Source organism: Pongo abelii, chromosome 3 (genome assembly GCF_028885655.2).
Source record: "Pongo abelii isolate AG06213 chromosome 3, NHGRI_mPonAbe1-v2.0_pri, whole genome shotgun sequence".
In the NCBI taxonomy this organism is placed as follows: Eukaryota; Metazoa; Chordata; class Mammalia; order Primates; family Hominidae; genus Pongo; species Pongo abelii.
In genome coordinates this window covers 88459766-88525000 of record NC_071988.2, presented here as the reverse complement: position 1 = coordinate 88525000, position 65235 = coordinate 88459766, and the positions used below count along the sequence as shown (strand labels likewise).

At 47.9% G+C, this 65235-nt stretch overlaps 1 protein-coding gene, 1 non-coding gene and 4 pseudogenes across 5 annotated transcripts; 4 read left to right on the top strand and 2 right to left on the bottom strand.

Moving 5' to 3' along the window:
* The first annotated feature begins 9779 nt into the window (after positions 1 to 9779).
* LOC129058796 (uncharacterized) lies at positions 9780 to 39302 on the top strand. Of its 4 annotated transcripts, XR_010139713.1 has the most exons (9): positions 9782 to 9889; positions 10960 to 11092; positions 14388 to 14602; positions 15487 to 15552; positions 18873 to 19376; positions 24930 to 25164; positions 27971 to 28057; positions 30285 to 30474; positions 37499 to 39302. XR_010139713.1 is itself a non-coding variant. In XM_054553466.1 (6 exons), the coding sequence occupies exons 1-6, from the start codon at positions 9871 to 9873 to the stop codon at positions 37708 to 37710; spliced, it is 732 nt and encodes a 243-aa protein (XP_054409441.1). In that variant the 5' UTR covers positions 9780 to 9870; the 3' UTR covers positions 37711 to 38065. The 4 variants fall into 4 exon arrangements, 2 of the variants coding, with proteins under 2 accessions (XP_054409441.1, XP_054409442.1); XR_008524195.1 differs by lacking the exons at positions 18873 to 19376; positions 30285 to 30474 and having other exon boundaries at positions 37499 to 38065; XM_054553466.1 differs by lacking the exons at positions 18873 to 19376; positions 24930 to 25164; positions 30285 to 30474 and having other exon boundaries at positions 9780 to 9889; positions 37499 to 38065.
* Positions 25792 to 25895, top strand: LOC129059242 (U6 spliceosomal RNA). Its single transcript, XR_008525002.1, has one exon. It is a non-coding gene; the product is annotated as a U6 spliceosomal RNA (small nuclear RNA).
* A 3726-nt stretch (positions 39303 to 43028) lies between the features above and the next one.
* On the top strand, positions 43029 to 49018 carry LOC129058795 (uncharacterized; annotated as a pseudogene).
* Positions 49019 to 50132: 1114 nt separating this feature from the next.
* LOC129059170 (putative uncharacterized protein FLJ46235) lies at positions 50133 to 50778 on the bottom strand (annotated as a pseudogene).
* Positions 50779 to 51635: 857 nt separating this feature from the next.
* Positions 51636 to 53459, bottom strand: LOC129059169 (putative uncharacterized protein FLJ46235; annotated as a pseudogene).
* Positions 53460 to 55056: 1597 nt separating this feature from the next.
* On the top strand, positions 55057 to 61139 carry LOC129059168 (uncharacterized; annotated as a pseudogene).
* Positions 61140 to 65235: the final 4096 nt, after the last annotated feature.

The window sequence follows — 65235 nt, the reverse complement described above, 5'->3', positions numbered from 1 at the left end:
TAAACATATGGCTCGCTGCCTATTGTATTCAGAAAACACAACTGCTAAAATGAAGAATCCTAGTGTATCTGTAATCATTTTCCTCTCTCTATCTCTGTAATTAATGTCAAAGCTGAAAACAAAACAAAACTAAAACGTTATGCTACCACCCCTATTAAGCAGTCTGGAGAACACAGGTTTACTTTGCTCCAGTTTCCTTGATTTTTCTGTCTCTGTCCACAGCTTCTCATGAATGAGGAGGTAACATGCCATCAAGTGATGGTTGCTATGAAAGTTGCAAGCCCCCTGGACATACTCCGCTGAGTTGCCTTGACCATATCATTTAAAAGAGTTACTAGAGTTAAACATTTCATTGCCTGCGCTGCAGCAACAGTTTTTGAAATATGGCTAGGTTGTCACTAACAGACATTACCTTGCTTGACATAAAATTTATGCTTCATAGCTGAAGATAGTTACATATCTGTCAAAACAGCTGTAATAACGGAAAGTTAGCAGAGTGATAGCAGTCATCAGTTTTGTATTTTTAAAGCTACTGTCAGGACCTTTTATCAGGGAAAATTTCTTCCTAGTTATAGATTTGTTCCCTTAATGGCCACTCCCTTCTTTGCTAAATTATTGTGTATATATAACCTAAGATAACTATATTGGGGTAGAAAACTAACTCATTTGGTGACAGAGATAGAATATGTGGTCTATGTCCACGGCCCGTCTTTCACCTGAATTGTTATGTTTTATAGAGTTATTTAAAAGATTACTATTACCATTGGCCCCTTTTAAGCTGTGACTTTTGTATAAATCTTTCTTCAGAGTTTCTCTTTCATTGGCTCACATAGTTGAAGAAAATATTGATGTTCAGGACTGCAAATGTTTTCTTGTTTTTGGCTTATGTCATAAATGTCATAGTGTACATTTGGCTTTTCACTTAGTGACACAAAACAATATTCATTCTGTGTCTTATAACTTGCACTTGTCCCCTCACTACTTTAGATTCCCTTCCATATCTGAAACATATTAAACTTTGCCCACTATGCGTCAAGTTTCTTAATAGATGGGTGATATTTCAGTGAAGTTGAGCACTGAAGGTGCCTAGCTATACTCTGGTTAAGTCAAGAACTGTATTACTTTCTTCAAAATGTCTAGCACATTATGTGTCAAATACATCTTGGCCTAGCTCTTTAGAGAATATTAGTTGCTGAATTACTTTCATCTCATGATATAATATTTTTATTATGCTGATGATTTTGAGGGGAAGCTAATTTCTCACTTTAAGGAAGAACTTAAACATTTTCAGTTCAATTTATGTGAGTGCAGCATTTCTCATGTCAGAGAACAACAGGTGCATTAACAGAAAAGTTAGCAGGTTGTTTTAGAAACTGTATTGTTAAAATACTTTCAGAATGGAAACTTTGGGGATCTTGGATGCTGTCATCTTTATTGAAACAAATAGCTTTAAAGACCACAAATATATACTACATGCACACTCACACAGTCACCCACCCAATACTGTTGCTATTAATTACCACATTTAGTCACTAGGGACAGACTAATGAAACTTTTTATTAACACGATAGAAGCACAACGTACAAAACAATCTGTTTAATTCCAAATAAAAAGCTCATTTGCCTGATGTGTCTCAGAAGGGAAACAAGAAACTCGGAAATTGTAACTTGCCAAATACCAAATGGAGGGACACCTTCTGTCATGAGATTTCTGAAGCTCTCAAGATTGGAAATGTTTAAACAAAGTCAAATTTATTTCATTGGTAAAGTTACTTTGAAAAGATCAGGTAGGATAATTCTTATTTGCAGGCACATAAAAAAGTATCTTGGGAATTCGACTGATATTTAGTATTAATACAAGATTTGTGGAATAAAAGAAAAGATGTAGTATAAAATAAAAATATGTGTTGCATTCAGAGTGTCTATACATAAAAACACACATATATCATGTATATATTTTGATATAGGTTTATATTTTTAAAGAAAATAAGCAAAAAGTATTATTTATAATATTTCAACCCACAGTTTATAATTTTCAAAGTTGAGCTTAAAATTTTAAATGAAATGAATTCTGTGAAAAAAACTATAGGTGAAGCATTTAATCAATTAATATACAAATGTGCAAGAGATTAGTACAAATTAATTTTAACATATTTGCAACAGTTTTCCAAAATCCTTACATTATCATAAACTGCAGACTTCCTCAGTTATGATGGTACAATTTACTTTTTTTTGACTTTACAATAGTATGAATGTCATCTGCATGCAGTGATCCACATTTAAAAACATACTTAAGAGTACCCATACAATCATTCTGTTGTTTACTTTCAGTTCACTATTCAATAAATTGCATGAGATATTCAGCACTTTATTATAAAATAGGCTTTGTGATAGATAATTTTGCCCAAATATTAATGTAAGTGTTCTGAGGATGTTTACGATAGGCTATGCAAAGGTGTGCTGTTTGTAAGTTAGGTGTATTAAGTGCATTTTTGACTTACAGTATTTTCAACTTACGATGGGTTTATTGCGATGTAACTCCATCGTAAGTCAAGGAGTATCTGTATTCATGTAACAGAAATAACAGATTCATTTTAAAAACAACCACCATTATAAAAGGAAAGACTATACCTCTTAAAATTCTTAAGCACTAATATATATTTTATGAGAAAACAAATGATCATGCCAAACAAATGTCTCAAAGAAATTAAACTGTTTTATTTTAACAAATAAGCATATATTTCAAGTTTTAAGATATTGTTTACTTTATTACTTAGGTTATTGTTTAACCTAAGGTTAAAACAAATTATAAATCAGATTATGATAATTAACATGGCACAGAGTTAAAGTATTTATTGTTAATAACTCACTTAGCATAATAGGCATGTTTAGCCTAAGTAACTGATGTCACAATATTTTTACGCCTAGGAGGAATTCTTTTTATATTAGCTCTCAAAAGAGATAAGATTCTCTCCACGTGGTTTGGGCTTACCCCTTTGATTGAGAGCATGCCACTTTTTACTAGAGGTTGATGTATGACTCAACTTAGAGTTGAGGATGAAAAGTGGGGATCATAGCACCTGCCTATACCCTGGTACAGATCATATGATGTTGATTTATTTATTTGTGGAGTCAGGGTCTCGCTGTGTTGCCCAGGCTGGAGTGCAGTCGCACGATCATGGCTCACTGCAGCCTTGAACTCCTGGGTGTGGTGGTGCGCACCTGTAGTCCCAGCAACTCTGGCAGGCTGAGGCAGGAGAATCGCTTGAACTCAGGAGGCGGAGGTTGCAGTGAGCCGAGATTACACCACTGCACTCCAGCCTGGAGACAAAGTAAGACTCCATCTCAGAAAAAAAAAAAAAATTTAAATTAAAAAGTTCTAGTATCTAAAATGAGCAATATCGCCAGGCGCAGTGGGTCACACTTGTAATCCCAGCACTTTGGGATGCAGAAGTGGGTGGACCATCCGAGTCAGAGGTTGAGACCAGCCTGCAGTGAGCCGAGATTGCACCACTGCACTCCAGCCTGGGAGACAGAGTGAGACTCCATTTCAAAAAAACAATTAGCCAAGCGTGGTAGCATGCACCTGTAGTCCTAGCTACTGGGGAGGCTGACGGGGAAGGATTCCTTGAGCCCGAAGGTCAAGGCTGCAGTGAGCCTTGTTTGCACCACCTCACTCCAACTTGGGCAAGACCCCATCTCAAAAAAGAAAAAAAAAACCACAAAAACAAAAAACAAAACAGAACAGAACAGCATCACTTCCTTATCATTAGTTTGAAGGAAGTGAATTGCCTGTAAAAGTTTCCATTTTCAAAAAAAGTATTAAAAGATAGTGTAAAGCCAGGCACGATGGCTCATTCCTGTAATCTCAGCACTTTGGGAGGCTGAAATGGATTGCCCCAGGAGGTCGAGGCTGCAGCTGAGCGATCCTCCCGCCTCAGCCCAGCAAGTAGCAGAGACTACAAGTGCGTGCCACCATGCCCAGCTAATTTTTTGTATTTTTGTAGAGACAGGGTTTCACCATGTTGCCCAAACTAGTCTGGAACTCCTGATCTCAAGTGATCCACTCGCTTCCGCTTCCGCCTCCCAAAATGCTGGGATTACAGGTGTGAGCCACGGGGCCTGGCCTAATTACTTTCTTCACTCTGAGCATGAAGGCTGGAAGAAAAGCTCTCACTTGCATATAATTTTTTAGAGACAGAGTCTCCCTCTGTTGCACGGGCTGGAGTGCAACGGCACAATCTCAGCTCACTGTAACCTCAACCTCCCGTGCTTGATCGCTTATATAATCTCAGCTCACTGTAATCTCAACCTCCCGGGCTCGATCGCATATATACACACATATATTTGTTTGTTTAGACAGAGTCTTGGTCTGTTGCCCAGGCTGGAGTGCAGTGGCGCGATCTCCGCTCACTGCAACCTCCGCATCCCCGGTTCAAACAATTCTCTGCCTCAGCCTCCCGAGTAGCTGGATTACAGGCACCCGCCACCACGCCTGACTAATTTTTGTGTTTTTAGTACAGATGGGGTTTCAGTGAAACCATGCTGGCCAGGCTGGTCTTGAACTCCCGACCTCGTGATCCACCCGCCTCGACCTCCCAAAGTGCTGGGATTACAGGCGTGGGCTACCTCGCCCAGCCAATCGCTTATATTTTTAAAAAGATGTTTTCTTCGTTTCCTAGCCCCTTCTACCTCGCCACAAAGTTTCAAAGACTTAATGCTATTACAAAAGGCCGTCAGAGGTCAAGCTCAGCGGTGCAGCTCCCTCATGCCCGGCAGCCTCAGAGGGGGCCGACCCTGCCCAGGATGAGCGGCGCCAGGTAGCCGGGGACGCTCCCGGGGGTCCCCGGGCCCTGGCTGGGGGAGGTGTTGTGGGACGCAGGTACCCAGGCTCAGGAGAGGCGAGTGGGCGGCTGGGGCTGCAGCTGGAGCTGGCCATTGAGGAGCTTCTGCGCGACAGTGCGATCGGTTGCACCTTCTGCGACAGGTGCCGGCCGGTTGGCGCGGAGCGCCTGCTAGGGCAGCGTCTGGCCCTTGCTGCGCCCGGCCCTGAAGACCGGGAAGTCGTAAAGCTCCTCCTCGCAGCGTATGTGCGGCTGCTGCCGGGCAGAAGCCTCGGGACACAGAACTGCCAGCTCATCAGCCGGTTACATCCCGACCGGCCACCCGTAGCCAGCGTCCGCTCATGCGCGCTTCTGGAAGACCCAGCAGCCCCGCCGCGAGTTCCGATTGGCTCCGCGTGAGTGGCGGTCCCCTGAGACGTCACAAGGGCTCGCCTTCCGTGAAGTCACAAGGGCGCGCCTTCTGTGACGTCACAAGCGCGCGTCTTCGCCGACACCGTAGAGGTGGGCCTTCGGCGACGTCACAGGCGCCGGGTGTTCGGCTACCTCACTGGGGCGCTACAGTGCTTGGGGCTGGGCAGTCTTCTCGTCAGAGTGGGTGCTGTTAACAGCGACCTCCCCACCAGGTCTGTGTGTTGCCGGCTGAAGAAAGGTAGCTGAAAAATTCAGACCCAGCACAGTGTTTATGTTGGTCAAAAATAGAAAACTATGTCTGGCGCCACCGAAGCGGGAGGACCCTTCAGGCCAAGAGCAGCCTAGCAACATGGTGCAACCCCATCTCTGTAGTCCTACCTCAGCCCCCCAGCTACTTGAGCCCAAAGGTTCAAGGCTCTAGTGAGCTATGATCCAACCATAGCATTCCAGCCTGCGAGATTGAGGTAAACCCTGTCTAAAAAAATTAAGAAACTATCAAAGTGTGCAACAGGGAGGGACTGCTAAATAAAACATGAGGCTGGCTGGGCCCTACTGTAATCCCAGCACTTTGGGAGGCCGAGGCGGGAGGATGGATGGCTTGGGCTCAGGAGTTCGAGACCAGCCTGGGCAACATGACGAAACCCTGTCTCTACAAAAGATACAAAAATTAGCCGGGCGTGGTGCTCACCTGGCCTAATTTTTGTATTTTTCTAGAGATGGGTGGGGGGGGCCTCGCTATGTTGCCCGGGCCAGTTTCGAACTCCTGAGTTGAAGCGATCTTCTCACCTTGGCCATCAGAGTTGTCGGGATTACAGGCGTGAGGGACCACGCCCCACCTGGGTTAGGCTACTTAATAAGAGAAGAAAGTGCTCCGCCAGGCTCAGTGGCTGACGCTTGTAATCCCAACACTTTGGGAGGCCGAGGCGGGTGGATCACCTGAGGTCAGGAGTTGGAGACCAGCCTGGCCATGGTGAAACCCAGTCTCTACAAAAAATACAAAAATTAGCCAGGCCTGGTGGCGCATGCCTGTAGTCCCAGCTACTTGGGAGGCTGATAAAGGAGAATTACTTGAACCTGGGAGGCGGAGGTTGCATTGGGCCGAGATCGCACCACTGCACCCCAGCCTGGGCGACACAGCGAGACTCCAGTTTGACACCAGCCTGGGCAATATAGTGAAACCCTGTCTCTACAAAACAAAAACCCAGGCGTAACTGTGTCCACCTGTGGCCCTAGCTAGTTAGGAGGCTGAGGCAGGAGGATCACTTGAGGCCAGGAGCTCAAGGCTGCAGTGAGCTATGGTAATCCCACTGCTTCCCATCCTGAGCAATAGAATGAAAGCATGTCTCTAGATAGCTAGCTAGCTAGATAATTGATATGTAGTTTTGAATCAAATTTTTTCCCTAGATTTGAACATGTTTTTCTAAAGTAGCATTCAACACATCAGCATTTTACAGTGTTATTAGTTGTTAATATGATTTTTTTCTGAAATACAGTATCCCTTACAAAAGCAGTTTTGTCTTTCAAAGTACATAGATAAGGCCCTCAAGTGAATTTGTCTGATGTTGGCAACCTTGGTACCATTTTGTCCACTTGATTGGAAAAGTTAGTCAATAATTTCAGGTCACTGTTGGCCTTAGAAGAAGAGCCCAAAGGCAACAAGCAAAGACGGTGGTGTCCAGTCACCTTCTAGAAGCATTTTCACTTTCCTTTAAGGTTTCCCTTGATGAACATAGAAGTACTGTATGTAGAATTGACCCAGTGCTGCCCTGGCAACTTTGTATATTAGGCCAAATTTACATTTCTTACCTTTATGAGAGGCACCCTGATAGGCTAGTGGAGTTACACACAAAGTCTGATCTCAGCTGCACTGTCCAGAGATGCAACACAGTCCAATCAAAGAACATTCTCTGAGCCCGTTTCTTTAGCTGTAAAAGAATAACATACCCATCTGAGAAGGCAGCTTATTGTATTTGATTGGTCTTTTATTTTCTATGAAACTGTGTTTAACACAGTAATTATTTTCATTTGTATACTTCATTTGTGTTGTGTTTTTGGTTTTAGTTTTGTTTTTGAAATGGAGTCTTTTTTTTAGTGGTTTTTTGTTTTGTTTTGTTTTTGAGATGGAGTCTTTCTATTGTCACCCAGGCTGGAGTGCAGTGGCATGATCTCTGCTCACTGCAACCTCCACCTCCCAGGTTCAAGTGATTCTCCTGCCTCAGCCTCCTGAGAAGCTGGGATTACAGGTGCCCGCCACCACACCCAGCTAATTTTTTAAATATATTTTTAGTAGAGATGGGGTTATAACATGTTGCCCATGCTGGTCTCAAACTACTGACGTCAAGTGATCCACCTGCCTTGGCTTCCCAAGTGCTGGGATTATAGGCATGAGCCACCGTGCCTGGCTTGTTTTCAAATAAGGGTTTCTTGGCTAGGCATGGTGGCTCACACCTGTAATCCCAGCACTTTGGGAGGCCAAGGTCAGTGGATCACCTGAGGTCAGGAGTTTGAGACCAGCCTGACCAATATGGAGAAACCCTGTCCCTACTGAAAATACAAAGTTAGCCAGGCGTGGTGGTGCATGCCTGTAATCCCAGCTACTCAGGAGGCTGAGGAAAGAGAATTGCTTGAACCCAGGGGGCAGAGGTTGCAGTGAGCTGAGATCGCACCATTGCACTCCAGCCTGGGCAACAAGAACAAAACTCTGTCTCAAAATAAAAAAGAGATTTCTTAAAATGATATTTTCAGTATTTTATAGATGATGTGTAAGCAGCAATCTTAATCGGATGTTACCCAACACTTTGCGAGACTGGCAGCTGATTTGATCCAGATGTCTCTAATTCTTTTTTCTTTTTCTTTTTCTGTTTTTTTTTTTTTTTTTTGACAGCCTTGCTCTGTTACGCATGCCGGAGTGCAGTGGCACGATCTTGGCTCACAGCAACCTCCACCTCCCGGGTTCAAGAGATTCTCCTGCCTCAGGCTCCCGAGTAGCTGGGATTACAGGCGTCTGCCACCATGCCCAGCTAATTTTTTGTATTTTTGGTAGAGACAGCGTTTCACCATGTTGGCCAGGCTGGTCTCGAACTCCTGACCTTAGGTGATCTGCCTGCCTTGGCTTCCCAAAGTGTTAGGATTACAGGCGTCAGCCACTGTGCCTGGCCCAGATGTCTCTAATTCTAACATGAGATGTATTGCAGGATCATAGCAGAGTGAGTTGCTGATGTATCCAGAAGGAAACAAGCATGGAACTCTCACGACAGCTGTCCTGAGAAGTGTGTGTGTGCTGTGCTTGAATATCTCACTGCTCATTTATACACAGGCTTTCTGGTGACTGAGTTAACAGTATCTGTTTCATAAATAATGTAGCCCTCTTTCTTTCTTTCTTTCTTTCTCTCTCTCTCTCTTTTTTTTTTTTTTTTGAGACAGGGTCTTGCTCTGTTACCCAGGCTGGAGTGCAATGGTGCAGTCTTGGCTCACCGCAACTTCAGCCTCCTGGGTTCAAGCGATTCTCCTGCCTCAGCCTCCCAAGTAGCTGGGATTACAGGCATGCACCACCATGCCTGGCTAATTTTTTCTTTTTTTTTTTTTTTTGAGATGGAGTTTCGCTGTTGTTGCCCAGGCTGGAGTGCAATGGCACAATCTCGGCTCACCACAATCTTTGCCTTTCGGGTTCAAGGGATTCTCCTGCCTCAGCCTCCCAAGTAGCTGGGATTACAGTCATGTGCCACCACACCCGGCTAATGTTGTATTTTTAGTAGAGACGGGGTTTCTCTATGTTGGTTAGGCTGGTCTCAAACTCCTGACCTCAGGTGATCTACACGCCTCAGCCTCTCAAAGTGCTGGGATCACAAGCATTGAGCCATCGCTCCTGGCCTAATTTTTGTATTTTTAGTAGAGAGGGGGTTTCACTATGTTGGCCAGGCTGGTCTCGAATTCCTAACCTCAAGTTATCTGCCTGCCTCGGCCTCCCAAAGTGTTGGAATTACAGGCGTGAACCACCGTGCCTGGCCAGCTCTATTTCTTTAAGCCTACATGTTTTGCACTTGTTAAAAGTATTTGAACATACAATTACTCAGCTTCCCTTGTTTAGCTTGAATTTTGTATAATCTTAAATATTTTTTCCAATCTAAGCTTTATTTTATCCTGTTTCTTCTATATTTATATAACTTCAGGTGGCTATCTTCATTGAAAGTTTTTTCTCAAAAGCCTTAAAATAGCACATAGTTCTTGGCAGCAATTTGAAAGTTATTTGAGGAGAAGGGGAGACTTACAGTGATGATTCAAATGAAGCAAACTAAAAAATAATGAAGCAAGACAGAGGAAAAAGCAGTATTCACTTGAGCACATCCCAAAAGAATAACATTTCAAATGTAACTAGAAAAAAGTATGCTGAAGTTCGCAATACAGAAGTAATTATTAATAAGATAGCTTTAAAGCCCTGCTCAGCTTTTGAATGTTGGGAATTGACCCAGAGGTGGCTGTAACCAAAGATGATTCCTTCAGTAATGACCATTTTTTCTTTTTCAAGATGATGATTATTCCCCACCTTCTAAGAGACAGAGATCAACGAGCCACCACAGCCACCAGTCCCAGAACCCGCCAATGCTGGGGAATGGAAAATGAGGGAGTTCAACTCTGGTAAGTTCTCTGCGAAATCCACGACCTTTTCCTTTATCTTCTGGACTCTCAATGTGACTGATGAAAGTTCACATGCTCTGCAGGGGGAAATGGTTTAGCGTGTATTACTACATCTTAATCACATCTTTATAAAGCCAGGAGCATTTTGAAAGTCACGTTACAGACATTGTTTAAACATAGTCCATATTTACCAAAGTATAGGACATTGTATCATCTCATATTAATTAGTTAGTTGGCTCAAAATTAGTGCTAATGACTTAGTAATTCAGTGATTTCTGTTAGCATTAAAACCTTTATTTCAGAACTATTTCACCTCTTGGTTTTCATTTTTGCTGTGTGTCACTGCCTGCCGGCTGCTAATTTATTAACTCCCAGTGAATCATGTGTCCTGTGAAGGGACTGAATATTAGTGGCAAATTATGTTGATGATTTGTATTTTGAATAAATAGTTTGAATACACAGAACATTAAGCTTGTATACATTTTGAAAATAGTATTTTAATATTCTACTGTGTCATAGTCACAATGATTGGATATATATTGAATTTATATGTACTTTAAGTTGTTATATGTTTATGGTCTTTAGCATTCTAATGTGCAATTGTATATCTGTTAAGTCTTTTTTTTTTTTTTCAAGATTAGACTCTGATTTATTGAGGCATTTGTTTGATGCCACATTAAGTGGCCCAGGCTTTGTGTAGGGGTTGAGGTTAAAGCAGGAAGAAGGTTGGTGAGAGGCAGGGGTACCAGGATTAGGTTGGAATACCTGGGGGTGCTCTGAGGCTCCCCAAGTTTCCCTGGTCTTGGCCGGCTGTGCTGCTGGCCTGAGCATCTGATGGGCCTGCAAGGGTGGTCCAGGGGCTAGGGCAGGGACTTTGGAGTCACGCTGTTGGCTTTGAATCCAGACTCCTACACTTGGTAGCTGTGAACTCTCCATGCCTCAGGGACCTGCAGAACTGAGCTCTGTCTGAGCCAGGTTCCATCCAGGCACTGCGGATCCATCCAGACGGGCACTGCCTCAGGTTGCTCACTATTCACTGCCTTCTCAAGCAGACCCTTGTCTCCTTCTAGGCCCTCACAATCCAGTGGAGGAGACGAAAATCATCTGCCTCTGTCCCTCTGGGCACGCCTCATGCCAGGTTGCATCTGTGGACATGGGCCATGCTCCTGCGCTTCCAAAGTTGGAGAAAGCTGCCAGGCTCAGGTGGGTACATCACAGCAGCTGCTGCCGTCTGGACATAGTGACAAAAGAACACTCTGGGCCTGGAGCCCTGGTCTGGGGCATTGGGCAAGGCTGTTGCACTTCTCTGAGCCCATTTCCCCATCTGGAAAGTGTGCTGATTGTATCTCCCTGTGGGCACTAAGGGCTCAGTGTTAGTTTGAGAGCCAGCATCTGGGGTTTGGGCTGTAATTCCCCGTCAGCCCCATAGCTGCAGGGAACCAGGGACTTTGTTGGCATTACCCTAGGCATCAGTCTAGCTTCCTGCCCCAGGCTTGGGCTCAGCACCTGAAGTAGTCTAGGGGGTAGGTGGTCCTGGTGGGGGCTGGGGCTTTTCGCCAGACTGAGGTCACACCCAGAGCCAGAAATCTTGGTGCCTGCTCTGGGCAAAGGTGCCAGCCTGTGCGACAAGAGTGAAACTCCGTCTCCAAAACAAAAACAAAAACCCTTGCATCATTTCAAGGGGCTCACACCTCCCTAAGGGCCTGGTAATTGGCTGGCTCTGGCCTGCATCTGGCCCCGAGGGTGTAGGTAACTCCCCACCTTACCTGGTTTCTTCCTGCCAGGGCCAATCTTCAGACCTCAGGACTTTGCAGCCTATCCCACCTCCCCTCTGTCCAGCCTTGAGCCCTTGTGGGCCCAGCACTTTTTCCAGGCTGTCTCCTGGTTGTCCTTCTGCCTCGAGGCCTGGCTCATGCTGCACCCCCTCCCTCTCACCAAGACCCACAAGGACCACTCCACACCCAGCTCAGCCCCATCCCCTCAGATAGTCCTTTCTCTTTCCTCAGGTGGCCAGGTGCATATCTTGGTGTGAGGACCTTCACTGTATCTGGGAATGCCTACTGGTGACCTTGGCGACAGAGACCAAGGCATTTACCTGAGATGAGTGTCTTGGTTCACTGTCTACATGACTAGGGAGGGAGTCAATAATAGGCTTTTCACTTGCTGCAAGGGCCAGTTCTCCTGGCCCCATGGCTCTAGGGATGGAGGATGCTGCAGGAGATGCACCGCTCACTTCCCAGCTGAGGACTGTGGGTCATCTCAGGGCGATTTCACAGTCCCCACATGCCCCACCCCCTCAGCTCAGCAAATACCAAGTAGTGCAGCCTGCCTAGGGGATGATGGGCTCGAGAGTGCCCAGGTAGTGCCCAGAGTGCCCTTGGCAGGCCTCTCACCTAGCTGCTTCCACAGCTGTGTAGCAAGAGTTCTAACCTTTTTTGACCCTGAAGCCTGCTGAGAATAAGAGCTGTGGACTGTTTTCCCAGAAAGGCATGTACATGCTCTCCACACAAAACCTGTCATCGTGGCCAAGCACAGTGGCTCATGTAATCCCAGAACTTTGGGAGGTGGAGCCAGTCGGATCACCTGAGGTCAGGAGTTCAAGACCAGCCTGCCCAACATGGCAAAACCCTGTCTCTACTAAAAATACAAAAAATTAGCCAGGCGTGGTGGCAGCCACCTGTAATCCCAGCTACTCCGGCAGCTGAGGCAGGAGAATCACTTGAACCCGGGAGGCGCAGGTTATAGTGTGGTGAGATCACGCCACTGCACTCCAGCCTGGGCGACAGGAGCGAAACTCTGTCTCAAAAAAACAAAACAAAACAAAACCTTGCATCCTTTCAGGGGGCTCACACCTCCCTAAGGGCCCAGTAATTAAACCCCCTGGGCCTGAGGGTGAGAAACTTTGTCTCAGTTTTACCCCGAGTGATCAGCCCAGGGGTAAGGAAGGAGAAGCCAGAAAGCAGGACCCATGAGAAGGGCCCCCTCCTAGAGTTTGAGGCCCACTCCCTCCTGCCCCTGCCTCTCCTCTGTCCAGGACTCCTCCCTGCTGTGCCCCACTCCTGGGGCCATAACCATGGGGAGCTGTGGTTTTCTACAGGCCCCTGGGCACAAAGTAGGCAGGCTCACCTGGAGGTGATCAGAGTAACATGGCAGGAAGTGAGGGGGAAAGCCACCCTGGAACTGCGCCTCTCTGCCCCCGATGTCACTGGCGTGCACTCCTCCCTCCCCTCACTCAGGCAGTGGCATGAGTTCCATGTGAGTGCTGTCCTCCTCCCTCTGCTGCCTCTTTTATTCCTTGGGGCTACCATAACACTTTCCCTTCCCCAGCCCTGCCAACCTGGTGGGACATTGGGCTTCCCTCTTACAGGGTCCTGGGGACAGGCCCATCCTTTATCATACCCACAGAGAGACCCTTTTTTTCTTCAGGACCTGGGGAGCAGCCAGGTTCCATGAGTTAAATGCAGATCTGAACCAAGCTGGGACTGAGGTACACACTCTCCTCTACTGCAAAGTAGCTAGGGATTCCAACTAGGTAAGTAGGAGAGCGGGGCAGAGCCAGACCAGACAAGGACTGATCACCTGGAAAAAGCCTGCCATCAAAGGTCTTGGCAAATGCTGGGTGCGGTGGCTCACTCCTGTAATCCCAGCACTTTGTGGGGCTCAGACAGGTGGACTACTTGAGGCAAGGAGTTCGAGTCAAGCCTAGGCAACATGGCAAAACCCCATCTCTACTAGAAATACAAAAATTAGCTAGGCATGCTACACTCCTGTAATCCCAGTTACTCAGGAGGCTGAGGCAGGAGAATCACTTGAACTGGGGAGGCAGAGGTCGAAGTGAGCCAAGATTGTGCCCCTGCACTCCAGTCTGGGAGACAGAGTGAAACTGGGCCTCAAAAAAAGAAAAGAATATGGCCTTGGCAGAGAGGGGCCATTCCGGCAGTGCCTTCCCTTGGGTTTCTCCTGGGTAGGCCTCTGCCATGAGGAGGCACTTCCTTCTGCCTGTCCGTGGCCCACAGCAATGGAATGTCTGCTTCTGGGGGTTGGGTGGGAGACTGCTGGCAGACCTGGAAACCTTCAGGTGGGGTTTTTTTGCTTTGTTTTGTTTTCGAGATGGAGTGTCGCTCTGTCACCCAGGCTGGAGTGCAGTGGTGGAATCTCAGTTCACTGCAACCTCCGCCCCTCTGGGTTCAAACAGTTCTCCTGTCTCAACCTCCTGAGTAGCTGAGATTACAGGCATGTGCCACCATGCCCGGCTAATTTTTGTATTTTTTGTATAGATGGCATTTCGCCATGTTGGCCAGGCTGGTCTCGAACTCCTGACCTCAAGTGATCACCCACCTCAGCCTCCCAAAGTGCTGGGATGACAGGCATGAGCCACTGAGCCCAGCCCCTTCAGGGGGGTTTTGAGGCTCCACTACAATACCAGTTTCCTGTGGCTGCTGCAAAAAATTACCACAAACTTAGTGACTTAAAACAACCAAAATGTATTCCCTTACAGGTCTGAAGGCCAGAATTCTACAGTAAGTCCTGCTGAGTCAAAGTGGGAGCAGGCTCAGTGGCTTCCGAGGCTCTGCGGGAGAATCCGTTTCCTGGCCGTGGAGGTGGCCTGCTCTCCTCAGCTTGTGCTGCCCGTCTCAAAGGACTGGAGATTCCTGCTCTGTCACTACACCTCCCACCCTCTCCATCACCTGCTCTGCTCTTGTAAGGATCCGGGTGAGTACATCAACCCCAAAAGCCAAAGACCCTTAACTTCATTATATCTGCAAAGCCCATTTTGCCATATAAGGTCATGTTCACCAGTTCCCGGGATTAGGATATGGGCATCTTGGGGGCATCAGCCTGCTACAGCTAGGCTGCAAAACTGTTACACCCTCCTGGTGTTTCAGTGATTGGGAGAAAAAGGGTTGGCATTTTTTGCTTAGGGGTCCCTCTTAAACTTGTATCTGTAAGGTCTGGGGTCCCACTTAACCTTGTGTTTTTGTTTTTGTTTTTTTGAGGTGGAGTCTTGCTCTGTCATCCAGGCTTGCAGTGGCGTGGTCTTGGCTCACTGCAATGTCTGCCTCCTGGGTTCAAGTGATTCTCCTGCCTCAGCCTCCTGAGTAGCTGGGACTACAGGCGCCCGCCACCATGCCCTGCTGTTTTGTATTTTTGGTAGGGACGGGGTGGGGGTCGGGCTAGGGAGGGGGGGTTTTGGCTATGTTGCCCTGAGCTCAAAGCGATCCGCCTGCCTCTGCTGCCAAAGTGTTGGGATTACAGGCCTGCACCACTGCACCTGGCTGCTGTAAAGTCTTATTTCACACAGCTGACACATGTTTTAGGAAGTTTGCTAAAAGACCTCTGGAGACCTCCTCATTGTGACCTCCCTGTTGTTGTGTTTAATTTGATTGAACTTTTCTGCCCTCCTGCTTTTCAGCTTCTCTAATAGTCTCCCATTAAATCAATTCTAAGAACCACCAAAAAAGGGAAATTTTTTTTTTAAAAGCAGTAAAATGACATGGACTGTTAGAATGTAAAATATATGAAATAAGTCATTATATGTTAGTGCTGCTCTGACATAGGGACGCATTATTGAGAATCAACTTTTGCTTGATTTTCAGAGAAATGGAATAATCATATTGCTGATCTACGTAAACAAATTCAAGAATTGTCTGAAAGAAAATATGGTATGTCTAAACTGGAAAAGTCCTGTAATCTTATGTTCATGGGCATTTGCACAACGGAGTTACTGTTCATCATGGGGGTACCATGGACAAGCCCAGGGCTGCCGGCGAGTCATGCCATCCTTACACGTTTCTCCTTGTAAGGTGGTTTGTAGTGTCTACACACTTTGTTTCTAGATTGCTGCAAAGCTGGGGAAAAGTTGTATTTCTTTAATTATTAGTTAGCATTTCTTTTAAACTTTCAGTATGGAGATTGGAAATTTATTTACATATTTATTGCAAAGCCCTGGATCTTAGGGATTTCATTGAATTATTTATTCATTTTTTTTGAGACGGAGCCTCACTCTGTCGCCCAGGCTGGAGTTCAGTGGCACGATCTCGGCTCACTGCAACCTCCACCTCCCAGGTTCAAGCAGTTCTCTGCCTCAGCCTCCCGAGCAGCTGGGATTACAGGCGCCAGCCACCACGCCTGGCTGATTTTTGTATTTTTAGTAGAGACAGGATTTCATGATCTTGGCTAGGCTGGTCTTGAACTGCTGACCTCCTGATCCACTCACCTCAGCCTCCCAAAGTTCTGGGATTACAGGTGTGAGCCGCCATGCCTGGCCAAATGTTTTTTTTTTTTTTAAATGAATTGTTTCTCTTAGTCTGCTTTGTTAAATTTGGAATTCATCTGGGTGCAGTGGCTCACACCTGTAATCCCAGTACTTTGGGAGGCCAAGGCAGGCAGATATCTAGGTCAGGAGTTCGAGGCTAGCCTGACCAACATGGAGAAACCCCGTCTCTACTGAAAATACAAAATTAGACGAGCGTGGTGGTGCATGTCTGTAATCCCAGCTATTCGGAAGGCCAAGGCAGGAGAATCACTTGAACCCAGGAGGCAGAGGTTGCGGTGAGCCGAGGTTGCACCATTGCACTCTAGCCTGGGCAAAAAGAGCAAAACTCCATCTCAAAATAAATAAATAAATAAAATGTTCAGTACTCACCAAGATGCCCCTGTTGTCTCTACTTTATCTTGATGCATCACTGAATTGATGTTAGATTTCAAATTCATCATTGCCCTTATACTATTCTATGCTGAAGCCACCTTTATATAATGATGAAAGAAATTAGCGATTTGTTATTATCCTCTCTGTTGGTATACATCAAATGCTCACCTAAAAAGAGCAACAACCAGTGGAAAACACATGATGTTTTTATTTGGATGACTGCTTGTAACCTACTAGCAAACTATAAAATTGTATGATATGCAGAATTTTAACTGAATTGCTTTAAGTGGACATTTAAACATGATAAACCATATTGATAGTATTTACGTTAATATACTTAAAATGAACATTTTTCTTCATCATGAGTAATATAACCTACTCCTCAATGAAAACCTAGCATTAAATTTGCTAATGAATTCAATAACATTTCCATAATATTTTTAGTTACATGCTTAAGGTTCTCTTAGTGTTTCTCCCACTTTTTAATAGCTTATGCCTTTTTCGCCTTTGGTTTTTTTTTGGTTCATTTTAAAACAAAAATCTCACAACATGTGACACCTGGAAACACTGTAACCTAGTGGTAAGACCATAGGCCCTGGGGACACAGGCTGGCCATGTCTCCTGTCCTGTCTGAGCTTTAGTATCCTCTTTTGTGGTCATGAGAACTGAAGATCTGTCCCGAAGATTTCATAAGATAGTAAAGTGCTTCACATAATACCAGACATATACATACACAGTAAATGCTTCCTCCTTATATTTTTATTGATTAATTGATTGAGACAGAATCTTGCTCTTTTGTCCAGGCTGGAATGCAGTGGTGTGATCGTGGTTTCTGCAACCTCCACCTCCTGGGTTCAGGCAATTCTCCTGCCTCAGCCTCGCGAGTAGCTGGGATTAGAGGTGCCTGCCACCATGCCCAGCTAATTATTGTATTTTTAGTACAGATGGGGTTTTACCATGTTGGCCAGGCTGGTCTCGAACTCCCAACCTAATGATCTGCCTGCCTCGGCCTCCCAAACTGCTGGGATTACAGGTGTGAGCCACTGTGCCCAGCCTGTCTTTTCTCTTCACACCCACAGTTCATGATGAAATATTAAATATGTATTAGTGGATATTACTTTGCTGAATATTGCCTAGTGAATATTAAGTATTCTCACCTTTCAGACATGAACTTATGAATTCAACAGGTGAAGATTTACAACTTGATAAATCAGCTTTGTGAGGTACATCTTCAGTCTTAAGTCAGATTAGAAGATTATGTGAAGTAATTAACACTTAACATTGATTTAATGGTAGCTTCCACATGAAATAGTATGCCTCAAAGTATTAATTATGTCCTAGGACAGGAGAATTCATGTTGTCAAAATTCTCATACTCTCTAGAACAATGAACTCATTTTCTTTTTGTTAGTAGATATTGCATTTATGGGTAGACAAAACTGAAAGAACAATATTTGTTCTACTTTTGAGATGCCAGATTCATCTGGCATAATGCATTGAACAGGTTATTATTGAAGTCTACACCAGTCAACTGAATAAGCATTCATCAAATGTCCATGATATGCAGGACATAAGATTTCTTTTAGAGTATGGAACCATGCATATTATCTTTTAATTAGATGATTTAGTTAGATATGTTTTTAAAGAAATAGAAATATAATTGATTTTCTTGTTTTGGCTCTGGAGTGGAGTGGGGATGAAACAGAGTGGATTCACACTGTTTAGATTTACTAAAATCGAAGGATTGCAGCAAGATCATATCTGTAGTCTCCCCGTAGCAAATGTCACCTGCTAGCTGTTTTTTTTTTTTTGTTGGTTTTTTTTTTTTTTTTTTTTTTGGTAAGTTGAAGTTTTGTTCTGTCGCCCACGCTGGAGTGCAGTGGTATGATCTCAGCTCATGGCAAGCTCACCTCCTGGGTTCAAGCAATTCTCCCTGCCTCGGCCTCCTATGTAGCTGGGATTACAGGCCTCTGCCACCACGCCTGCCTAATTTTTGTATTTGTAGTAGAGTTGGGGTTTCACCATGTTGGCCAGGCTGGCCTCGAACTCCTGACTTCAGGAGATTGACCAGCCTCAGCCTCCCAAAGTGCTGGGATTATGGGTGTGAGTCACTGCACTTGGATTTAATGGGATATTTCACTACAGACTTTGGTAAACAGAATATTAGCATTTTTGGTGTTCTTTTTATTTTACTCATACAATTTTTCTTTGGACTCAATCACAATAACAGAATTAAAGATCAAAGTGTAAAAGTTAAAGACCAGTACAGATTCAATAATTATTCTTTTCTACATACTGTGTTTAAATGATATCCTTTTTCTTTTTGTTCTTATAGCTCGAGCTGTAAAAGCCAAAGATCCGGTGATGATCCCATACCCTTTTCTTCAGTCTCACGTTGAAGATTTTTATGTAGAAGGCCTTCCCAAAGGAATTTTTTTTTTTTTTTTTTTTTTTTTTTTGAGATGGAGTTTTCACTCTTAACGCCCAGGCTGGGGTGCAATGGCGCAACCTTGCTGGTCACTGCAACCTCTGCCTCCTGAATTCAAGAAATTCTCCTGCCTTAGCTTCCCAAGTCGCTGGGATTACAGGTGCCCACCACCACACCAGGCTAATTTTTGTATTTTTAGTGGAGGTGGGGTTTCACCATGTTGGCCAGGCCAGTCTCAAACTCCTGACATCAAGTGATCTTCCCGCCTCGGCCTCCCAGAGTGCTGAGATGACAGATGTGAAGCCATGCCTGGCCAGGAATTTTGTTTTTTAGAAAGGCTTTCTACTAATGGAATTCCTGGCCTTGAGAGGATATTACTTTCGAAGGAAAGGATTTTTTTGTTATTAAAAGGTCAGTTTCTTAGATTCTTATTGGACTATTGTCTCTGTTATGAGTGATCCATCTTTAGTCATTCACCACTATGGTTGTATTTAATTAAGTCTGAGTTATTTTATGGTGGTTTTGTTTTGTTTTTACCGAATTTTGTTCTCATTGCCCTGGCTTGAGGGCAATGGCGTGATCTCAGGTCACCACATTCTCTGCCTTCCCGGTTCAAGCAATTCTCCTGCCTCAGCCTCCTGAGTAGCTGGATTTACAGGCATGCGCCACCATGCCTGGCTAATTTTTTGTATTTTTAGTAGAGATGGTGTTTCACCATGTTGACCAGGCTGGTCTAGAACTCCTGACCTTGGGTGATCCACCCGCCTCGGCCTCCCAAAGTGCTGGGATTACAGGCATGAGCCACCACGCCCGGCCTGGGCCTGCTTCTTTCTCTTTTTCTTTTTGTTTCATTAGCAGCTTAAAATTGGTGCCTTATTCAGACACAAGCAAAAGGACATTAGCCCAGCTTTGGAAATAGATGTGAGCCCATATATGATTTTCCTAGTTTCTCCTCCCCCTTTGCTTTTTGCTCTCTTGTTAGTATGTTAATTGTTTTCACTCTCTGAATCTTTTTTCCCCATTTCTTTGGCAGACATTTTTACTTGTCTTGGAAGAGTAGGTGAAGAGCTGTTTTTAGGACTCTTTGAAAGGGTACAGTATGGGTGACAGTCTTGGCTAATGGTAACATCCAGGGAGCTGGGGTCAGCGTGAGCTGGAATCAGTTCAAATTCGCAAAGCACTGGCACTCGGTGGCAGGAATACAAGTGACTGCAAAGTGTTAAGCACATCTGGAAAGGGATACTGACATCATCCTCAGAATCTGTGGGGAGTTCACATAGCCAGTTAAGACCCATTCCTCTTTGACCCTATAAAGATTCTTTAAAGAATAATACCCTTAGTGGTTTTCTAGCCAGCTTGCCTGCTCATTTATCTTTGAGGACGACATGCCTTGTGGAGCTCCACAGGCCCCAGAGGGGTATGGATTCTGCATTTGAAAGTGCTGAAGCTGAGAGACTGGGTCTTGGTGGACCACAAGAGGTCTGTTTCTCCTCTACTTATTGTTCCTTTTTTTCCCAGCAGCTGGCATTGCTGTTTAAATGGGTTGTTGTTTGCTGTTTTAAGTGGTTTCATAGTGGTGTGTCAGGATTTGGGTTTTCTGAATACTTTCCAAGCTGGTGACTTGAGTGGTGGTTAGGGAGGAGCTGTTTTAGGGCTGTTCTGGAGCTATAGAGGTCAGGTGTCTAGATACTCCCAGCTTGTCTGTTGAGGAAAATGCTGTTCTCATTGTGCTGTCTTTGGTGGTGCTGTGTGTGGCTCTTTAGATGTGGTTGGAGGTGAGCTGGGGGAGTTAATGAGATCTTTTTTAGGTGCTTTTGATAAAGTAGCCTGCACTACAGGATTCATTGTGACTTTTTCCCTTAACCTGTGCATTTCTGTCTGCTAGCTTTTGCTGTCTTTCTCATGCCTTTGATTTTCCCAGCTCCTCTTGGTTGAATTAAGTGCTCTGCTATGGTTTAAATGTGTCCCCCAAAGTTTATGTGCTGGAAACTCAATCCTCAATGCAACAGTTGGGGTGTGGGGCCTAATAAAATAGCCTTTATGAATGAGTTAATGTTGTTATTGTGGTAATAGATTAGTAATCACAGAGTGGGCGCATTATAAAACAGAATTCAGCCCCTTTTACCCTCTTGCTTTCTTGCACTCTCTTTTCCTTCTGCCTTCTGTAGTGGGATGATGCAGCAAGAAGACCCTTACCAGATGCAGGCCCCTCAACCTTGGACTTCCTAACATCCAGAACTGTTAAGAAAAAATTTATTCCTTTCCTTTCCTTTCCTTTTCTTTCTGCTTTCCCTTCTCCTCCCTTTTCTTCCCTTCCCCTCCCTCCCTCTCTCTCTCCCTCCCTCCTTCCCTCCCTTCCTCCTTCCCTCTTTCCCTCTTTCCCTTCCTTTCCTTCTTTCTCTTCCTTCCTTTCCTTCCCTCCTTCCCTCCTTCCTTCCTTTTTTCCTTTTTATAAATTATGCAGTCTGTGGTATTCTTTTATAGAAGCATGAAATGGACAAAGACAGACTCCATTTTCAAGAGCAAGCACTTTTGTAGCTTCTGAGTGAATTATGACTGCAAAGGAAGTTCTATAGATAGCCTCAGATCCACTACCTAGGAAGCATGCTACCAAGGAGACCTAGGATCTAGGATTTGATCAAGTGCTGGGCAACATGATACCGCTGCAATTTAGCACCTCCGTATATACCTCCAGTTGGCTCAGCCCATCAGGGCTAAAACTACCCCTCATATCCTAGTGTCTCTTGTAGGCAGAAGCCTTGCCTAAACCCTAAGCTGCTTGGCTCACATTCTATCATGTGCTTTTTTTGTAGGGGGTTCAAATACACACAAAAGAAATATGTTGAACCTCCATGCACCCAACCCGCAGATTAAGCAGTTACCTCCATTTTTCCAGATTTGTTTCATCTGCTTCAATCTCCCTAAAAATTTATGTTTGTACAGGAAAAACTGAATAAATGGCTAATTCTCTACCCTACCTCTCATCTTAAGTCACTTTTCAGAGTAGTGAGTTAGTGACCTAGTAACCTTCCCTCTAATGACCAGTAGTTTTTTTTCTGAATACCATTATGAACTCATAGATTATTGTTTGCATTTGATGTATTTCAGGCCATTGCAGTCTTTATTGTTTTGGATGCTTACATTGTCTCATCTAGGTTAATAATTATCTCTTCAAGTTGACTTTCATGTCTCTTTGATGTGATCCTGTTGGACTTTGATGGCTTCCTTGCTTTCTGGCAAAAAAGATGTTCCAGGATCAATATACTGCACCATACATGGAGTCAGCCGTTTCTCTAGGGAACCTTGATTCCTTTTAGTAGAGAACACAGTTTGAGGTCTTGGACTGAATGACTTTTGTGAACCTCCTCTCCTGAGACTACAGCCTGCATCCCTGCATATAGCCCGTTTGGAGCTCTTGCTGGGCACCAGCAGGTCTCCTAAAACTGCTATATAGTTCTGCCTCACTCTTACAAAGATTCATCTCTTGAGAGTTTTGTGCTCTACCCCCAGATGTGGTCTTTCTGGTTCTGAAGCTTTTGCTTCAGTCACCCTGAATTTTGCCAGCCCTATGCATGCTATACCTTGGATTGCCAACTTGCCCTCACTGAAGCCAGTTTCTCTGGTTAGAATAGTTGCCCCAACCCATGCCTAATACTCTAGTAAACAAGGTTCTACCTGGGCTTAGGTTAACTTTTGCTCCTTTGGGCCCTGTGTTCTACCAGCATTCCATTTATCTGAAACTCTCCCTCACCTTAAGAACTTATCTGTTCTTTAATGATTTACTGCTGCTTCCTGGGTTCGAAAGAACCCAGTTCAGGAGTTTCTGTTTTAGTTTGAGATCTTATAGGCCTGTCTCATCAGGTTGGTGTCAGCCCAGCTAGGATTAGGCAGAATTGGGTGGGGGCTGTAGTGCATTTTTGGCACAGCATGTACCTATCTGACTAATTCTCCGTCTTTTCTTTCTTGTTGCAATTCATGGGTCTTAGCATCTTCTGAATGGTATTTAGTAGGTCATCCTGTGGATTTCCTGCTAGGGAGTAGCATACTCTGGCTCTGTACCATTGGCCAAGGGACTTAAGGATAGATGAAGGGCTGCAGTTTTGTTAAATGGAACAACATGAAGAGATGGCATTGTAAAAAAAAAAAAAAAAAAGGCTTGGCAGCAGGGCCCATTTGAATGGTTGGTCCTTGGCTCCTGTGTTGATATAGGCAGATCCTTGATGGGAATTTGGAATGTTCCCAAATATGGTATTGGTACATCAAGTCATCCTCAAGGTTGTCTGTGTAACAGTCTTGAATGATGTTTTGTCAGTCTTTGGAGATTCTCTGTATAGGGTTTAATCATTTAGTTATTTCAGTTGAGCCTGTTTAGTTTCTTTGCAAGGAGATAAGAAATGTGAAAGAGATGCAGACATTAGGGAAAAAAGTCAGGAGCCTTCTTTTCCCACCCTCTACTTGGGTTCTGGAACTGGACTCATAGGTGAGTAGTGAAGAGCTGGGCCCAAGCACATTAATCCTAGATCTAGCTCTACTTTGCACTCGCTCCAGTTCTTGTATCAAATTCACTTCAAGCCACCCAGAGTAGTATGTAGAAGAGTCATTCAGGACCGTGCTTATACTTCATTATATCAAATGGGAGATCCAGTAATTTATAGCCTATTATTTCTGGAGCCTGGAGATGGCTCTGCATAAGATTTGCTGAAGCAAATTTTATTACATTAGAAGAGAACCTAGCTGGCTGCATCCTACACTGGAAGCTTTTAGATGCTAATAAGGAGGTCATGTAAAGGTCACAGAATGACTCTGGAATCCATTCCCCGCCAAGAAAGAATAGTGACAATTCTATGTTGTCCTCTTTTCATTTCCCTTTGATTTTGAGTAATAAATTCTCTCCTCACTTCCCAGCTGAACGGTTTGGGAGTCTGTATTCCCTAGAAAGACTTTGGTCACATACCCATCAGATTAAATTAGGTGAAAACCCTTTGGCCTTCATGAATGTTGAAGGATTTCAAAGGGCTAATGGAAATTCTTCTAGAAGTAACTGCAAACTCCGCCTTCCAGGTTCAAGCGATTTTCCTGCCTCAGCCTCCCGAGTAGCTGGGATTACAGGCGTCCACCACCATGCTCAACTAATTTTTGTATTTTTAGTAGAGATGGGGTTTCACCATGTCGGCCAGGCTGGTCTAGAACTTTTGACCTCAGGTGATCCACCTGCCTCAGCCTCCCAAAGTGTTGGGATTACGGGTGCGATCCACCGTGCCCAGTTAAACTTCAGTTTTTCATGTTCCATGCATAGGTCAGGGTCTTAGGGAGTGATTCATTCTAGCAGAACTCCCTGGATCTTAAGGCAGGTGTTCCATTTATTAATTGACAAAGGAGGCATATTTCTCCCCTGGTAACCCAAAGATTTAGGTCGTTTTCCCAGAGACTCCATTTCCACTGTGAGGGTTCTTGGAAAACTAAGCAGAGGATGAGGAAAAGTCTGTGAACAAGCTTGCTGGTTTCTCCCTGTCCTACAAAAGAGCATACGTCTTCTGTAACCCAGAAGGCCCCTTTGATTAGTCAAGGCTGGACAGACTGAGATTAGGGGTATGTGTGTGTGTGTGTGTGTGTGTGTGTGTGTGTGTGTGTGTGTGTCTGTCTTGAGACAGGGTCTCACTGTGTCACCCAGGCTGGAGTGCAGTGGTGAGATCAGAGCTCACTGCAGCTTCCACTTCCTGGGCTCAAGCGATCCTCCTATTTCAGCCTCCAGAGTAGCTGGGACTATACGAATGTTTTACTGCACCCAGTTCATTTTCTAATTTTTTGTAGAGATGAGGTTTCACTGTGTTGCTCAGGCTGGTCTTGAACTCCTGGCCTCACGGGATCCTCCTGCCTTAGTCTCCCAGTGGGCTGGGATTATAGGTATGAGCCACGTCACCTGACCTGCAACGATTTTTCAACAATGTAATTTCTCTTTTGCAGAGCCACCTAAGCTGAAGATTCCCTTGAGAACAAGTACTGTCCTGTGGTTTCATGACCTTTCTTCCATTTGTCGTTCTTGTGAAGTGGAATTTAAATGACATCTTATCAAGATGGATAAACCCTAGTTTCCCAGTGCTGGAATATAGAAAATGATGAACAAGTAAATCCCACTCAGCACCCATAGTCCAGGCATGGGGACCTCAACACACCTGAGCCCCAGACATCACCTTTCATTGTGAGTAGCTCTGAGATGACACTTCTGCTGTTCCCAATTCCAGCATTAATTGAGTTAGATAGTTATTTTATGAAGAATTTTCATATGCCACAATCCTGACCATATCTTCAAGTGAACAGAAAACTTCTATTAAAAAGTCAACCTTCTGTCTCACTCTGTTGCCCAGACTGGAGTGCGGTGGTGCAATTATGGCTCACTGCAGCCTCAACCTCCTGGGCTCAAGCAATCCTCCTGCCTCAGCCTCACAAGTAGCTGGGACTACAGGTGCTTGTCACCACACCTCACTAATTTTCCCATTTGTGTTATATGTGGATTCCACAGGACTGACTTCGAAAACTTGAGTATGCGTGGATTTTGGTATACACAGAAATGGGAGAGCTGGAACTAATCCCCCCATATACCAAGGGACTCATTGTATCTGTTTTTACAATTATACTGTAGGAGACATTATGTTCCATGACAATGGTAATTTTTAATGACAATTTTTAATTGAGTGAAATTACCATAAAAATAATAATAGCAGCTAATATTTACTGAGCTGTTACTAGGTGCCTATAAATAGCATAGATTTTTAAATTCTCCATAATTCTTCCTTATTTCACTTAACCACTCTATCTTAAATTACTCATGCTTGCCTCAGTAGCACACATACTTAAGTTGGAACAGTAGAGAGATTGGCATGGCCTCTGTGAAAGAATGACATGCAAATTTGTGAAGCATTCCATATTTTTTAAAAAAAGAAAAAAATTACTCCCAGATTTTCACTGTGTTTGTGCATATGACCTTTTGTTTAGGTTGAATTACATCCAAAGATGAAATTTCCAGAAGTGAGATTACTGTGAGTCACAGGGCATGAGCATTCTCATTACCCTTGATGTAAATTGCAAAGCTTTCAGGCATGGTGGCTGTCAGCCTGTAATTCCAGCACTTTGGGAGGCTGAGGTGGGAGGATTGCTTGAGGCCAGGAGTTGGAGGAGGCAGTATAATGAGTCACTGTCTGTATGATTTAAAAAAAATTTCCAAGCTTTATCCTGGAAGGCTTATGTACATTTTAAACACCACTAATACTACAAGAAAATGGCAGTTTCACTGCACCTTCGCCCACACAGGTATTATAATTTAACAAGTTATTTTCTGTGTGATAAATGAAAGACCTCATATTATTACTTTTACTTTGTCACCCATTTTTTTTTTTGAGACGCAGTCTCGTTCTGTCGACCAGGCTGGAGTGCAGTGGTGTGATCTCGGCTCACTGCAACCTCTGCCTCCCAGGTTCAAGTGATTCTCCTGCCTCAGCCTCCTGAGTAGCTGGGATTACAGGCACATGCCACCATGCCCAGCTAATTTTTGTATTTTTAGTAGAAACGGGGTTTCACCATGTTGATCAGGCTGGTCTCGAACTCCTGACCTCGTGATCTACCTGCCTCGGCCTCCCAAAGTGCTTGATTACAGCTGTGAGCCATGCGCCCAGCCTATTTGTCACATATTTTATCTTTCCTTATGTTAGCTTATTAGCTTTATTTCTTTATTGTCCTTTTTTTTTTTGAGATGAAGTCTCGCTCTGTCTCCTAGGCCTGAGTGTAGTGGCACAGTCTCACCTCACTGCAGCCTTGACCTCCTAGGCTCAGGTGATCCTTCCACCTCAGTAGTTGGGACTATAGGTACATGCCACTATGCCTGGCCAATTATTTTTATTTTTTTATTTTTACTAGAGACGAGGTCTTGCTTTGTTTCTTAGGCTGGTCTGGAACTCCTGGCCTCAAGCAATCCCCCCCACCACCCCCTCCCAAAGTACTGGTATTATAAGCATGAGCCACCAATGCCTGGGGTATCTGTGTCTTTTCCATTTATTTATAGAGTTACTTTGTCTTTTACTAATTCAATGATCTGTTTAATCTTTTATTAAATTATAAAAATAGTAAATACTTTTAAATAAGTGAAAAATTTCCTTCACTCTTTAGACCCATAATCTTATCTCAGGAAATAATTGCTATTGAGAAAATGGGCCATATCCTTCAAGATACGTACATGGTGATTGAACATCACTTCACCTTTTCATATTTCGTGGACATTTGTGCCAATACCTATTGATCTATCTTAATCCTTTTCATGGTTGCATAATATTTTATTATATGGATGTATCACAATTTACCAGTACCAGTCAACTGCTGGAGGCATTTAGGCTCCTTCTAATATTTGCTTTGAGCTCTTTATATAATTAAAAATTAACCCCCTCAGCCGGGTGTGGCAGCTCATACCTGTAATCCAAGCACTTTGGAAGGCTGAGGTGAGAGAACTGCCTGAGTGTGGGAGATCACCACCAACCTGGTCAACATAGCGACACTTTGTCTCTACTAAAAATTAAAAAAATAAAAATGAGCTACACGTTGCAGTGCACACCTGTAGTCCCAGCTACTGGGGAGGCTAAGACTGGAGGATCACTTGAGTCTAGAAGGTTGAGGCTGCAGTAAGCTATGATCACACCATTGCACTTTAGCTTTGCTAAGAGCAAGACTGCATTTCTTAAACAAAATAAAAATTAGATGGGAATATTGCTCAAGCCCTGCAGGTTGAGGCTGCAGTTAACTGTGATTGCACCACTGCAGTCCAGCCTAGGTGATAGAGCAAGACCCTTTCTCTAAAAATAAAATAAAATAAAAATTAATCTTCTATCATATTTCCCAGTAACACCTTCCCTCCTACGTTTCTCCTAGAAGCCCTTAAATTTTGTTTTCCACATACCATTTAAAACTTTTAAGTGCTGATGTCTGTCTGTGTCATCCCTCTTTTTTTTTTTTTTTTTTAGAATGTCTTTTTGTCACTTCTAGCTGGACCTACCATGAAAGACTTCTGAATCCAGGAAGAGAGACTGACTGGGCAACATGTTATTCAGGTACAAAAAGACTTGGACTGTAACTCAAAAATGATCAAATAATAGTGCATGCATCAAGTGCAATGGGAATCTCTTCTGGAGAGGGAGAGAAGCTTCCAGTTAAGGTGACATTGAAGCCAAGTCCTGTAAGATGAGGAAGAGTTGTATGAGACTGGGGAGGGAAGGGGGAGGTGGAGGGATGGGGATTGGGCTGGGCTGGGATGGAGTGAGCTGCCCAGGCAGGGAAACCAGCACTATACAGACCTGAACAATGAAGATGGCACATTTTGTTCAGGGAATGGTGAATTAAGTGTGGCAGGAATGCTTTGGAGAGACGGTCATTTGCTTGTATGGAATTTTGCTCAAGAGACCTCATTACAGTTTCTAATTTTTTGATGTTATCATGCATCACTGCCCTTGTCAGATAGTATCATGATCACAATAACATCAAGCATAATATTTCATTGATTCTCACAAAAACAGGTGGGTGCCACAGTTATCCCCATTATATGCACAAAATGATGAAGACTTGGGGTTAATGAGTGATTTGCCCAAGCTCACCTGAATATTAAGACTGAGTCAAATGTTAGTCTGGTCTGACTTTAATGCTTGCCTTGTTCATGAGCACCATCCATTGCCTCTCCTATGCAGTTAAGCAGGTAGACAGGTGAGAGAAGAGCCCGTGTGATATCGGGGGAAATTCACCCCTGATATTTCATGTAGGTTCTTTTCTATTTTCCCTGAGTGTCAGCCGGTCTGAGAAATAAAGGGAAAGAGTACAAAAGAGAGAAATTTTAAAGCTGGGTGTCCAGGGGAGACATCACATGTCGGCAGGTTCTGTCATGCCCCCCAAGCCGCAAAACCAACAAGATTCTATTAGTGATTTTCAAAAGGGGAGGGAGTGTATGAATAGGGTGTGGGTCACAGAGATCACATGCTTCACAAGGTAATAAAATATCACAAGGCAAATGGAGGCAGGGCAAGATCACAGGACCACAGGACCGGGGCAAAATTAAAATCGCTAATCAAGTTTCGAGCACGCATTGTCATTGATAACATCTTATCAGGAGAAAGGGTTTGAGAGCAGACAACCCATCTGACCAAAATTTATTAGGCGGGAATTTCCTCAACTTGATAAGTCTGGGAGCACCACATGAGCCCGGGGCTTATTTCACCCCTTATCTATGACTGTAAAAGACAGCCGTCCCCAAAGCGGCCATTTCAGAGGCCTCCCCTTAGAGATGCATTCTCTTTCTCAGGGATGTTCTTTCCTGAGAAAAAGAATTCAGCAATATTTCTCCTATTTGGTTTTGAAAGAAGAGAAATATGGCTCTGTTCCACCCGGCCCACAGGCAGCCAGAGTTTAAGGTTATCTCCCTTGTTCCCTGAAATTGCTGTTATCCTGTTCTTTTTTCAAGGTGCCCAGGTTTCATATTGTTTAAACAACTTGTGCAGTTAATGCAATTATCACAGGGTCCTGCGGGGACATTCATCCTCAGCTTACAAAGATGACCGGATTAAGAGATTAAAGTAAAGACAGGCATAGGAAATCACAAGGGTATTGATTGGGGAAGTGATAAGTGTCCATGAAATCTTCACAATTTAACTTCAGAGATTGCAGTAAAGACAGGCGTAAGAGATTATGGAATTATTAATTTGGGGAACTAATAAGTGTCCATGAAATCTTCACAATTTATGTTCTTCATCCGTGGCTTCAGCAGGTCCCTCCATTCGGGGTCCCTGACTTCCTGCAACACGTTTCTCTCTACTCACAGACTTCTGACCAAATGTGTGTGCGGAGTTTCTACACCAATTCTCCAGCTCTCTGGATACCAACCGCGTATCCCGCAATTGCATTCTGACACTACCTAGAGTTAGCGCAGAACCCACAGGTTAGGGGCTCAGTCCCACAAGACCACCCTCACTTCAGATGCCAGTTGCAAGTCCTAGGTTGTCACCTGTATTTTGACCAACCCGTTAGAAATCAGGGTTTCCCATGACCTTCTTCTTGAGTTTAATTATTTACTAGAACAACTCACAGAACTTAGAAAAACAGGTTTTTTTCTTTTCTTTTTAAGAGACAGGGCCTCGCTCTGTTGTCCAGGCTGGTGTGCAGTGGTGCAATCATAGCTCATTGAAGCCTCAACCTCCAGGGCTCAAGTGATTCTCCTGCTTCAGCCTCTCACGTAGCTGGAATTATAGGGTTCCCACCACCACATCTGGCTAATTTCTTTTATTTTTTGTATAGATGGGGTCTTCTTATGTTGCCCAGGGTGGTCTCAAATTCCTAGGCTCAAGTGATTCCACCCACCTCTGCCTCCCAAAGTGCTGGGATTACAGGCATGAGCCAGCGCATCTGGCCACCTTATTTTCTATTACTGGCCCAATGTAATGGCTCCATCTCAGGAACAGCCAATGAAAGAGATGCACAGGACAAGGTAAGTGGGGAGGGGCACAGAGCTTCCATGCTCTCTGTTGGGCACACTACCCTCCCAGGACCTCCTTGTGTTTAGCAACACAGAAGCTCTCCAAACCCTGCTGTTTGGGTTTTTATGGGGCATGATTGATAAAATCATTGGCCATTGGTAGTTAAGTCAATTTTTGCCTCCTGGAGTTCAGCAGGTGAGGCTGAAACTTCCAAGCCTCAAAAAATGTGGTTGGGGCCAGGTGCGGTGGCTCACTCCTGTAATCCTAGCAGTTTGGAAGGCTGAGGCACATGGACCACTTGAGGTCAGGAGTTTGAGACCAGCCTGACCAACATGGTGAAACCCCGTTTCTACTAAAAATAACAACAATTAGCTAGAAGTTGTGGCACATCCCTATAATTCCAGCTACTCGGGAGGCCGAGGCAGGAGAATTGCTTGAACCCGGGAGGTGGAGGTTGCAGTGAGCTGAGATTGTGCCATTGCACTCCAGCTTGGGCTACAAGAGCCAAACTCCATTTAAAAAAAAGCGGTTGCTTTCTCTGGCCACTAGCCCTCCTCCTGAAGCAGTCTAGGAGCTTGCAGCCACCCTGTTAGCTCAACAGCATCCCACATGCATTCTTACCATGCTGCAGATCTGAAAGACCTTAGAGGCCCTTGTGTCAGGAACCTGGGACTAAGACTAAATATCAAAACAGAAAATGCTCCTATTACCTCTGTCACAAAGGGCTTTTTAAGAGCTTTGGAAGCTCTGTGCCAGGAACCAGGGGCAGAGACCAAATGTATATTTCTTTTCTTATATTTGAGACAGAGTCTCACTCTGCCACTGAGGCTGGAGTGCAGTGATGTGATCATAGCTCACTGCAGCCTTGACCTCCTAGGCTAAAGCAATCCTCCCACCTTAGCCTCTCCATTAGCTGGAACTACAGGCATGCATCACCATGTCCAGCTGATTTTAATTTTAATTTTGTAAAGACAGGGTCTTCCTATTTTCCCCAGACTGATCTCTAACTCTTGGCCTCAAGCAATCCTTCCTCTTTGGCCTCCCAAAATGTTGGGATTACAGATGGGAGCCCCCATACCTACCAATCACAAGGATCTTTATAAGAGAAGGAGGTAGGAGAGTCAGAATTAGAGAAAGTGATGTGGTAATGGAAGAAGAGGTCAGAGAGGGAGATTTGAAGATGCTGTACTTGTGGCCTTGAATATGGAGTCACGAGGTAAGTCAAGGAATGGGGGTGGCTTCTAGAAGCTGGAAAAGGCAAAGGAGCACATTCTGTCTAGAGCCTCCCCCAGAAGGAATGCAGCCCCTCTGACACCTTGACTTTAGCCTTAATAGACCTAGTTGGGCTTCTGGCCCCCAGAACTGTAAGATGGTAGATTTGTGGTGTTTGAAGCCACTAAATGTAGGGTACTTTGTTGTAGCAACAACCAAAAATGAACGTGAAGCTGGGACCTCATGTTACAGTTGCTGACGCCTGTAATCCCAGAATTTTAGGAGGCTGAGGTAGGAGGATCGCTTAAGCCCAGGAGCTTAAGACCAGCCTGGGCAACGTAATGAGACCTCATATCTAAAAAAAATGTTTTTAAAAGGCCAGGCTCAGTGGCTCACATTTGTAATCCCAGCAGTTTGGGAGGCCGAGGAGGGTGGATCACAAGGTCAGAAGTTCAAGACCAGCCTAGCCAAGATGGTGAAACCCCATCTCTACTAAAAATACAAACATTAGCCAGGTGTGGTGGTGGGTGCCTGTAATCCCAGCTACTCAGGAGGCTGAGGCAGAGAATCACTTGAACCCAAAAGGCAGACCTTGCAGTGAGCCGACATCGCACCCTTACACTTCAGCCTGGGCGACCGAAACTCCATCTCAAAAAAAAAAAAAAAAAAAAGCCAGGTGTTCTGGCATGCAGCTGTAGTCTCAGTTCCTAGGGAGGCTGAGGCGGGAGGATTGTTTAAGCCTGGGAGGTTGAAGTTGCTGTGAGCTGTGATTGCACCAGTGTACTCCAGCCTGGGCAATAAAGCAAGACCTTGTTTCAAAAAGAAAGAAAGAAATGAGCATGGTGGGAATGGGGACAGATGACAATATTAAGTAGAGTGGTCAGGGTTGGCCTCATAAGTGAATATTGAGCAAAAGTTTGAAGCAGGTGATGGAGCTGGCCAAGGTGCTGAGGGAAGAGCATTGTAGGCTGAGTCAACAGGGTCTTTATCCTGTTGGATAAAGGAGGAAACTCTCTGGTGTGTCTGAGGCTCTGGAAGGAGGCCAGTGGAGCAAAGAGATAGAGGGAGCAAAGTCAGCAAGGAGGCCAGGGAGTTACTGGGCTGGGATTGGTACAGATCGTGTAAGCCCTGGGATGCTATTGCTGGGGCTTTGGCTTTTACTCTGACTAAAATGGGAACCACCGAGGGCTTCTGAGCAGAGAGGAGACATGGTCTGTCTCCTGATTTAAAAGCACGACCTGGCTGCCAAGTTGAGAAAGACTATGGGAAGATTTGGGTAGAAGCGTGGGGGCCAAGCTGTGGCAACATCCCGGTGGGAGATGATAGTGATCCTGCCCGGGTTCACGGTGGTGGTGAGAGATGGTCAGAGCATGGATACATGTTGAAGTCAGTCAGTAGGATTTCCTGATGGACTGGATGTGAGCTGTGAGAGAAGGCAGTGGTCAAGGTTGAGTTTGATTCTAATTGAATTATTAAGTAATTTTAAAAAACACTACTGCCTTTCCCAATCCTACCAAGTAAAGGATGCTAGATAAAAGAAATCTCAAGTCGGGCCAGGTGCAGTGGCTCACACCTATAGTTCCAACAGTTTGAGAGGCAGAGATGGGAGTATGTTTTAAGGCCATGAGTTTGAGAGCAGCCTGGGCAACATAGCAAGACCTCCTCTCTAAAAAAAAATAAATAAATAAATAAATTTAAAAAAATAAATATAGCCAGACATGATGGTATGTACCTATGGCCCCAGTTACTCATGTGGCTGAGATGGGCAGATCTCTTGATTCTAGGAGTTTGAGGCCAGCTTGGGCAACATAGCAAGACTTCTCTCTCTACAAAAATGAAAAAAAATGCCTGACATGGTGGTACTTGCCTGTATTCCCAGGTATGGGGGCAGCTGAGGCAGGAGCATCTCTTGAGCCCAGTTGGTCAAGGTTGCAGTGAGCTATGATTATACAACTGCACTCCATCCTGGGTGACAGAGTGGGACCCTGTCTCAAAATACAAATACACATGAAATCTCAAGTCAGACCAGTCCCTTCTAGGCTATGTAGGCCTTGTAACCACATAGCTGCATGATCGGGTTTGTGTGGCTGTGGATGAGGAGACCCCTGTCCAATTGTCGGCTTTGTAATCAGTTTATTTTTCAATATAGTAATCAAATATATTTCATCATACTTGATGGTCTCAGATATGTGTGGATTTTGGAATTCCCCTTGGAACAGGTTGTAACATCTTATTGGCTCCATAATTCCATAATTTTTAAAATCTGATCAGTTTTTAATAAGATCAGAGTTGATATTAGACTACCTAATTAGTTTTGTTAATGAGAAAATGAAATTGTGTTGTTTGCATTTTATCCAAGTTGGGTGTCATATTGGCTAAATCTCATGAATACTTAAACAAATGCAAAATTAGAGCTTATCATGAAACACAATGTAATTCTTGAAGAAGATGCCATTTCTTTTTTTTCTTTTTTTTTTTTTAAGATAGAGTCTTTCTCTTGTCACCCAGGCTGGAGTGCAATGGTACGATTTTGGCTCACTGCAACCTTCACTTTCTGGGTTCAAGCAATTCTCCTGCCTCAGCCTCCCGAGTAGCTGGGATTACAGGCGCCCGCCACCACACCCAGCTAATTTTTGTATTTTTAGTAGTGATGGGGTTTCACCATGTTGGCCAGGCTCCTCTGGAGCTCCTGACCTCAGGCAATCTGCCTGCCTCAGCCTCCCAAAATGCAAGGAGTACAGATGTGAGCAACCACGCCTGGCCTCCATTTCTTTTTTGTAGTCTTTAATGAACAGCTGCTATCATTGCAGACTTGCTATTTAGGCACTTAGGAATTTTTCACTAGAAGGCATGTAAAGAAGGACCATGGGCATTTGTAATGAATTTAGCATTTATTCTTTGACTACATGACTGTCCCCAGAGCTGTAACTTTATTAATGAATTTTTTAGAAGCCATTTAGCTAGCAACTGAGCCTAACCAGCCACTCACCCTCGTTATTCAGTGCTCTTTTACTATTGTCTATTTCTCCTCCAACTTGGCTACACTCACAAAGTGATAAAAACTTGCATTTGTTTTCTTTCCTTTTCAGAGACAGGGTCTTGCTCTGTTGCTCAGGCTACAGTACAGTGACATGATCATGGTTCACTGTAGCCTCAAACTCCTGGGCTCAAGCAGTTTTCTCACTTCAGTCTCCCAAGTAGCTGGGACTACAGACATGTGCCACCATGTCCAGCTAATGTTTTCGTTTTTTATCATAGAGACGGGATCTTGCCAGGTTGCTCAGACTGGGCTCAAAACTCCTGACCTCAAGTGATCCTCCTGCCTCAGCCTCCCAAAGTGCTGGGATTACAGGCAGTCATGACCACCTGTGCCCAGCCCCCTATTATCATTATTTTAAATAATAGCTTTATTAAAATATGATTCACATACCATTCACTTTATTTATTGAAATCTGCAATTCAGTAGGTTTTAGAATATTCACAGAGCTGTGCATCGATCACCACAGTCACTTTTAGAAGCTTTCATTACCCTGTAGAGAAATCCATACCCCTTAGCCACTACCTCCTCCTCTCCCCACCTACCTTTGCCCCCAGCCTTAGGCAACCATTGATTAATTTTTTTGTCACTATAGATTTGCCTAATCTGGACAAATAGAATTGTACAATATGTGATCTTTTGTGGCTTTTTTTCCCTCTTAGCACAGTGTTTTCAAAGTTCCTGTATGTCATAGTGTGTATCCATATTTCATTCCTTCTATGGCAGTATTCCATGGTAGAGACACACTGCATTTTGTTTATCTGTTCATCAGTTGGTGGATATTTGGGTTGTTTCCATGTATTCCATGTATTGGTCATTATGAATAATGCTGCTATGAAGATTGTTGTACCAGTTTTTGTGTGGACATATATTTTTATTTTTCTGGGATTTATGCCTAGGAGTGAAATTGTTGCATTATAGGATGACTGTACATTTAGCCTTTTGAGAAACTGCCAGACTGTTTTCTAAAGTGGCTACACCAGTTGGGTGCAATGGCTCACACCTGTAATCCCAGCTACTCAGGAGGCTCAGCTAGGAGGATGGCTTGAGCCCATGAATTCAAGACCAGCCTGGGCAAGATAGTGAAACCCTGTGTTGATTTTTAAAAAATCCAATTAAAATGACAAGAAAAGAAATACCCAAACAAAATGGTTACACGATTTTATATTCCCACCAGTAATATATGTGGGTTCCAATTCCTCCACATCTTCACTGACATTTTTTTTTTTTTTCTAGATAGGGGTTTGCTCTGTCTCTGAGGCTGCAGTGCAATGATGCCATCACAGTTCACTGCAGCCTTGACCTCCCAGGCACAAGTGATTCTCTCATCTCAGCCTCCTGAGTTGCTGAAAATTGCAGGTGTACGCCACCATGCCTGGCTAATTTTTATATTTTTTTCTGTAGTGATGGGATTTTACTATGTTGCCCAGGCTGATCTCATACTCCTGGTCTCAAGTGATCTGCCCACCTCAGCCTCCCTAAGTTCTGGAATTACAGGCTGCCACCATGCCCGGCCTTCACCAACATTTGCCATTATCTGTGTTTTTTTTTTTTCCTTTATACCTTAAAGCAGTATGAGAACAAGTGTCTTCAATTATAGGAAACAGTATAATCCCAGGGCATTGGGAGGCTGACAGGAAGATGTCTTGATGCCAGGAGTTTTTGTTGTTGTTGTTGTTGTTTCTGACAGAGTCTCGCTCTGTCACCCAAGGTGGAGTGCAGTGATGGGGTCCACTGCAACCTCCGCCTCCCAGGTTCAAGTGATTCTCCTGCCTCAGCCTCCTGAGTAGCTGAGACTACAGGTACATGCCACTACTGCCCAGCTAATTTCTGTATTTTTGATAGAGTCAGAGTTTCACCATGTTGGCCAGGCTGGTCTTGAACTCCAGACTTCAGGTGATTTGCCTGCCTCAGCCTCCCAAAGTGCTGGGATTACAAGCATGAGCCACCATGCCCAACCTGATGCCAGGAGTTTTAGACTAGCCTGGGCAAACTAGCAAGACCTTGTCTCTACAGAATATTTAAAAATTAGCCAAATGTGGTGGTGCCTGTGTATAGTCTCTCTCCCTCTCTCTTGTTTTTTTCTTTCTAACTTTTCGTGATGTGGTCTGGCTCTGTCACCCAGGCTGAAGTGCAGTAGTGTGATCATGGCTCACTGCAGCCTGAAACTCCTGGGATCAAGTGATTGATCCTCCCTCCTCATCCTACCAAGTAGTAGGGACCACAGATGTATGCCACCCAGGTCTTGCTATGTTGCCCAGGCTGGTCTTGAGCTCCTGGCCTCAAGCAATCCTCTCACCTTGGCCTCCCACAGTGCAAAGATTACAGGTATGAACCACCATGCCTGGCCCCTACCCTGCCTATTGAGAACCAAAAGAAGGATCCAAATTCTCCTTAGCTCAACTCGAGCCATTTCCTGATTGCTTCATCAGCAAGGAGCTTGTTATTGGGCTGTCCAGGCCTCCCAAGCAGCACAGAAATGAGGTGAAGGAGTTTTCCTGCTGCTCCACTCTGTAAGGAGTTGGAGGGTGATGTTTACTCGTTTGCAGAGAGAGATGCCTTGTAGGCCCCTCAGGATGGAGAGGACCCTGATTCCAATGTCCTTTTTTTCTTTCAAAACAGGACCTTGCCCTGTCACTCAGGATGGAGTTCAGTGGTCCAATCATGGCTCATTGTAGCCTCAAACTCCCAGGCTCAAGCAGTCCTACCATGTCAGCCTTCCCAGTAGCTGGGACTACAGGCAAGCATCGTGACACTCAGTGAATTTTGTTTTTATTTTTTTGTAGAGATGGGGCCTCAGTATGTTGCCACGGCTGACCTTGAACTCCTACACTCAAGGGATTTTCCTGACCTGGCCTCCCAAAGTATTGGTATTACAGGCATGAGCCATTGTGCCCACCGTCTCTGGTTCTTAACCTTCTGCCTCCCTCTTCCAGTTTTAAACAATGCGTGTAATTACATGGGCTCTCCTAGATACTCCAGGATAATCTTGTTTTAAGGTCAGCTGATGAGCAACATTAATTTTATCTGCACTCTTAATTCCACCTTTCTATGTAATTGTGCTGTGTAACATAGGACATGAGCAATTGGTGGGGGTGGGGGTTATTACTTTGGCCACCACAGTAACTATTTTATGCCAGGTACTCAGCTAAGCACTGGTGAATTAAGCATGAATAACACACACTCCCTAATCTCCATCCATTCTTGGGAGGAGCACCTCACCTGTCATGCTCCTGAGAATCTGGGGAGTCAAAGAAGTCTTCCATGAGGAGGTGATGCCAAAGCGGACAAGTGACAGAGGAGTCAAAGCTAGCTAGGAAGAGAGTAGAGGTTTAAGGGGAAACATATTATAAGCAGAGGCCATCACCCACTTCAGAGACTCCCACAGGAGAAAGAGTTTGCATTGAAGGGGCAGATGAGGCTCAGTTGGACTCCATAGCAGATGAAATGGAGAGGGGCAAGCAGTGAGGCTGCCTTGCAAGGCAGGGCAGAGCAGGGGCTGTTAAGGAGTTTGGACTTAATCCCTGAGGCAAGGAGAAGTGATGTAAATGGGGGAGTAACATGATGAGATTCATGGATTAGAGACATGGCTCAGGCTGCTGTAGAGAAGGCACCAGGGAGAGCAGATGGCTCAGTGGGTGTGCAGGAGACCTCTCACTGAGTTTAGGGAGAGGTTTTTTAAACAGAAGAAGTTTGAGTAATTTAAATGATGATGGGAAGGAGCTAAAAGTGGGGGATAGGTTAAAGATACAGGAAAGTGGGAGGAAGAACTGACAAGTGAGGTTCCAGAGAGGGCAGGAGAAGAGGAGATTCTCACAGGGGGATTAACACTTTCTTTTCTTTTTTCTTTCTGAGACAGAGTCTCACTCTGTCACCCAGGCTGGAGTGCAGTGGCACAATCTTGGCTCATTGTAGTGCAGACTTCCAGGCTTAAGGGGTTCTCCCACCCCAGACTCCCAAGTAGCTGGAACTACGGGTGTGCACCACCACCACACCTGGCTAATGTTTCTTTTTTTTGGTAGACACAGAGTCTCACTATTTTGTGCTGATTGGTCTCCAACTCCTGGCCTCAAGTGATCCTCCTGCCTAGGCTTCCCAAATTGCTGGGATTACAGGCATGAGCCACAATGCCTGGCCTCTGATAGTTCTGTATTCTCTAGAGTTGTCTTTACTTTGTGCTAGTGTGTCCCTCATTGTGCTGATCCTCTGTAAAAATTAATACCTTTTCTTTTCTTCAAGATGGAGTTTCACTCTTGTTGCCCAGGCTGGAGTGCAATGGCGCTATCTTGGCTCAGCGCAACCTCCACCTGCCTGGTTCAAGCGATTCTCCTGCCTCGGCCTCCCAAGTAGTTGGGATTACAGGCATGTGCCACCATGCCCAGCTAATTTTGTATTTTTAGTAGAGATGGGGTTGCTCCATGCTGGTCAGGCTGGTCTCGAACTCCTGACCTCAGGTGATCTGTCTGCCTTGGCCTCCCAAAGTGCTGGGATTACAGGCATGAGCCATTGTGCCTGGCCAAAATTAATACTTTTTATATTAAATTTACATATATATACATTTTTTCTTTTTGATACCGGGTCTCGCACTGTCACCCAGGCTGGAGTACAGTGGCACAACCTCTGCTCACTGCAGCCTCCACCTGCCAGGCTCAAGCAATTCTCCTGCCTCAGCCTCCCGAGTAGCTGGGATTACAGGTAAATGCCACCACACCCAGCTGATTTTTGTGTTTTTTGTAGAGACGAGGTTTCGCCATGTTTCCCGGACTGTTCTCAAACTCCTGAGCTCAAAGCAGTCCACCCACCTTGGCCTCCTAAAGTGCTGGGATTACAGGTGTGAGCCACCTTGCTCATTCTAGTTTAAACTTTTGAATGGTTTGTGTCTCCTGATTGGACTCCTACAAATACAGAGTCGATGCTAGGAAGGGTACCAGGAGATAGACGCACACAGATGGGATTTGGGAGTAGGTTTGGTTATCCAAGGAGCAGTGCTGAGCTCCTTGCTAATGGGATATGGGATGCTGGTGATTTCCAGGAAGTGACTTCACAATGACTCAAGCTACCATATACTGTTGATTGTGAAATGCCAGTTGAAGCATATGTCCTGTGAGCTTAGGGGTGCTACAGGTTGACCACTGCAGCAGTAAAGATGACTCTGAAGAATGGCATGGGATGGATCCTTTCGAATGCACTTGAGCAGCGGTCTCCAACCATAGGGCCACAGAGCTGGAGGTGAGCAGCAGGTGAGTGAAGGGAAACTTCATCTGTATTTCTAGCCCCTCCCATCGCTTGCATGACCACCTGAGCTCCATGTCCTGTCAGATCAGCAGCAGCATTAGATTCTCATAGGAGCACAAACTCTGTTGTGAAGTGTGCATGCGAGGGATCTAGGTTGTGTATGCCTTATGAGAATCTAATGCCTGATATTCTGTTACTGTCTCCCATCACCCCAGATGGACAGTCTAGTTGCAGGAAAACAAGCTCAGACATCCCACTGAGTCTACGTTATAGTGAGTTGTAGAATCATTTCATTATATATTACTATGTAGTAATAATAGAAATAAAGTGCACAATATATGTAATGCACTTGAATCATCCTGAAATTATTCCCTCACTCCCAGTCTGTGGAAAAATTGTCTTCCACACGTTCACTCTGTTTTTTGGTAGAGGCAGGGTCTTAATATATTGCCCAGGCTGATCTCAAACTCCTGGCCTCAAGTAATAGACCTCTCTCAGCCTCCCAAAGTGCTGAGATTACAGGCATAAGCCACCACACTCAACCAAGACTTTCTTAAACCAAATAAAAATTAAGTGAGATTACTTGAGCCCAGGTGGTCAAGGCTGCAGTGAGCCTGATTGCACCACTGCACTCCAGCCTAGGTGATGGAATGAGACTGTCTCAAAAAATAAAATAAAATAAAATACAAATTAACCCTTTATGACATTCCCAGTAACTTTCCCTCCTAAGTGTTCCCCACAAATCTTTGAATTCTGTTTAATTTCCACATAACATTTAAGACATTTAAGAACTTATGTCTGTCTGTGTCATCCCTTTATGTCAAAAGATGTCTTTTTGTCACTTCCAGCTGGATCTGCCATGAACGACTTCTGAATCCAGGAAGAGAGACTGACTGGGCAACATGTTATTCAGGTACAAAAAGATTTGGACTGTAACTCAAAAATGATCAAATGATAGTGCATGCATCAAGTGCAATGGGAAGCTCTTCTGGAGAGTGAGAGAAGCTTCCAGTTAAGGTGACATTGAAGCCAAGTCCTGAAAGATGAGGAAGAGTTGTATGAGAGTGGGGAGGGAAGGGGGAGGTGGCGGGATGGGGAATGGGCTGGGATGGGATGGAGCAAACTGCCCAGGAAGGGAAACCAGCACTGTACAGACCTGAACAACAAAGATGGCATATTTTGTTCAGGGAATGGTGAATTAAGTGTGGCAGGAATGCTTTGTAGAGACAGTAATTTGCTTGTATGGAATTTTGCCTGAGAGACCTCATTGCAGTTTCTGATTTTTTGATGTCATCATCCATCACTGTCCTTGTCAAATAGTTTGGAATGGGTATAATGACCACAATAACCCCAAGCATAATATTTCATTAATTCTCACAGAATCACAGGTGGGTGCCACAGTTATCCCTATTTGATGAATGGAGTGATGAAGCCTTGGGAATAATGAATGATTTGCCCAAGCTCACCTGGATATTAAGACTGAGTCAAATGTTGGGTCTGGTCTGACTTTAATGTTTGCTTTGTTCATGAGCACCACGTATTGCCTCTCCTATGCAGTTAAGCGGTAGACAGGTGACCGAAAAGCCCATGTTTGTCTCTACTCACACACTTCCGACTGAATGTATGTATGGAGTTTCTACACCAAATTCTTCAGTGCTCTGGATATTAACTGGGTGTCCCATGACTTTATTCTGACACTACCTGGAGTTAGCACAGACCCTACAAGTTAGGGCCTCAGTCCCACGAGACCATCCTGACTTCAGATGCCAATGGCAAGTCCTAAGTTGTCACCTGTACTTTTGACCAACCTGTTACAAATCGGGGGTTCCCATAACTGTTTTCTTGGGTTTAATAATTTGCTAGAACAGTTTATGGAACTCAGAAAAACAGTTTATTTTCTTTTTTTCTGAGAGAGAGGGTCTTATTTTGTTGCCCAGGCTGGTGTGCAATGGTGCAGTCATAGCTCATTGCAGCCTTGATTGTCGGCTCCAGTGGTTCTCCCATCTCAGCCTCCCTAGTAGCTGAGACTACATGCCTGCAACACCACATCTGGCTAGTTTCTTTTATTTTTTGTATAGATGGGGTCTTGTTGTGTTGGCCAGGCTGGCCACAAATTCCTGGTCTCAAGTGATCCTCCCACCTCAGCCTCTGAAAGTGCTGGGATTACAGATGTGAGCCACCACATCTGGCCAGTTCATTTCCTATTACTGGTTCATTGTGAAGGATACATCTCAGAAACAGTCAAAGAGACGTGCATGCTGGGTGCAGTGGTTCATGCCTGTAATCTCAGCACTTTGGGAGGACAAGGTGGGAGGATCGCTTAAACTCAGGAGTTTGAGACCAGCCTGGGCAACATGGTGAAAACCTGTCTCTATAAAAAATTAAAAAATAATAATAATAACCGGTGTGGTGTTGTGCACCTAGAGTTCCAACTCCTAGGGAAGCTGAGATGAGAGGATGCCTTGAGCTGGGGACTGGGGAGGCTTAGGTTACAGTAAGCTGAGATTGTGCCACTGCACTCTAGCTTGGACAAAAGAGCCTGATCCTGTCTCAAAAAAAAGAAAGATACCCAGGGCAAGTTAAGTTCGGAGGAGCACAGAGCTCCCATGCCCTCTGTTGAACATGCGACCCTCCCAGCATCTCCTGTGTCCAGCAACCCTGAAAGCTCTGCAAACCCCGTTCAGGGTGTTTATGGAGGCTTTATTATGCAAGCATGATTGATTAAATCTTTGGCTGTTGGTGATTAAGTCAGTCTCCAGCCCCTCTTCCTCCTGGAGTTCAGTGCATGAGGCTGAAAGTTCCAAGCCTCTTACCATGTGGTTGCATGGTAATCAGTCCTCCTCTTGAAGAAATGTAGGAGCTTGCAGTCACCCAGTCATCTCAACAACATCCCCAAATGCATTCTTACCATGCTGGAGATCCCAAAGTTCTTAGAGGCTCTTGTGTTAGAAACCTGGGACCAAGACCAAATATTAAAACAAAAGATGTTCCTGTCACATCTATCACTGAGGTCTTTCTAAGAGCTTTAGAAGCTCTGTGCCAGGAACCAGGGACAGAGATGAAATATATATTTCTTTTCTTTTTTTTTTTTTTGAGACAGAATCTCCCTGTGTCATCCAGGCTGGAGTGCAGTTATGTGATCATAGCTCACTATAGCTTTGGCCTTCTGAGATCAAGCGATCCTCCCATCTCAACCTCCCAAGTAGGTAGGACTACACATGCATGTCACCCATGCCCAGCTCATTTTTGTAGAGTCGGAGTTTCACCATGGTGGCCAGGTTGGCCGTGTTGGCCAGATGGGGTCTTCTTTTGTTGCCCAGGCTGGCCGCAAATTCCTGGGCTCAAGTGATCCTCCCACCTCTTCCTTGTAGAGATGCGATTTAGTTATGTCGTCCAGGCTGATCTCAAACTCCTGGGCTAAATCGATTGTCTCACTTCAGCCTCTCAAGTAGCTGGGACTACAGGCGCATACCACCATGTCGGGCTAATATTTATTTTTATTTTTTTTCTAGAGGTGGGGGTCTCACTATGTTGTTCATGCTAGTTTCAAACTTCGGGCCTCAAGTGTTCCTCCTGCCTTGACCTCCCAAAGTGTTGGGATTCTGAGTGGGAGCCATCATGCCCAGCAATCACAAGGGTCGTTATAAAAGAAAGAGAGTAGGAGATTCAGAATTGGAGCAGGAGATGTGGTGATGAAAGCAGAGGTAAGAGAGGGAGATTTGAAGATGCTTCACTTCTGGCTTTGAAGATGGAGTCAGGGGCCATGATCCAAGGAATGGGGGTGGCTTCTAGAAGCTGGAAAAGCCAAGGGAACACTTTAGAGTCTCCAGAAGGAATGCAGCCCTGCTGACACCTTGACTTTAGCCTTAATAGACCTAGTTTGAGTTTCTGGCCCCTAGAACCATAAGATGGTAGTTTTGTGGTGTTTTAAGCCACTAAATGTAGGAAACTGCAAACTATGTTGCAGCGGCAAGAAGAAATGAACATGAAGCCAGGCATGATGGCTCATGCCGGTAATCCCAGCACTTTACAATTTAGGCAGGAGGATCACATGAGGCCAGGAGTTCAAGACCAGTCTGGGCAACATAGTAAGACCTTGTCTCTACAAAAAATGAAAAAATTGGCCAGGTGTGGTGGCTCACGCCTGTAATTCCAGCACTTTGGGAGGCCGAAGCGGGCAGATTACCTGAGGTCAGGAGTTCGCGACCAGCCTGCCCAACATTGCAAAACCCCGGGTCTACTAAAAATACAAAAATTAGCTGGGCGTGGTGGCACGCACCTGTAATCCCAGCTACTTGGAAGGCTGAGGCAGGAGAATCACTTGAATCTGGGAGGTGGAGGTTGTAGTGAGCCGGGATCACACCATTACACTACAGCCTGGGCAAGAAGAGTGAAACTCTGTCTCAAAATAAAATAAAATAAAATACTAAAAAATTTAGCCAGGCATGATGGCATGAACCTGGAGTCCCAGCTACTGGGGAGGCTGAGGTGGGAGGATCACTTGAGCCCAGGGAGGCTGAGACTGCAGTGAGTCATGATCAGGCCTCTGCACTCCAGCCTGGGTGACAGAGTGAGACCCTGTCTCAAAACGACAAAAGAGTAGCAGCTAACATCAACTGACCTTTTACCAGGTACCTATTAATACCATAGTTTAATTTCTTATAACTGTTTCTTATTTCACTTACCAACTCTGTCTTCAGTTACTCCCAGATTTTTACTGTGTTTGTACAGATGACCTTTTGTTTAGATTGAATTGTCTCCCCAGAAGTAAGATTACTGTGAGTCACGGTGAATGGACATTCTCATTACCCTTGATGTAAATTGACAAGGTTTTGGGTGCCTCCCAGCTATAATCTTAGCACTTTGGGAGGCTAAGACAGGAGGATTGTTTGAGGCCAAGAGTTGGAGGAGGCAGTATGGCAGTATGGTGAGACCCTGTCTCTATTATTTTAAAAAATTGACAAGCTTTACCCTGGAAGGCTTATACACAATTTAAACACCCCTTATAGTATAAGAAAGTGCCCATTTCACTGCACCTTTGCCAGCACAGGGTATTATAATTTAGTAAGTCATTTTTTGTTTGATTATTTTAAATAGATAAAAGACCTCATATTACTTTACTTGTCACATTTCAACATCTTTCCTTAGCTTATTAGCTCTATTTCTTTTCTGTCTGTAAATGGTTGTTGTTGTTTTGTTCTTTGAGACAGGGTCTTGCTCTGTCACCAGGCTGGACTGTAGTGGCATAATCATGCCTCACTGCAGCCTTGACCTGCCAGGCTCAAACTTCAGCATTCTGAGTAGCTGGGACTACAAGTGTGCACCACCACTCCCAGATAATTTTTTTTCTTTTTTTGGATAGAGACAGGGTCTCACTGTGTTGTCCAGAGCAGTCTCTAGCTCCTGGCCTTAAGCAATCCTCCTGCATTAGCTTCTGAAATTGCTGGAATTTCAGGCATGAGCCACCATGCCTGGCCTGGGCTAGTCCTATATTCTCTAGAGTTCTCTTTACTTTGTGCTAGCCAATCTCTCATTATGCTGTTCACCTGTTATAATGAATAATTCTCTGTATTAAATTTTACCACTTTAAACTTTTGAGTGGTTTATGCTTCCTGATTGGACTCTGACTAATATGCTAGGAAGGGTCCCAGGAGATAAACCCACACAGATGGGATTTGGACATAGGTTTGGTTTCCCAGGGGGCAGTGCTGAGCTCTTTGCCAGTGGGAAATGGGATGCTGGTGATTTCCAGGAAGTGACCTCACAATGACTCAAGCTACCACTTACTGTTGATTGTGACAAAATGCCAGCTGAGGCACATGCCTTGGGAGCTAAGTGGTTGCTGCACTTGACCACTATGAAGACTGGTGTGGGAAGGGTTGTTTTGGATGCACTTGAGCAGGGGTCCCCAACCCCTGAGCCATGGAGCCGTAAGGAGCCACACAGCAGGAGGTGAGTGGTGTCAAGTGAGGGAGTGAGGGAAGCTTGGTGTGTATTTACAGCCACTCCCCTTTGCTCACATTCCCGCCTGAGCTCCACCTTCTCAGATCAGCAGCAGCATTAGATTCTCATAGGAGAACGCACCCTGTTGTGAGCCGTGCATGTGAGGGATCTAGGTTGCGCTGTCCTTATGAGAATCTAATACCTATTGATCTGTCACTTTCTCCCATCACGCTCAGGTGGGACCATCTAGTTGCGGGAAAACAAGTTTAACACGCCCACTGATTCTACATTATGGTGAGTTCTATAATTATTTTATTATATATTACAGTGTAATAATGGAAATAAAGTGCCTAATAAATGTAATGTGCTTAAATCTTTTGGCGCAGCTCCTACCTCCCGGCAGCCTCTCCGGGCCCAGAACTTTCTCCAGTCAGCCTCTACAGACCAAGCTCATGACTCACAGTGGCCTATTTAGGCCCATACCCTACCTCACGGCAGTCTCCGCAGATGAGGCTACTGCCTCACAACAGCCTCCACAGGCACAGCTCCATCGTTACAATGGCCTCTTTAGACCCAGTTCCTGCCTCCCAGGCTTCTCTCCAGGCCCTGAACTTTCTCAAGTCGACCTCACCAGACCCAGCTCCTGCCACTCATTGGCCTCCCAAGGGCCAGCTTTTGCCTCACGGCCACCTTCCAAGACCCAGCCCCTGTTGTACAGTGGCCTCTTGAGGCCCATCTTCTGACTCCGGGCAGCCTGTACAGGCCCAGCTCCTGCCTTACAACAGCCTCTTTAGTCCCAGCTCCTGCCTCTTTGCAGGAGGCCCAAATGTCCTCAAGTCCAGGCCACAAAATCCAGGGCCAAAATGTCCACAAGTCGGCCTCTCAAGGCCCAGCTCCTGCCTTTCGTTGGCATCTCCAGGCCTAGCTGCTGCCCCCAGGTGGCCTGTACAGGCCGTGCTCTTTCTTCTGACTGTGTCTGGAGGTCCAACTCCTGCCTCAGAACAACCTCTTTTGGCTCAGCTCCTGCCCAGCTCCTAGTGGCCTTTGTAGGCCCAAAACTGCCTCAAGTCAAGCTTTCCAGGCCCACCTTCTGCCTCCCAATGGCCTGGACAGGCCCAGCTCCTGCGTGACAACGGCCTCTCCAGGCCCAGCTTTTGCCTCACAGAAGCCTTCCCCAAACAAGGTCCTACCTGCCTCCCAGCAGCCTCAACAGGCCCAGATCCTGCTTCACACTAATCTCATTAGGCCCAGCTCATACCTCACCGTGGCCTCTCCAGGCCCAGCTCCTGCCCCTCGACAGGCTGTCCGTGCCCGAAACTTCCTCAAGTCGGCCTCTCCAGGCACAGCTCCTGCCTAACATTGGCCTCTTTAGGCACAGCTCATGCCTTGGTGGCCTCTCCAGGCCCAGCTCCTGCATCCCAGCACCTTCTCTAGACCGAGAACTTTCTCAAGTCTGCCATTCCAGGCCCAACTCGTGCCTTCCGTCAGCATCTACAGGCTCAACCTCTGCCTCACAGCACACTTTCCCAGCCCAGCATGTGCCTCACCGCAACCCCCTAGGCCAAGCTCCTGCCTTTCAGCAGCCTCTACAGGCCCCACTCCTACCTCAATGGCCTCTCTAGGGCAAACTTATGCCTCACAGTGGCCATTCTGGCCCAGCTTTTGCCTTTTGGCAGCATCTCCAGACCCAGAACTTCCTCAAGTGGGCCTCTCCAGGCCCAGCTCTTCCTCCCGGTGGCCGCTGCAGGCCCAGACTGTTGTCAAGTTGGCCTGTCCAGGGTCAGCTCCTGCCTCCCGGTGGCCTCTGCAGGCCCAGGTCGTCCTCAAGTCGGCCTCCACAGGCCCAGCTCCAGCCTCTCGGCGGCCTCTCCGGGTGCAAAAGTTCCTCGAGTCAGCCTCTCCAGACCCAGCTCCTCCTGCCTCCCAGTGGCCTCTTTCAGCCCAGCCCAGCTCATGCCCCCTGGCGGCCTTCCCAGGCCCTGCTTTTGACTTTTGGCGGCCCCTGCAGGCCCCAATTTGACCTCCAGTCAGCCTCTCCAGGCCCGGCCTCCTGCCTCCCGAAGGCCTGCACAGGCCCAGCCTCTGCCTCACAGCAGACTATCCACGCCCAGCTAGCCCTCGCCTCACTGCGGCCTCCCCAGTCCAAAGCTCCTGCCTCTCAGGCGCTTCAGCAGGCCCAGCTCCCACCTGCCAGTGGCCTCTTCAGGCCCATGGGGCTCATTCCTCACAATGGCCTTTCCAGGCCCAGTTTTTCCCTTCCGGCGGCCTCTGCGGGCCCAGAACCTCCTCAAGTTGGCCTCTCCAGACCCACTTGCAGCCTCCCGGTGTCCTCTCTGTGCCCAGTTCTTCCTCCCGGCTGCGTCTCCAGGCCCGACTCTGGCCTCCCAACAACTCTTTGGACTCAGCTCCCGCCCAGCTCCCGGTGGCCCTGGTAGGCCCACAACTTCCTGAAGCCAAGCTCCCCAGGCCCAGCTCAGGCCTCATGGTGGCCTCTCCAGGCTCAGCTCCTGCCCTCTGACGGCGTCTCCAGGCTCCAAATGGCGTCCGGCCGGTGGGCTCCTTCTGGCCCAGCTTGGGCCTCCCGGCAACCTCTGCAGGCCCAGATCGTCCTGAAATCGGCCTCTCCAGGCCCAGCTCCGGCCTCCCAGCAAGCAAGCTCTTTTGGCTCAGCTCCTGCCCAGCTCCCGCTGGCCTTTGTAGGCCCCGAACTTTCTCCAACCAAGCACTTCACGCCCACCTCCTGCCTCCCGGTGCCTGAACTGGCCCAGTTCTGGCTGAAGAACAGCCTCTGCAGGCCCCGCTCTTGCCTCCCAGGGGCCTCTCCAGGCCCGGCTCTCGACCCACGGCGGCCTTCCGGGGCCAACTCCCTGCCTGCCTCCCGGCAGCCTGCGAGCGGCCCAGCTCCTCCCTCATGGTGGCCTGTTGAGGCCCAACTCATGCCTTTGGCACCCTGCCCAGAGGCGTGAGCCCCTGCCTCACACTGGCCTCTCTCACGCTAGGACTTCTCTCAGCGTGAGAGAGGACCTCAGCATGAGAGAGGACCTGTGAGAGGACCTGTCTCAGCGTGAGAGAGGACCTGTGAGAGGACCTCTCTCACACTGAGAGAGGACCCTCTCAGAGGACCTCTCTCACGCTAAGAAAGGACCCCTCTCAGAGGACCTCTCTCACGCTGAGAGAGGTCCTCCCTCACGCTGGCCAGTTGAGGCCCAATTCATGCCTCTGGCACCCTGACCAGAGGCGTGAGACCCCGCCTCACAATGGCCTCTCTCAGCATGAGAGAGGACATGTTAGAGGACCTCTCAGCGTGAGACAGGACCTCTTTCAACGTGAGAAGGGACCTCTCTCAGCGTGAGAGAGGACCCCTCTCAGAGGACCTCTCTCAGCGTGAGAGAGGACCCCTCTCAGAGGACCTCTCTCAGCGTGAGAGAGGACCCCTCTCAGAGGACCTCTCTCAGCGTGAGAGAGGACCCCTCTCAGAGGACCTCTCTCAGGGTGAGAGAGGACCCCTCTAAGAGGACCTCTCTCAGGGTGAGAGAGGACCCCTCTAAGAGGACCTCTCAGCGTGAGAGAGGACCCCTCTCAGAGGGCCTCTCTCACGCTGGCCTGTTGAGGCCCAACTCATGCCTCTGGCACCCTGCCCAGAGGTCTGAGCCCCTGCCTCACACTGGCCTCTCTCACGCTGAGAGAGGTCCTCTCTCACGCTAGGACTTCTCAGTGTGAGAGAGGAACTCAGCGTGAGAGAGGACCTGTCAGAGGACCTCTCTCACACTGAGAGAGGTCCTCCCTCACGGTAGGTTGTTGAGGCCCAGCTCATGACTCTGGTGGCCTCTCCAGGCCCAGTCCCTGCCTGTTGGCTGGCGGCTTCTAGATGCCCAGCCTCTACCTCAACAGTGGGCCCTCCAGGCCCACCTCTTACCTCGCCGTGGCCTCCTCGGGCCAGGCTCCCTCCTCGGGACGGCCTCCGCAGGCCCAGGTCCTGCCTCACGGAGGCCCTCCGGAGGCCAAGCTCATACGTCATGGCGGCCTCTCCCGGCCTGGCGTTTGCTCCTTTGCATGTGCTCCAGGCCCTGCACTTCCTCCAGTCGGCCTCTCCAGGCCCAGCTCTTCCTCCCGGCGGCCTCTGCAGGCCCAGACTGTCGTCAAGTCGGCCTGCCCTGCCTCCTGGCGGCCTCTGCAGGCCGGGGTGGCCAACTTGAGGACGACTTGGGCCTGTAGAGGCCGCTGGGAGGAAGAGCTGGGCCTCTAGAGGCCGCCTGGAGGAAGTGCAGGGTCTGGAGCGCATGCAAGGGAGCAAATGCCAGGCCGAGAGAGGCCGCCGTGACGCATGAGCTTGGCCTCCGGAGGGCCTCCGCGAGGCAGGAGCTGGGCCTGGAGAGGCCACCGGAGTCATGAGCTGGGCCTCAACAGGCCAGCGTGATGGAGGACCTCTCAGCGTGAGAGAGGCCTGGGCAGGGTGCCAGAGGCATGAGTTGGGCCTGAACAGGCCACCGTGAGGGAGGAGCTGGGCTGCACGCAGGCTGCCAGGAGGCAGGCAGGGACTTGGTCCTGGGAGGCCGCCGTGGGGTGACAGCTGGGTCTGGAGAGGCCCCTGGGAGGCAACAGCGGGGCCTGCAGAGGGTCTTCTCCAGCCAGAGCTGGGCCTGTACAGGCCACCGGAAGGCAGGACGTGGGCCTGAAGAGCTTGGCTGCAGAAACTTCGGGGCCTACAAACGCCAGCAGGAGCTGAGCCAAAAGAGCTTGCTTGCTGGGAGTCAGGAGCTGGGCTGGGAGACGCAGCCTGGAGGAACAGCTGGGCCTGCAGAGGCCGCCATGAGGGAGGCAGAGGCTGGGCCTCCTCAAGTCGGCCTCTCCAGACCCACTTGCAGCCTCCCGGCATCCTCTCTGGGCCCAGTTCTTCCTCCCTGCTGCGTCTCCAGGCCCGACTCCGGCCTCCCAACAACCTCTTTGGACTCATCTCCCGCCCAGCTCCCGGCGGCCCTGGTAGGCCCACAACTTCCTGAAGCCAAGCTCCCCAGGCCCAGCTCAGGCCTCACGGTGGCCTCTCCAGGCTCAGCTCCTGCCCTCCGATGGTGTCTCCAGGCTCCAAATGGCGTCCGGTTGGTGGACTCCTCCTGGCCCAGCTTGGGCCTCCTAGCAACCTCTGCAGGCCCAAGTCATCCTGAAGTCGGCCTCTCCAGGCCCAGCTCCGGCCTCCCAGCAAGCAAGCTCTTTTGGCTCAGCTCCTGCCCAGCTCCCGCTGGCCTTTGTAGGCCCCGAACTTTCTCCAGCCAAGCTCTTCAGGCCCACCTCCTGCCTCCTGGTGCCTGAACTGGCCCAGCTCTGGCTGGAGAACAGTCTCTGCAGGCCCCACTGTTGCCTCCCAGGGGCCTCTCCATAGCCGGCTCTCGACCCACGGCGGCCTCCCGGGGCCAACTCCCTGCCTGCCTCCCGGCAGCCTGCGAGCCGCCCAGCTCCTCCCTCATGGTGGCCTGTTGAGGCCCAACTCATGACTTTGGCACCCTGCCCAGAGGCCTGAGCCCCTGCCTCACACTAGCCTCTCTCACGCTAGGACTTCTCTCAGTGTGAGAGAGGACCTCAGCGTGAGAGAGGACCTGTGAGAGGACCTCTCTCAGTGTGAGAGAGGACCTGTGAGAGGACCCCTCTCAGCGTGAGAGAGGACCCTCTCAGAGGACCTCTCTCACGCTGAGAGAGGATCCCTCTAAGAGGAACTCACGCTGAGAGAGGATCCCTCTCAGAGGAACTCCCTCACACTGAGAGAGGTCTTCCCTCACGCTGGCCTGTTGAGGCCCAATTCATGCCTCTGGCACCCTGCCCAGAGGCGTGAGCCCCTGCCACACACTGGCCTGTCTCACGCTGAGGTCCTCTCTCACGCTAGGACTTCTCTCAGCGTGAGAGAGGACCTCAGCGTGAGAGAGGACATGTTAGAGGACCTCTCAGTGTGAGAGAGGACCCCTCTCAGAGGACCTCTCTCAGCGTGAGAGAGGACCCCTCTCAGAGGACCTCTCTCAGCGTGAGAGAGGACCCCTCTCAGAGGACCTCTCTCAGCGTGAGAGAGGACCCCTCTCAGAGGACCTCTCTCAGCGTGAGAGAGGACCCCTCTAAGAGGACCTCTCAGTGTGAGAGAGGACCCCTCTCAGAGGGCCGCTCTCACGCTGGCCTGTTGAGGCCCAACTCATGCCTATGGCACCCTACCCAGAGGCGTGAGCCCCTGCCTCACACTGGCCTCTCTCACGCTGAGAGAGGTCCTCTCTCACGCTAGGATTTCTCAGTGTGAGAGAGGACCTCTCAGCGTGAGAGAGGACCCCTCTCAGAGGACCTCTCTCAGCGTGAGAGAGGACCCCTCTCAGAGGACCTCTCTCAGCGTGAGAGAGGACCCCTCTCAGAGGACCTCTCTCAGCGTGAGAGAGGACCCCTCTCAGAGGACCTCTCTCACGCTGAGAGAGGTCCTCCCTGACGGTAGCTTGTTGAGGCCCAGCTCATGAATCTGGTGGCCTCTCCAGGCCCAGTCCCTGCCTGTTGGCTGGCGGCTTCTAGAGGCCCAGCCTCTACCTCAACAGTGGGCCCTCCAGGCCCACCTCTTGCCTCGCCGTGGCCTCCTCGGGCCAGGCTCCCGCCTCAGGACGGCCACCGCAGGCCCAGCTCCTGCCTCACGGAGGCCCTCCGGAGGCCAAGCTCATGCGTCACGGTGGCCTCTCCCGGCCTGGCGTTTGCTCCTTTGCATGCGCTCCAGGCCCTGCACTTCCTCCAGTCGGCCTCTCCAGGCCCATCTCTTCCTCCTGGCGGCCTCTGCAGGCCCAGACTGTCGTCAAGTCGGCCTGTCCTGCCTCCCGGCGGCCTCTGCAGGCCCGGGGTGGCCACCTTGAGGACGCCGTGGGCCTGTAGAGGTGGCTGGGAGGAAGAGCTGGGCCTGGAGAGGCCGACTGGAGGAAGTGCAGGGTCTGGAGCGCATGCAAGGGAGCAAATGCCAGGCCGGGAGAGGCCGCCATGACGTATGAGCTTGGCCTCCGGAGGGCCTCCGCAAGGCAGGGGCTGGGCCTGGAGAGGCCACCGGAGTCATGAGCTGGGCCTCAACAGGCCAGCGTGATGGAGGACTTCTCTCAGCGTGAGAGAGGCCAGTGTGAGGCAGGGGCTCACGCCTCTGGGCAGGGTGCCAGAGGCATGAGTTGGGCCTGAACAGGCCACCGTGAGGGAGCAGCTGGGCTGCACGCGGGCTGCCAGGAGGCAGGCAGGGACTTGGTCCCGGGAGGCCACCGTGGGGCGACAGCTGGTCTGGAGAGGCCCCTGGGAGGCAACAGCGGGGCCTGCAGAGGCTCTTCTCCAGCCAGAGCTGGGCCTGTACAGGCCACCGGGAGGCAGGACGTGGGCCTGAAGAGCTTGGCTGCAGAAACTTCGGGGCCTACAAACGCCAGCAGGAGCTGAGCCAAAAGAGCTTGCTTGCTGGGAGTCAGGAGCTGGGCTGGGAGACGCAGCCTGGAGGAACAGCTGGGCCTGCAGAGGCCGCCATGAGGGAGGCAGAGGCTGGGCCTCCTCAAGTCGGCCTCTCCAGACCCACTTGCAGCCTCCTGGCATCCTCTCTGGGCCCAGTTCTTCCTCCCTGCTGCATCTCCAGGCCCCACTCCTGCCTCCCAACAACCTCTTTGGACTCATCTCCCGCCCAGCTCCCGGCGGCCCTGGTAGGCCCACAACTTCCTGAAGCCAAGCTCCCCAGGCCCAGCTCAGGCCTCACAGTGGCCTCTCCAGGCTCAGCTCCTGCCCTCCGACAGCGTCTCCAGGCCCCAAACGGCGTCCGGTTGGTGGACTCCTCCTGGCCCAGCTTGGGCCTCCCGGCAACCTCTGCAGGCCCAGGTCATCCTGAAGTCGGCCTCTCAAGGCCCAGCTCCGGCCTCCCAGCAAGGAAGCTCTTTTGGCTCAGCTCCTGCCCAGCTCCTGCTGGCCTTTGTAGGCCCCAAACTTTCTCCAGCCAAGCTCTTCATGCCCACCTCCTGCCTCCCAGTGCCTGAACTGGCCCAGCTCTGGCTGGAGAACAGCCTCTGCAGGCCCCGCTCTTGCCTCCCAGGGGCCTCTCCAGACCCGGCTCTCGACCCACGGCAGCCTCCCGGGGCCAACTCCCTGCCTGCCTCCCGGCAGCCTGCGAGCGGCCCAGCTCCTCCCTCATGGTGGCCTGTTGAGGCCCAACTCATGCCTTTGGCACCCTGCCCAGAGGCGTGAGCCCCTGCCTCACACTGGCCTCTCTCACGCTGAGAGAGGTCCTCTCTCACGCTGGGACTTCTCAGTGTGAGAGAGGACCTCAGCGTGAGAGAGGACCTGTGAGAGTACCTCTCTCAGTGTCAGAGAGGACCTGTGAGAGGACCTCTCTCAGCGTGAGAGAGGACCCCTCTCAGCGTGAGAGACGACCCCTCTCAGCGTGAGAGAGGACCCCTCTCAGCGTGAGAGAGGACTCTCTCAGAGGACCTCTCTCATGATGAGAGAGGATCCCTCTCAGAGGAACTCCCTCACACTGAGAGAGTTCCTCCCTCACGCTGGCCTGTTGAGGCCCAATTCATGCCTCTGGCACCCTGCCCAGAGGCGTGAGCCCCTACCACACACTGGCCTCTCTCAGCGTGAGAGAGGACATGTTAGAGGACCTCTCAGTGTGAGAGAGGACCTCTTTCAGCGTGAGAAGGGACCTCTCTCAGCGTGAGAGAGGACCCCTCTCAGAGGACCTCTCTCAGCGTGAGAGAGGACCCCTCTCAGAGGACCTCTCTCAGCGTGAGAGAGGACCCCTCTCAGAGGACCTCTCTCAGCGTGAGAGAGGACCCCTCTAAGAGGACCTCTCAGCATGAGAGAGGACCCCTCTCAGAGGGCCTCTCTCACGCTGGCCTGTTGAGGCCCAACTCGTGCCTCTGGCACCCTGCTCAGAGGCGTGAGCCCCTGCCTCACACTGGCCTCTCTCACGCCGAGAGAGGTCCTCTCTCACGCTGGGACTTCTCAGTGTGAGAGAGGACCTCTCGCAGCGTGAGAGAGGACCTCTCGCAGCGTGAGAGAGGACCCCTCTCAGAGGACCTCTCTCAGAGGACCTCTGTCAAGCTGAGAGAGGTGCTCCCTCACGGTAGCTTTTTGAGGCCCAGCTCATGACTCTGGTGGCCTCTCCAGGCCCAGCCCCTGCCTGTTGGCTGGTGGCTTCTAGATGCCCAGCCTCTACCTCAACAGTGGGCCCTCCAGGCCCACCTCTTGCCTCGCCGTGGCCTCCTCGGGCCAGGCTCCCACCTCGCGGCGGCCTCCACAGGCCCAGCTCCTGCCTCACGGAGGCCCTCCGGAGGCCAACCTCATGCATCACGGCGGCCTCTCCCGGCCTGGCGTTTGCTCCTTTGCATGCGCTCCAGGCCCTGCACTTCCTCCAGTCGGCCTCTCCAGGCCCAGCTCTTCCTCCCAGCGGCCTCTGCAGGCCCAGACTGTCGTCAAGTCGGCCTGTCCTGCCTCCCGGCGGCATCTGCAGGCCTGGGGTGGCCAACTTGAGGATGACTTGGGCCTGTATAGTCCGCTGGGAGGAAGAGCTGGGCCTGGAGAGGCCGACTGGAGGAAGTGCAGGGTCTGGAGCGCATGCAAGGGCGCAAATGCCAGGCCGGGAGAGGCCACCATGACGCATGAGCTTGGCCTCCGGAGGGCCTCCGCAAGGCAGGGGCTGGGCCTGGAGAGGCCACCGGAGTCACGAGCTGGGCCTCAACAGGCCAGCGTGATGGAGGACCTCTCAGCGTGAGAGAGGCCAGTGTGAGGCAGGGGCTCACGCCTCTGGGCAGGGTGCCAGAGGCATGAGTTGGGCCTGAACAGGCCACCGTGAGGGAGGAGCTGGGCTGCACGTCGGCTGCCAGGAGGCAGGCAGGGACTTGGTCCCGGGAGGCCGCCGTGGGACGACAGCTGGGTCTGGAGATTCCCCTGGGAGGCAACAGCGGGGCCTGCAGTGGCTCTTCTCCAGCCAGAGCTGGGCCTGTACAGGCCACCAGGAGGCAAGACGTGGGCCTGAGGAGCTTGGCTGCAGAAACTTCGGGGCCTACAAACGCCAGCAGGAGCTGAGCCAAAAGAGCTTGCTTGCTGGGAGTCAGGAGCTGGGCTGGGAGACGCAGCCTGGAGGAACAGCTGGGCCTGCAGAGGCCGCCATGAGGGAGGCAGAGGCTGGGCCTCCTCAAGTCGGCCTCTCCAGACCCACTTGCAGCCTCCCGGCATTCTCTCTGGGCCCAGTTCTTCCTCCCTGCTGCATCTCCAGGCCCGACTCTGGCCTCCCAACAACCTCTTCGGACTCAGCTCCCGCCTAGCTCCCAGTGGCCCTGGTAGGCCCACAACTTCCTGAAGCCAAGCTCCCCAGGCCCAGCTCAGGCCTCACGGTGGCCTCTCCAGGCTCAGCTCCTGCCCTCTGAAAGCGTCTCCAGGCCCCAAACGGCGTCCGGTCGGTGGGCTCCTCTAGGCCCAGCTTGGGCCTCCCAGTGGCCTCTGCAGGCCCAAATTGTCCTGAAGTCAGCCTCTCCAGGCCCAGCTCCGGCCTCCCGGCGTCCTCTCCAGGCGCAACGCGTCCTCAATGAGGGCCCCTCCGGTGCCAGCTCCTGCCTCCCGTTGGCCTCTAGAGGCCCGGCCTCTACCTCACAGTGGGCCCTCCAGGCCCACCTGTTGCCTGGCACCGTGGCCTCCTCGGGCCAGGCTCCCACCTTGGGGCGGCCTCCGCAGGCCCAGCTCCTGCCTCCCGGAGGCCAAGCTGGGACGTCATGGCGGCATTTTGCGGCCTAGCGTTTGCTCCTTTGCATCCACTCCAGGCACTGGACTTCCTCCAGTCGGCCTCTCCATGCCCAGCTCTTCCTCCTGGTGGCCTCTGCAGGCCCAGACTGCCCTTGAGTCGTCTCTCCAGGGCCAGCTCCGGCCTCCCGGCAGCCTCTGCAAGCCCAAGTCATCCTCAAGTTGGCCTGGAATTGGGCCTGGAAGAGCTGCAAGGCAGCCTCCCTGGGCCCAGCTCCGTCCTCTTGGCAGCCTCTCCAGGTGCAAAACTTCAAGTCAAGGCCAGGCGTGGTGGCTCACACCTGTAATCCCAGCACTTTGGGAGGTTGAGGTGGGCGGATCATGAGGTCAGGAGATCGAGACCATCCTGGCTAAAACGGTGAAACCCCATTTCTACTAAAAATACAAAAAATTAGCCGGGAGCGGTAGCGGGCGCCTGTAGTCCCAGCTACTAGGGAGGCTGAGGCAGGAGAATGGCGTGAACCCGGGAGGCAGAACTTGCTGTGAGCCGAGATAGCACCACTGCACTCCGGCCTCGGCTAAAGAGCGAGACTCTTCCCCTAACTCATTTTATGAGGCCAGCATCATCCTGATACAAAAGCCTGGCAGAGGCACAACAAAAAAAGAGAATTTTAGACCAATATCCTTGATGAGCATTGATGCAAAAATCCTCAATAAAATACTGGCAAACAGAATCCAGCAGCACATCAAAAAGCTTATCCACCATGATCAAGTGGGCTTCATCCCTGGGATGCAAGGCTGGTTCAATATATGCAAATCAATAAATGTAATCCAGCATATAAACAGAACCAAAGTCAAAAACCACATGATTATCTCAATAGATGCAGAAAAGGCCTTTGACAAAATTCAACAACCCTTCATGCTAAAAACTCTCAATAAATTAGGTATTGATGGGTCGTATCTCAAAATAATAAAAGCTATTTATGACAAACCCACAGCCAATATCATACTGAATGGGCAAAAACTGGAAGCATTCCCTTTGAAAACTGGCACAAGACAGGGATGCCCTCTCTCACCACTCCTATTCAACATAGTGTTGGAAGTGCTTGCCAGGGCAATTAGGCAAGAGAAGGAAATCAAGGGTATTCAATTAGGAAAAGAGGAAGTCAAATTGTCCCTGTTTGCAGATGACATGATAATATATCTAGAAAACCCCATTGTCTCAGCCCAAAATCTCCTTAAGCTGATAAGCAACTTCAGCAAAGTCTCAGGATACAAAATCAATGTAGAAAAATCACAAGCATTCTTATACATCAATAACAGACAAACAGAGAGCCAAATCATGAATGAACTCCCATTCACAATTGCTTCAAAGAGAATAAAATACCTAGGAATCCAACTTACAAGGGATGTGAAGGACCTCTTCAAGGAGAACTACAAACCACTGCTCAATGAAATAAAAGAGGATACAAACAAATGGAAGAACATTCCATGCTCATGGGTAGGAAGAATCAATATCATGAAAATGGCCATCCTTCCCAAGGTAATTTACAGATTCAATGCCATCCCCATCAAGCTACCAATGACTTTCTTCACAGAATTGGAAAAAACTACTTTAAAGTTCATATGGAACCAAAAAAGAGCCCGCATCGCCAAGTCAATCCTAAGCCAAAAGAACAAAGCTGGAGGCATCACGCTACCTGACTTCAAACTATACTACAAGGCTACAGTAACCCAAACAGCATGGTACTGGTACCAAAACAGAGATGTAGATCAATGGAACAGAACAGAGCCCTCAGAAATAATGCCACGTATCTACAAGTATCTGATCTTTGACAAACCTGAGAAAAACAAGAAATGGGGAAAGGATTCCCTATTTAATAAATGGTGCTGGGAAAACTGGCTAGCCATATGTAGAAAGCTGAAACTGGATCCCTTCCTTACACCTTATACAAAAATCAATTCAAGATGGATTAAAGACTTAAATGTTAGACTGAAAACCATAAAAACCCTAGAAGAAAACCTAGGCAATACCATTCAGGACATAGGCATGGGCAAGGACTTTATGTCAAAAACACCAAAAGCAACGGCAACAAAAGACAAAATTGACAAATGGGATCTAATTAAACTAAAGAGCTTCTGCACAGCAAAGGAAACTACCATCAGAGTGAACAGGCAACCTACAAAATGGGAGAAAATTTTTGCAACCTACTCATCTGACAAAGGGCTATTATCCAGAATCTACAATGAACTCCAACAAATTTACAAGAAAAAAACAACCCCATCAAAAAGTGGGCGAAGGACATGAACAGACACTTCTCAAAAGAAGACATTTATGCAGCCAAAAAACACATGAAAAAATGCTCACCATCACTGGCCATCAGAGAAATGCAAATCAAAACCACAATGAGATACCATCTCACACCAGTTAGAATGGCAATCATTAAAAAGTCAGGAAACAACAGGTGCTGGAGAGGATGTGGAGAAATAGGAACACTTTTACACTGTTGGTGGGTCTGTAAAGTAGTTCAACCCTTGTGGAAGTCATTGTGGCGATTCCTCAGGGATCTAGAACTAGAAATACCATTTGACCCAGTCTTCCCATTACTGGGTATATACCCAAAGGACTATAAATCATGCTGCTATAAAGACGCATGCACACGTATGTTTATTGCGGCATTATTCACAATAGCAAAGACTTGGAACCAACCCAAATGTCCAACAATGATAGACTGGATTAAGAAAATGTGGCACATATACACCATGGAATACTATGCAGCCATAAAAAATGATGAGTTCACGTCCTTTGTAGGGACATGGATGAAATTGGCAATCATCGTTCTCAGTAAACTATCACAAGAACAAAAAACCAAACTCCGCATATTCTCACTCATAGGTGGGAATTGAACAATGAGAACACATGGACCCAGGAAGGGGAACATCACACTTTGGGGACTGTTGTGGGGTGGGGGGAGGGGGGCGGGATAGCATTGGGAGATATACCTAATGCTAGATGACGAGTTGGTGGGTGCAGCGCACGAGCATGTCACATGTATACATATGTAACTTACCTGCACGTTGCGCACATGTACTATAGAGCCTAAAGTATAATAATAATAAGAAGAAGAATAAAAAGAAAAAAAAGAATGTATATTCTGCAATTGTATGAAGCATGCTATAAATATCAATTAGGTCGAAAAAAAAAAGAATAAACGGTGGTTTTCAAGGGCCAGGGTAAAGGGGAAATGGAAAGTTGCTGATCAATGGTTATAAAATCTCAGTTATGCAAATTGAAAAATTTCTAGGCATCTGCTACCCAACATTGTTTGTATAGTGAACAATACTGTATTTTACATTTAAACTTTTGTTGAGGGTAGACCTCATGCTAATTTTCTTGCCACTATAAAATAAAAATTTTTTAAAAAGAAAAAAAAAAAAAAAACTTCCTCAAGTCAGTCTCTCCAGGCCCAGCTCCTCCTGCCTCCCAGTGGCCTCTTTCGGCCCAGCCCAGCTCATGGCTCTCGGCGGATTTCCCAGGCCCTGGTTTTGACTTTCGGCGGCCTCTTCAGGCCCAGAACTTGACCTCTAGTTGGCCTTTGCAGGCCCGGCCTCCTGCCTCCCAAAGGCCTGCACGGGCCCGGTCTTGGCCTCACGGCAGACTCTCCATGCCCAGCTAGCTCTCGCCTCACTGTGGCCTCCCCATTCCCGAGCTCCTGCTTTTCGGCCACTTCGGCAGGCCCAGCTCCCGCCTGCCTGTGGCCTCTTTAGGCCCAGCTCATTCCTCACAACGGCCTTTCCAGGCCCCGTTTTTCCCTTCCGGCAGCCTCTTGGCCTCTAATTTTTTTATCTTTTGTGTATAAATCCCAAAATATGGAATTTTGGAATTTTCCACCATTATATAAATATTTTGATAGGTAATTTATTTGGAGTGAGTTTCTGCACCAAGCCCGAATTTTTTATTTTATTTTCCTTATTATTTGGTGTTAAGCAGGTTTAATGACGGTCATGGCAACTTTTTGGCACAATAAGAAACATCGCCCATGATCAACGTGTTCTGTTCTGGGGAAGGGGGCAAAGGCAGGGTGAATCACTTTCTTAAAAAGTACAACTCAAGTTGAGAGTGCAGAGGGAATGGGGAGAAAACCCTGCCGCTGCCTCTGTCGAAGTGCAGGAGCCCCCACCCCCACACTCACCTGAGTCCAGCCCCTCTGGGGAAAGAAGGGATGCATGAACTCCCCCTATTCCACAGGCGCCTCCCTGTGGCCCAAGGCCCTCTTCACACTCCATCTTGTAGCCCCAGCAGGAGCTATTTTCCGAAAAGTGAAAAGCTCTGAAGGTCCCACGCTTCATGGTATGTACAGGGGCTCGGAGGAGGGAAACTGCCCAGCTTTCCCCTGGCACAGCTGCAGGGGTAGGGGGTATATATAAGAGGAGCAGGCCTTGGCCAGGAATGGTGGCTCACGCCTGTAATCCCAGCACTTTGGGAGGTGGAGGCAGGCGGATCACGATGTCAGGAGATCAAAATCAGCCTGGCCAAGATGGTGAAGCCCTGTCTGTACTAAAAATACAAAAATTAGCCGGATGTGGTAGCGTGCACCTGTAATCCCAGCTACCCGGAAGGCTGAGGCAGGAGAATGGCATGAACCTGGCAGGAAGAGGTTGCCGTGAGCCAAGATTGTACCACTGCACTCCCGCCTGGGCGACAGAGCAAGACTATGTCTCCAAAAAAAAAAAAAAAAAAAAAAAAGAAGCAGGCCTTATTCCGTGCCACCCAAACTGAAAGGATTAAATGGCTTTACCCGGCAGAAGATAACCATCCTGCCCTCCATTGCTACCCCCACATACTGTCCATGTTCTCAGGGGGTACTGTGAGTCCTGGGATCTTCTTTGGGGTCACCCACCTGCCTGTGGTAGTTATGGAGGGACCCAGGTGTTGAGGCAGGGCTGGGGTGTCCCCTTCCAGCCAGGCTGTCAAGGCCCCAACTCTGGGGCAGAGGCAGTGGCAGGGCAGCCAGGGTTGCGCCAGAGCCTGAGCAGGGTGAGATGGGGTCAGGCAGGGCTGGGAGTCAGGGCAGGGGCAGCAGCAGTGGACCCGCTATGCACACATCTTCTTCTCCAAGGTTTGTGTGCAGAACATCCTGCCCATGCTGCCCCAGCAGCTTCAGTTGGCACCTGCCCCAGTCCAGCCTCTGGGACCCATGCAGCAGCTCCTAGCGGCCCTGCACCCACCACCAGCATCCATTTCATCTGCAGTTGAAGATCCGTGAGGTGCCCAGAAGATCATGCAGTCATCAATCCCACAGAGCAGCCCGCGAGGCTGAGGCTCCTCCCACTGGACCGCCCCCCAACTGGAACCACTGCTGCCCCTGCCCCTACTGTCAGCCTCACGTGACTCTCGGGCAGAGGCAGTGGTAGGGCAGCCAGGGCAGCGTCAGAGTCTGAGCCAGGTGAGGTGGGGTCAGGACCCCCGCAGGGCTGGGAGTCAGGGCAGGGGCAGAACAAACCTTGGAGGGGAAGATGTGTGCATAGTGGGCCTGGAGGGTGGCTGTGGCCTAGTGGACAGGAAGAAGCAGTGGGCCTGGAAGAGCTGCATGATCAGTGCCGGCACTGGTCCAGGGCGTGTGCAGTGAAGAGGACAGCGCCTTCTCGGTCTCCGGTTCCCTCAGCCCGTCCTCAGCTTCTCCACCTGTACAGACAAAGGGGAAGCTGTCCCCATCACACATGGCACACTTGGGGGTGTTGGGCTTTGGGCTGCAGCTGGAGCATCTTCTCATTTTGCATTTGGGCATGGTGGGGTCCTCCAGTTTGGGATCCATGTCCGTGGTGTTCCCTCTGCCCTGACCCCCAAAGCCCAGTCAGTTTCTCCTATTCAGGCTCTGCCCCCCGGGTGGCTCAGCCCAGCTCCTGCCTAGGAAAGCCTTAGTGTTGGGAGGGACCGCAATGACTGAGGGGCCTGGTAGCTCCAGGTCGCCCACACTTTCAGGTCTCTCGCACCAGAATGTGGCAGGATCCATTGGGAGGAAACAGGTCACCTTGGAAGGCGTCCCTGGGCCCCCATCCCCAGGGATAGGGGCTGTAGGGGGCCCGCTCTGCCGCCCTGACCAGACTCCTGGGCTTGAAGGCTCCTGGGCCCAGTAAGAAGGAGGTGGGTGCCAAGGTTGAAGAGGAAGCATCCGAGTATGTGTAGGAGGAGGACGGGGTGGGACCATAGACTTTGCCAAAAACTGCAGGCGGATCGGGGGAGCCTGGGGGCTCAGGATCCAGCAAGGGGCGGCAGGAGTAAAGGAGGAAAAAATGACAGGTGCAAATACCTTCCCACCAAAGCCCTTGTTGCCCTCTGGCTCCTCCCCAGAGCTGTCCCCACTCTCAGCCGGTCACCCACTCCTTGAACTTGAGATCAGTGTCAGTGGTGCTAAAGCCGTCATCAGCAATGACATCATCACCCCCTCCTCGTGGATGACCATGTGTTCCTCGTCACTCGCTATGTCCTCACTGGCCATGTGCTGGGAATGAGCAGCTCAGGTGGGCAGCTGAGTTTCATGTCCTTACATTTTAGTTATACTCCTTATAAAAAGCAGCTATATAGTTGAACTTTTTAAAAAATTGAATTCCACAAATCTCTGTCTTTATGAAGACATTTAGTCAATTTCCAATTATTAGGTTTATCATTTTTTTTCTCTGCTGAATTGGAAATTATAAACTCAATAGTTGTTGTATGGTTGGTTATCCCTGAATTAATTTTAAAAGTCTAGAATTAGTTAACATCTTTCTATCTATACTGAGAACCAGTGAGATGTCAGAACACTTTAAATATAAATATCCTTCATCTGACCTACATGACATTATATCTAGTACTTAAGCACAGAAAAGAATATAAATTGGCATTGTTATTGTTTCATAAATATAACATTTGCTAAAATATTTAACAGCCTCTTGGCTCATCATTTTTAGAAACTGCCTTAGCAAAATTTGATTTTGATAGATAAAACACTCTTATTTTTTCCTCTAAACAAGCCTTGTAACTTACTCATTTAAAAAAAACTGCTCAGCACATAATTTAAGTATATTGTTTGAGGCTTTAAATATAATTAATACTTTAGTATGTTCTCTTTCTTTAATGAAGTACTTAATTAGCCTTAACTCATTCATCTCTCAGATAAAGTTATGATTTTTAACACTTAATCTTTCTTGAAACAAGCGTTTATACTAAATGAGTAGATAGTAAACATCAATAGCAGTGAAAATTTATGTGCATATGTGTTTGTGCATATATCGATGATGACGTTCCCATGTGAATGCATTTTATTTAATTTTGTAACCAAGTATTTTAACTTTGAAACTCATTTTAAACCTTTTTTTTTTCCTTTTTTTCCTCTCAAGTCTTAAGATGTAACCTTGAAACAGATTGTAGAAACATTTTTTCTTACCCTTGAGATAAAGCCTTGAAATGTACTTCGAAACTCTGCTTCCCTGTTTCCCAGCAGACAGTCCCTTGCACCATACACACTTATCTAACGGCATGCTTGTTAAGAAATTCCAGGGTCTAATTTTATAATAAGCCAGGCAAGGAGGCCCAGCTGCGGAATTCTCCCCAACAAGGAGATTGCCTCAGGACAGATAATCTACAACCCAGCCACAACCGAGATGGTCCAGCCAGCACTCCAGGTGGACGGTGACTCAAGATAGCCTTTGGAACAAGATATTCAGACCTGCACCCTGTGTTTCTCCTGCTGGTTTCCATACCAAGTCTCTCCCTTTTAAACCCCTTCTCCCAAGACTAACATTTGAAATGGTCTTTTGGAGGCAAGAACCTGACCATTTCCCAACTGCTAGCATTTGAATGAAGTTGCTTTCCTTTCACTACACTTTGCTTCTTGTATTCTGGCCCTCGAGCAGTGAGCAGCTGGACTTGCATTTAGTTACAATTCTAAAAGGTTAATTTTGACAGCTTCTTTAATAAACACGTATATACACAGTCCCTGGGATTTTAAAATAACTGTTATATTTGCCTTTTTTGACCTTTCTAATTGGATATAATTATTTATATAATTATATATACAAATCTTAGATTCAGTGTGAAAGAATACATTACTTCATTTGCAAATCCTTCTTGTATTACTTTTGTAATCTATATGTTATGTGATGGTATATAATTCCTAATTCTGAAGTGCATGGCTTTTTCACTCTGGAATACTCCATTTTTCTTACAGGTATACAGCTCATTATTATTATTATTATTATTATTATTATTATTATTATTAGAGATGGAGTCTCACTCTGTTGCCCAGGCTGGAGTGCAGTGGCACGATCTCGGCTCACTGCCAGCTCTCCCTCTCAGGTTCATGCCATTCTCCTGCCTCAGCCTCCCGAGTAGCTGGGACTACAGGCGCCCACCACCACGCCTGGGTAATTGTTTATATTTTTCGTAGAGATGGGGTTTCACCATGTTAGCCAGGATGGTCTCGATCTCCTGACCTCGTGATTTGCCTGCCTCGGCCTCCCAAAGTGCTGGGATTACAGGTGAGAGCCAGCTCATTATTTACTTCCAAACATACTGGCTTCTGAACGGTACTTTATAATAAATGTTTGTGAAGTGAAGGATAAATAAATACATAAATTAATATTTCAAAGTCATTAAAGTCTC

Coding starts and splice junctions, on each gene's coding strand:
- LOC129058796 (XM_054553466.1), top strand. Junction 11,093..14,387: donor GAGAAAGCTGCCAGGCTCAG/GTGGGTACATCA, acceptor ATTCCCTTACAG/GTCTGAAGGCCAGAATTCTA. Junction 14,603..15,486: donor CTGCTCTTGTAAGGATCCGG/GTGAGTACATCA, acceptor CTTGATTTTCAG/AGAAATGGAATAATCATATT.